We start from the raw sequence: 72,089 nt of genomic DNA on the forward strand, positions 1-72,089 counted from the left end.
GCTGGCCTATTTTCTGAGCCAATAATTATTGGGACACCAAATCTGGGAATAATTTCATAGGAGCATCCTAGTATCTCCTTAGCTTTTTCAGTGCGGGTGGGAAAGGTTTCCACCCAGTCAGAGTATGAACATACAAAAACCAAAAGTTACTTATACCCTGTGAGCATGGTAGTTCAGTGAAGTTTACTTCTAAGTCTTCAAAAGGTGCTCCTCCTATGTTTGGATTTCTGGTGGGAGCTTTGGCCCCTGACAAGAATTGTTGTGAGCACAAACCTCACATTGTTTGCAGATCATCCAGGTGTTGCTTGTGAGCTTGGGGACATAGAAATGTTGACTCAGAACTGTCTCAAGTGCTGTATGTCCAACATGTTTTCCTGCAAAGCTGTCTGATAAAGGCTGGGGTTAGAATCTCTGGGATGGCTATTCCGGCCATCAGAAAATCTCCACTATCCACCTGGGAGAAAATTTCCTTTTTCAGTCTTAAATTACTTACTTTCATGTTGGGAGTGTGTTGGCTCCCATTCTGTTAGAGAGTCGGCCAGGCAGAAGGGCAGCATTTAAATCTGGGACTGGATTTTTCTTCCTGTTTCTTGCAGACAACTAACCTGGCCTCTCTGTCAGCTCTCTGGTTGCCCTGAAAAACCACAGTGTTTCCCTTTCGATGACCTTGGCAATATATAATCACAACTTTCCTGGGAGCCCACAGTGCACCCAAAAGTTTAAGAATTTCTTGCCTATATATCATGTCCCTTTTTTTTTCTCTCCTGAGTTAATTAGCCTCCATAAGGCCCTATGAACATGAAGGGTAGAGAACACATATTTTGAGTCTGTAAATATCCACACAGACTCCTGCTGTTAACTGAGATGCTTGAATCAAAGCAATAAGTTTTACTTTTTGTCTGAAGTTTCCTGAGGCAGAGGTTGACAGTGGAGTCAAGAGTGACCATTGCATATCCAGCAAAACATAACTCATCTTTTATAAAGCTGCTTCCATCTGTGAAGTACTCTGCATCAGCGTCCTTGAGAGGCTGGTCTGTTAGGTCTGGTCTGCTGGAGAACACTTCACCCATGACCTCAACACATTTGTGATCAGGTTTTTCAGGTCCAATGGGCAGCTAAGTTGCTGGGTTTAAAGTTCTGATGACCTCAATGCAGATATGTACGTTTTCACATAACATGCCCTGATATTTGACCATTCTTTCATTAGTCAACCAATAGTGTCCTTTATATTTTAACAATGTCAAAATTGAATGAGGAACTCTGACAACCAGTTCTTGTCCCATGGCCAGTTTATCAGCTTCCAACACCAGAAGAGCTGTGGCTGCAAGGGCCCATAAACAAGGTGGCCAGCCCTGGGCTACAGAGTCTAGCTGTTTGGACAAATAGACCACTGGACAGTGCCATTACCCAGAATTTGAATCAAACTCTTATAGCCACTCCACACGGATCATGGACATACAGAAAGAAAGGCTTTGTGAGGTCAGGGAGACATAATCCAGGTGCACAGGTGAGTGCTTGTTTAATGTCCTCAAAGGCCTTTTGCTTAGTTGACCCCTATATTAGAGGATCCTATTCTCCCCCCTTTGTGGCTTCATAGAGGGCTTTTGTCATAACTGAAAGTTGGGGATCCATACATGTCTGAACCCAGTAGCCCCCAAGAATTCTCTAGTCTGATGGCAGACTGAAGGGACTGGAATTGAGCAGATCCCCTGTTTCTTTTGAGGCCCAGTTTCTATTGTCTGTTCTGTTGCTGAGTCAGATGGTAACCAAAGTATTTTGCCACAGTCTGGCTGGGCACAAATCACGAGCCACTGAAGCAGGAACAAACTTTATTTCTGAACTCCACCAGTACACTCCACACACATTCCCAGGGAACTCTCCCAAACACCACCCACGCGACTCCTCCAGAAACACACCACACACCAACCGGAACTCCCTTCCCCGGAACTTCACCAACCAACGCGAACTCTCCAGGAATCCCTGCGAGAGCTCAACCAGAACTCAACGGGAACTCCACGAGAACTCAAAAGTCATCATCTTCATGGCTCGCAGGCGTCACCTCTCAACCACTGCTTCTGGCAAAAATGCCATGCGTCATTCTGACTCAGCTATGGCTCTCAGCATCTCCCCACTTCTGTTTAATTAAAAACCAAGCATGTGGCTTAGGGACCATGCCTGTTAGGCTGTCCAATACTACATATGGTCCTTACCCATCATCGGATGAGCTGACCTCAAGGTATCAGCCTCCTGTCTTAGGTTGGTACCACTGCAATTGTATCTTACCCGTCACTGACTACCAGTCCAGCAAACAGCCATACTTGTGGATAGGCCTATGCACCAGTGGGGGGGTGAGGTTCTTTCCCTCACCTCTGTTGGCCCCCAAATTTGGCCTTAGCACCAGTGGGGGGGTGAGGTTCTTTGCCTCACCTCTGTTGGCCCCCAAATTTTAGACCATAACTAGCAGAAGGGAGGAGGATGCAAAATGCCACGACACCAAGCCAAGTGATGGCTCTTTTTGGAAAAATTGTACCACCGATGACACCATCTGCAAAGATACGCCAGCACTACCACAATTCGCTGCACCAACAGATAGTTCACAATGCATACAAGTGATACATAGTTCAGGCAAGTTCTGCAAGCAGTTCAAAGCAGAGGAATCCATCAATATGTCCATTTCCTCCCAAAGTAAATCAACTCCTTGATTGAGCATCACTTGTTGAGTTATTATTCATTGATGCATCAGTTTATGCAGTTTACTGTGATAGCTATCAAAGAAGCTGTAGTTTGGTTTTATCTTTGTCTTCACTGGCACTGGGATGAAGATAGGAATTCTGGCAATGATGGCTAAAAAGAAATTATGTAACATTCCAGCAGGCACTAAGAAAACAATTTTCTGAACAATTTACATTATCCTGAACAGAATTATTAAATATAATGAAAAGGAAAGGTGAAAGTAAACAAACATATCTGTTAACCTCCTTATTTGTTCACATATTAAAACAATACTCAACAGCTGTTTACCCAATTTAAATTAAACCATTTAAATCACGTGAATAAAAAAATATTTGGATCCATTTTTTCATGAGCGTTCCTCATATATGATATATGGACATATGCACATACAGACATACAACACAAAACACAAGTGTGCACACATAACATACAACACATAAGACAATAGTAAAGGCCTTGTAGCTTTACACATGTGAAATCTCCATTGCAATGTTTAAAAATTCCACAGTCAAAAAATAAAACTGATCAGAAAAACATTAACCTAGGTCTGTATGAGCTCAAAAAATAAAATAGAACTTTATGATGTGGGAAAAGGCAATAATAAAATAGATATTGAAAAAAGCATCCTGGTTACCACCTGGGTTTGACTCTTATTTGGATATCCCATCCTTTTTTCTGTAACTTGCATATGGGTCTGAAGGTATTCCCCCAAGCAAGCCTCAAGGTTTATTCATTTGAAATAGGCCTTAATGGTGTTCATTATTCATTAGCCTCCAGGTATGGGAGAATCACTGTTGCAGATGTAAGAACAGCCAAGCTGGAGCTCTGGATATCAGCTGTTATGGATTTGAGTCAAATCATCTTCTTTTTGGTCTGTAGAAATCGCTTTGGTTAGTCTCTCTGGAATCCAAATCAGCTTCTGTTCTCCCTGTGGAAACACACAAACAGAACCCCAACTCCAGACAATCACTGGGTCAGGACCTTTCCATTGTCCTGTTAGAATATCCTTCCAAAGTACCTTAGGCTTATGTACATTTTTTGGATACATATGCCTTTCCGCAGCACTAAGCCCTGATGAATCCAGATTTAAAAAGTTTAGAGTAAAAAGGATTATTTTAAGTTTATCTTTGGGGGATATATACCCCTTTCCAATTCCCTCTTTTTGCTTTAATAAGTACATTTTAATAGTTTGATGAGCTCTTTCAACTATGCCTTGTCCCTGTGGATTGTATGGGATTCCTGTTATATGAGTAATGCCAAATGATGAGCAAAATTGCTTAAAAGAGGTAGAAGTATAGCCAGGGACTTTATCTGTTTTTAACTGTTTTGGAACGCCCACAGTGGCAAAATTTTGTAAGCAATGAGCTATAATATCTTTAGTTTTTTTCTCCTGCATGAAGGGAGCCCATCAAAAATCTGGAAGAAGTATCAGTCCTCTAGGACTGACTCCAAGATTAACTTGTGGTAAAAAGGTCACACAATTTTGACATTGTTTTATTATATGTCTGGCTTATTCCTTAGTTATTTTAAAATGCTTTTGTAAAGTATTAGCATTGACATGGAACCTTTTATGAAAATTTGTAGCTTCTTCTAGTGTAGAGAAAATATGTATGTCATGTGTAGTTTTATCTGCTAAATCATTGCCCAAACTAAGGGCTCCAGGCAATCCTGTATGTGCCCTGATATGTCCTATAAAGAATGGATCTTTTCTGTCCCAGACTAGACTTTGTATAGTGGAAAACAAAGAGAAAACAGTAGAGGAAGGGGAAATCCTACCAGCATCTTCAAGGGATACTATAGCATTAACTATATACTGACTATCAGAAAATAAATTAAATACAGAATCTTTAAACATCACAAAAGCTTGTAATACTGCATTAAGCTCTACCTTTTGAGCTGATTGTTTGGGTACTAAAAATGTAAAAGTTTGATCAGGGGTAACTACTGCTGCTGTACCATTATTTGACCCATCAGTGAATATATTTGGAGCATTCATGATAGGGGTTTTTATTGTCATTTTTGGAAAAACTACAGGATGCAAAGACCAAAAATACAACAAAGGGTTAGATGGTAAGTGGTTATCAAATGAAACATTAGATTTACACATGATTATTGCCCAAGTATTTAACTCATTAACTAACTCATCAATTTGATCCATAGTATATGGAGTAATAATTTTATTGGGAGAAATTCCAAACACTCCCTTTGCTGCTTTTATTCCTTTGAGTATTAATTGTCCTACAGCCTCAGGATACCTAGTAAGAATAGTGTTAGGAGAATAAGATAAATGTATCCACAATAATGGACCTTCTTGCCAAAATACTCCTGTAGGAATATTTTTTGTTGGTAGTACAATAAATAATAAAGGCATACTTATATCAATTCTATCCAAATTCATATTTTCCATATATGTTTCAATAATTTTTAATGCCTTTCTTGCTTCAGGCATTAACATTCGGGGTGAATTTGGATCTGATGGACCTTTTAGGATATCAAATAAAGGTTCCAACTCTCCTGTTGGTATGCCTAGATAAGGCCTTATCCAATTTATGTCTCCTAATAACTTTTGAAAGTCGTTAAGTGATTTGAGTTGATCTACTCGTATTTGAATTTTTGGTGGACGGACCATGGTCGAGGATAATAGAACTCCTAAATCATTAATTGGCAAATTTAATTGTACTTTATCTATTGCTATCTCTAGATTATAATTTTTTAATAAGTTTGTAAGTGTGCCATAACATTCTAGCAATGTGTTTTTATCTTTGTGTGCTAACAATACATCATCCATATAGTGAAATATTTGTAGTTCAGGATTTTTGATTTCTAAGTGGCTGGATTACTTTGTTAACATAAATTTGACACATAGTTGGGCTGTTAGCCATCCCTTGAGGGAGTACTTTCCATTCATATCTCTGATCAGGACCTTCATGATTCAGTGCAGGGATAGTAAATGCAAAACGTGGACTATCCTCAGGATGAATTGGAATTGGAAAAAAAAAACAATCTTTAATATCTATAGCTAAAACAAACCAGGTTTTTGGCAAAGCAGACAATTGGGGAATCCCCGATTGAGGAAGTCCCATAATAACCATCTCATTATTAGTGACTCTTAAATCTTGCAATAATATCCATTTACCAGATTTCTTTTTAATGACAAAAATGGGAGTATTATGGGAGATATGGAAGGTTGTATATGTCCCTCCGCTAATTGTTGTTTGACAAGGTCATGGGCTACTTGTATCTTTTCTTTAGTTAGGGGCCACTGAGGAACCCATACTGGTCTTTCTGATTTCCAAGAAAGCATCTGCCTAGTGGCCTGTTTTTTTTTTTTTTTGAGTTGAAGAATTCTTGAGATGCTCACAGGAAAGCGTGCACTGCAGGGAGGCAGTCCTTTGACTGACAGTGCTGCCTGCTAACCTGGATGATTGCCCTCGGGCAATGGAGGACAATTTACTGGTTGGGACCCATTCTGGGCAGCTGCTTGGCCCCAAGTGGGATGCCCAACTGGCGTGATGCCCTCCGTGATGAGGTTGCAGAGAGACCCTGGGTGGCCAAACGATGGTGCCACGCCTGCCGAGGAGCACGTTTCAGGGCACAGCCATGCATATGCCTTCTCCCAGGGTATGGGACTCCGGGGCCAGTATGGGCTGGGCCCAAGCTGCAGCAGTGGTGACAGCCACACCCACTGACTCCCCCACTCCCACCTCACACTGACTGGCCCATTGGCCAGGGGAAAAGGGGACCCATGACCCCAGAGGGCATGGAAGCAAGTCAGTAGGCACAAGCCCCACCCCAGCAGGAAGGACACAGGCGGAAGAAATGGTTGAAAGTAGGGTCAGCCTGGTGCCAGGGACTTTCCAGCGGATCCAGTTGCAGCTGTGGGACAGGCAAAGAAGCAGTCAGCAAAAGGAGACCTTTGTTACCTTCAGTGTGAATTCAACACCCTGGTGTTACCATGACAACCATGGGCTGGCCCCAGCAGGTGCGGTGGCAACAGAAGCTGAGGCAAGCCCACCATGCTAGCTTTACAAGCCACAGACACTTCCCTGGGCACGTTGGGGTTTCAATCAGACTTACTGGTAATAGAACAGTGGAGCACACAGGACCTCAGGCAAAATTTTGGGCTATGGAGAACCCAGAAGTGTTTTCCAGCCACATGGCCAGGACAATGTGGTGGAAAAATCCCACCTCCCACATTTTTCGCAGGCTTCCCATTGGTCCTTTTTCGTCACTCAAACAGGGCTTTTTGGTCCTGCCTTCCAGTCACTAACCTGTACTTCCTGCTTCACACAGACCTGCTACTGGAGCTACACAGAGCCCATATTTTAGTGAAGAATGCCCACATGTAAATACTAAGAAGCATATCTTTTTCAGGCAAAATCAAACTTCACAGGCTTCTACATTGCCTTGATTCTAACCAAAGCTAAATAATCTGATTTTTATCCCTCAACAGGTTCCTTTAGAAATTTGTTAGAGCTGTATTATTAAGAAACATTGCAGAAGTAATATACCAATTATAAGAGATACATATGCTTGCTTGCTTATGTTTTAATTTTGGAGGTTATGAAGATGCATTTTGCTCACCACAGGTAGAAAAGTTGGCATTCTGAGATGTTTTCTCACAATGTTCCTGTGGTGACCAAAGAATCCTTATTCTCATCTTTCCTGACTATATGATTACCAAAAAAAAAAAAAAGTAAATATATACACAAGAATTTTACTTGAAATACATCACATGACATCACAAATATAAAAAGTGCACTACTAGTCAAGGTAAAATAAATGGATCCAAATACTTTTAAGATGGGGCTTATTTTAAAATTCCATGATTGTATTGTAAGTTATACCTTTTTTCTTAATGCATATCTTTCCAGTTATTTGGATAATTTATAGTCTTTAATTCATAGAATAATTAACATATATGTCTAATTGTTTAATTAATATGTATCTATTTGCTTCTAATCATTTTTCTTCAACAGAAAACACATTATTTATATCCCTTATACATGCATTTATCTGATGCTCTGCCTTTTATAGTTGCAGATATTTAGATAAATGTATTTTACTATAAATTTTTTTCTTTCAAGAGATAATACAACCATAAAATAATCTCTAATTCTCAAATTATTGTACAAACTTTTATAAGATGATAAACAAATATGATTCTGTCCCCAAAAATGTCTAAGGGCTTTACTATATTTTCATTGAGATATTTTTTCTTATCAAGGTACAATAATTTGTTTAGATTCAAAGATTTACAGAAATTGTTCCAAAGTATAACCAAGAAATATCTAAAGAGAAAAGAAGACACTTCCACAGAGAGGAAGCACACACTGGAGGTAAAACAAGGTCTTTATATTCTAGATTTTAATGATAAAAGAATTTTCTTAAATAAGGAAATCCTTATATCATTATCTAGACAGATGATATTGAAAGTTAAAACAATTGAAAAATAGATTTATGTAACTGGACTGACTATAATAATTTGAACTGATTAATTCTAGGATATTTCAGACTTTTCCCCCTGATTTTATTATACTAATATGAACAAAGATTTTGTCCATATTTTGACATGATAAAGATATATTAAAATATTAAGTGTATTTCCATTAAGGAAGGTCTTTATTTGCCTAATGATTCTTAATGTTTAAGATGAAAATTCATTTTAGTGAATAAATTCATATCCTTCATTAAACAATATTTTTAAATGCTGACTTAAATTCTGATTTTGACACTTCTCCTTGTAGATTAAATTTGATTGATTCAAAGACACTGCTGATTTATGCATATTATTTCTATTTGTTGGATATTTATGGGATTTAAGAGAATATTTTATGTTGAGAGCCACAGTCAAGTGGGAATGAAGCCTAGCATTTTGCCAGAGGGAGTGGTTGAGAGGTGACATCAGCGAGCCATTGAGATGATAATGATTAAGTTAAGCTGTGTATTCAGTTGTATATAGACCCCTGCTGTCTGCCTTGGGTGCCTGATACTTTGGAGTTCTCATGGGGATTCCTGGAGAGTTCGAGTTGGTTGGGGAAGTTCTGGAGGAGGGATTTCTGGAAGGGGTGTCCCTGAAAGGCCGGCATGGGTGGCGTTCCAGGGAGTATGGAAATAAAGTTTGTTCCTGCTTGAGTGGCTCCTGATTTGTGCTCAGCCAGACTGCGGTAATTTTATTAGAATTGGTGTTCTCCAAATTAAAGTCATACAGTAGTTTTGAACAATAATGTTGCAAACTTTAATTCTTTGTATTATATAAGTTCTCTGACTGGACCTATAATCCATAAAAATATATGGTAAGGTTTACATACTACTCCCTACACTGGGAAGTAACCTTAATCGTATTTTCTAAAAGATAATTAAGAGACACCTATTTAAAGGATAATATTCTGAGATATAGAGATATTTTGAGACTTTCTCTCATAGATTGAGGGTCTTTTTAAATTGTTAGGATAAATCAACAGTCTATATATTGAGAAATTATAATAATCAATAAAAGGTATCTCATTTTCATATCTAGCATCATCTGCTATCATCAAAGAAGGCCTTAAAAATTACCTACTAGAAAAAAAGATTGAAGGGAGCCTCTCAACTTAATAATAAATTATCTCAATAGCCAATAGCTTATTTCAATAAAAATTAATATGATAGACCTTTTCTCAACTTATAATATGAGGTAATGCCCTCCATACATTGCTATTTTTAAAATTAGTAAAGCCATTAATTATTAGAGCTAATTTTACTACATTAAATAAAGTTATTAAGGATACTCATATAACTGTTTCTTTAAACACAAAGTTTGTTTTGACATAAAATCCCTAAAAATGTTATTGCTAGCTCATGTTATATAAAATTCTAAAGTAGATCACTGTCTTAAACCACACTGTTGACTTGTTTTTACGCATTAATATTTGAAATACTAACTCCTCCTACTTAGATCAACACTAAGTTTGATAACTGACAGTTTTCATGAATTCATAGAGAAAAGACTATTCATTTCTCTATTTCATTTTTTATTAATGTTAAAACCAAAATATCTTCTTTAGGCTAATTTAGCATATGTACTTCCAATTTTGTATAGATGTTTATATATTTTTCTCATGCCCGTACTAAAGACCACCACTCCTAATTTAAAAACTCTCTAACTTCATTTCAAAGTAAGATAATTATTTAAGTTAATCTAGAGTTAATTTAAAAATACAAATTTTTATATTCAACTTATTGTATTCTTCATTTTTTCATAATTCTGTTAAAGTCAAAATCAAGTCATACATTTAGTAAAGGCTAAATTTCTTTTTACCATGGTTCCTTTGAATGACTTTTGTCAAGTCTCACAACCAGCTAGAGATAATAAATCTTTTCTTATCATTTAAATACTTGTATTATTGTCTATAATTTAAACTAATGGCATTATGATTTTTGCCAGCCTTTCATTCAATGATAATATACTTAAAAGGGGGGAAATAGTACCCCACAGGCACATAATAGATCTTACAAAATATTATAAATTTTTTTCTTAATTGTAATATTGAGAGTCTTACTGCTGCTGCTGAAATTTGAACTAAATCAAATTTCAAAAGATAGAGTTTTAAACTGGTCATCATAGAAAGGTTGAAAACTCTGACACAGGAAGGTAAATCTCTCAACTGTAGAGTTTATAGCCATGCAGCTGCATGAGCTTATCAGGAAAGTAAAAATTATGAGCAAACTTCTAGGGACCCACTTCTCAGGTCCACCTTTAAGGTGCCTTGCAGTGTAGACTAGAAAGTCCACCCATGTAACTAGATTAATTGTACTGACTGTAATGGTCAGTATACCTGTATGTTATCTTATGGAAAACAAGATGTCTGGGAGTATCTTTTGAGAAAAAGACAGCATGTGAGAAACCTAAACCAGTCAATTGTGCCTAATTTTATCACATTGGTCCTTCATCAATGTCCCTTTGTCCTGTTGCCAGCTGGCATGCTCAAGTTAACAGTCAGGCCTTGAGAGAGGTCAAGCCATTAACCAGACTTAGGCAAGCTCTTGATCTCATGATCCTTGAAGTGACTACTTTAAATATTATTCATTGTTTCTACAATTACAGTCTTTGTGGCTATGTTTAAAACTTACACCATGTGAATTTTCTTAATAATTTGACTTAAGTTACCTCCAAGATCCTTCATAGTCAGATAAATGCTATTGAAAGGATTGAAACTAAGTTAAAATGCTCTAGAAGCCACTGTAATAAATAATGCAAATAAATAATGGTTTGTGGAAAGGCTTAAATTCCATGCCAAATAAAAATGTTTGTGTTACTATGACCAAACACAATGCTTCCCCCCAAAATTTGGAAAAGGTTAAGAATCTCCTAATGAGTGTTTGGCAGAGTAATAATAATAATAACCCAGATCTTCTGAAGTTAATTATATTATTGAAATGGCATGTTTTCTATTAGTTCCTTCTGTGTTTCAATAGTAGATAATGTCCACCTAGGACGAAGAATCCAGTGACTGAAAGATACAATTCCCCATTTGCCTTTGTTTATAATAAGAAAGGGGGAATATGTCGGGAGCTGCCCTGGATAAAACTACCTTTAAGTTCTATGCCCCAGGGCACTGAAAAATTATTGCATTCTGCAGTAACTTGGGGTTACTCTAGCTGGGATAACAAGGCATGGCTCCAGGTGTAGGTTGCACCAACGGGGGTTGAGTTACACTTACCTGTTCCCTTGTAATCCTACCCCTGTGCCCTTTTTGGGATAAAATATTCCAGGGAAACTCCCCTTGTGTGTCCCCTATGTAAGAATAAAGAATCCAGTGGCTCTTTCTCTGTTCATGAACACTTAAGGTTGCAGAGCCATCCCTGGATTACTGAAAAGGTACTTCTGTGTGTTTGCGTGCTGTCTTTGTTGTTTTCATAAGTTATTGCAATAGTCAGATTTTGTGAACCCAATATTAGGTTGCCAGCTAGGATAGATGGCTGTATATTACCCCTGGAATATGGCCTGTGCCATCTTCTCCTTCTTCCTTCTTCTGCTACTACAATTAAATGGAAGTTCGCCATGGTTTTCCTTGAGAGTCAATATTGTTTTACCCAAAGATGATGCCAATGTTAAGAAATGATGCAGAACATCTTGCCCTTCAGAAAATATTTGTTGAATAATAAATTTGAACTTTGAGTAAATGTTTAGTCCTTATAGGTATGACTAACGACTTACTGTGACAATTATAAATAATAATATCCAAAAGGACAGCGCTATCTACTTCAGTTGGAAGAACTGAAATAATTTAATGTAATTAACAACAATCTTCAGTTGTAAATACACACCAAAAACGTGTATTCTACATCTGCCTTTCTATTTTGCTTGGCAGAAGTATTCTTTTACCAAGGGCTGATGGTGTAGCTCAGTGGTACAATCTTTGTCTAATGTGCTCAAGATCCTGGGCCCAGGACCTTAAAGACCTGTTAATGGGACACACTTCTTGGTAATATAATGAGAACTGAGGCAAGATTCAGTTTATACACCAAGGTGGGAAGCAGGTTCCAGTCCCAACTCTCTAAATCAATGCTTCTCTAGTACACTCCCATTTCCTGCCACCTTGTGGTCTACTTGTGTGTTGATGCTGAGAATATGGGAAAAGGTTTAAATAGGCAGGTGACTTTTAAAATTAATAGAATTTGTGTTCTAATTCTGATTTGTACCTAACTGGGGGACTCTGTATATAACTATACGTTTATAGTTTAATTACCAAAGAAGAAATTGTAAGACTAGAAAAATGCCGCACCACACAACACAGATTACCAAAGAGGTTTCCCACTTTATTACAAAAGGCTGTGTGTTTATATAGATCTAAGGAGAGGTTGCAGGGCTGAGGTAGATAACAGGTCGCCCGTTTATTGGCAAGCTCTTCCATATGTCAGTTCCGGAGCCCAAGAAGTTAATTCTAATTGGGGCTAAGGCTTCCCACCAGCAGGGTTTGAACATTGGCGCCTGTGGGAACGTTTCGCGCCAGTGAAAGAAACAAAGAAGAGAAGGAGGGTTGTTAGATGCCATGCTGGGGTTTTTCTCTGGGATGTGGCTGCTGTTATGTTTTCCCAACAGAAATTACTTCCACATAGTTAATGAAAGCCTGATGCGTCTTGTAGGTGAATCTACTGGAAGCTTATTTACTTTTTTTTTTTTTTTGTATGTTGAGAAAAGATCATGCTAAGTTGTTGAGTGCCGCAGTCTGGCTGGGCACAATCAGGAGCCACTTGTCAAAAGAAACTAACTTTATTTTTAGAACCACACACGCCAAACAAAACAGCCTCTCAGGAAAAACCCTCAGAGCCTCAACTGCCACCACCGGCTTTCCACAAGCCTCTCTCTCCCACACAAGCTTCTCCCCACATCCCACCATCCTCCTGCTCTTGAGGCCGATTGGCTGGGTCACGTGGGCGGAGCCAAAAAAGTCCCCCAATGAGCAGCTCCGTGGTCTGAAAGGGCAGGGAAACAGCCCAATGAGCATCACCGCAGAGGAGCCAATCAGCTAGATGTTGCTGGGGCCGCTGTGAGCCAATCATCAGCCGGCAGCTGGAAGTTTGCTGGGGCCCCTTCGGCTGTGGCTCTCAACAGTTGAGGATCTCACTATGTTGTTCAGGCTGCATTTGAACTTGCTATTTTCTGGCTTCATTCTCTGCAGTCACATGGGCTACCATGCCTGGCTGTTTCTCCATTTTAAAGATGAGATAAACTAAAGCCTGAAGACGTTGAGCACTGGCATTGGGTACCAGATGAATGCTGGTAGAGAGCAGACCCAGAAGACAAGCCCAGATATCTTGGGGCATTGTTGTTGCTAGGAAAAGTCTCCAAAGGAAAAAAACTGAAGGACTCAGTGAACTTTCCTCCTCTGTTTAAACAAGCATTTTTCTTTGTTTTGTTTATTTTTGCTGTACAGGTCTTTCTGTTCCTTTCGGAACCTTCTCTGTACTTTTAGAACTGTAGGTGGAGGGACTAGCCAGGGACAATTCAGGCATTCACACTTGAGGCTGTGAAGTAATTGGTCACTTTCAAATGATTATTGGAGGTTCAAGGAGCTCTCAGGAAGGAAGTGGATTTGTGTTCTAATTCTGATTTGTCACTAAGTGGCTGAGGGACTTAATATCTCTGAGTCTCTGTTTTGTCCACTGCCAAATAACTAAATAGTTAACATTTATTTTTTTGTATACTGTGTGCTTAAAACCATGGTGAGAATTTTTGATAATTTTAATCATCACCAACCCCTTGCTTGGACCACATCAGTTACATTGCTTCTAACCTGTTTTGCTTTTTTCCCCCTTCTATTCTTTGTGGTCTTCTTCCTTCTATTCTTTGTGGTCTTCTGTTCTTTTCTAATAGGAATCAGAGTAGTCTACAGTCATTCATTTGAAAAATTAATCTGGTAACTTCTCTGAGTGCACTAGGCTGATTGGAGGTTTTTTATTTAAACAGGAATTGAATTCAACATTGGCTCAACAGGTCGCTGAAACCAGTAATTTTGTACCATCTCCTCACAGCATGCAGAGAAGACACCCAGCTAGGACATCCAGGTAAGTTATTCCTTGTGCCACTTGACTTTCTCCCCATTCTTGATGCCCCAGTATCCTGGTTGGGGGACTTAATATCTCTGGATTTCAGTTTTGTCAACTGTCAAATAAGTAATGATAGATATCAGGCATGGTGGCACATGCCTGTAATCCTGGCAATTTGGGAGGCTGAAGCAGGAGGGTCTCAAGTTCAAGACCAGTCTGGGAAACTTAGATAACCCTCAGCAACTTAGCAAAACACTGTCTCAAAATAAAAAGGACTGGGGATACACTCTGTGCTATATTGCTCCTGAATTCAACCCCATTTAAAAAAAAATCAAAAAAAGTAATAATTGACATCATTTATTTTTCTTCTAGTGTGTGCCTAAAATCATGGTGAGCATTTTTGATACTTTTAATCATTGTAAAATAACTTGTAAGGAAGACTTTATCATTGTCCTTATTTTAGAGGACATTGAGAATTTGAAGTACTTGTGTACTTTGCCTAGAGTCATGTGGTAGGGGGTGTAGCTAGGATTTGAACCTGAGTTTCTTTGCTTCTATAGCCTTTTATCACTAACTTGTACTAGTGAATTAAATAGTGTTTCTGGTCACTCTCAACTCTTAAGTTTTAGAATCCTCATTATTCAAATAAAAAATGAAGAGGTAGTAAATAAGTAGAAGGCAGGTTCAGTTTTTGTTGGTCTTTTATTCTTTCTTTAAGGTGCAGAGGATGTTGGGTGGGTGGGCTGATGGGCAAGAACTCTAGGCTAGAGTAGCTCTGCTGACTGTGCCTGATCAGCAGCAATGGGCAGCCCTCTCTTCTACCCTCTCCTGAGGTCTTGGCTATGGGTTCACCTGCAGAGTAGATGTCCTGTCCAATGCGTTCTGAGGACCACCTGAGATTGACACTGATATAAATAAGTGAAAAGTCTCTCCTGTCCCCACTGCCAACCAAGAAAGACAGTTTTACCTTGAAAATGATCAAAGGCTCTGCAGCTAATTTGGCACTCCTAATTTTGTATGGCTATGGTGGTAAGAAAGACACTGAGATTGAAGATACCCACATACTGTTTGGATAAAATCATTTTCTGAATTGTGAAAAAGGCGATTTCAAAATTGACAATTATACTGCTTTCACTAGACAAAGGATATGTTTTTACTAAGTGTTGTACATAAATATTTGACTATTTCACCAACATCCCTAGGAGTTTATATATTCAAACTGTCAAACACAGACCATAAAAACCTTTTTTGGTCTCTTTTTAGAAAAAATGCCATTCACTTCATATTTGAAAATACATTTCTTATAATTAACAAAGATTTCCACTAAAATGCACCTAACCCAGTTTGATAATTTAAATGATATGTGTAATGTTAAATATATTTGATTTTTCTTTGTAGGAATGAGAAAGTTTTCAACTGCCTATACCCAAAGCCCAATGCAATTTTTAAGCTGATTTGCTTTCCCTGGGCAGGAAGTGGCTCTACTTATTTTGCCAAATGGGGCCAAAGAATTTATGATACTCTGGAAGGTATGTTGATTTTTATCGTTAGCTAAGCAATCTAAGGTCAGATGATATGCACATATAGGAATTTGAGTTTGTTGAGTTTCTTGGATCTGTGGATTATAATTCTTATTTAACTTGGAAGACTTCCAGTTATTATACCTTAAAAAATGTCTTCTCTGCCTCTCTCTTTCCTCTCTTTTTTTATTATGCTGTCCCACTTGACACTGTCCCACACCTCCTGGAGATTCTGTTCAATTTTGAAACCTCTTCTTCTCTATGTGTTTCCATTTGAATTTACTGCCCTCTCTTCCTAGGATCTTCTTTGTTAGTTGCTTTTCCTCCCAGCATTTTGAAATAATAATACTGAGGCTCGACCTGGTGCCTCATACATGCCAGGCGAGTGCTCTACCACTAAGCCACAACTCCAGCCCTCCTTTTAAATTTTGTTGAAGTCCAACTTAGAAGTTTTTTTTTAATATGAGAAGGTTTTTAGTTTGTACTTTTAAAGTTTTTCTTTCATTCAAGATCCTGTTTTAGTGTTATATCTGAATACTCATTGCCAAACCAAAGACCACCTACATTTTATTCTGTTATCTTCTAGAAGTTTTCTAGTTTTGCATTTTACATTTGGTCTATGATCCATTTTGAGTTAATTTTTGTGAAAAGACTGCACCAGAATCTTTTTTTGTGTGTGTGTTTATAAATGCCTAATTGTTCCAGTGCCATTAAACAATCACATTCTTCCTCCATTGAATTATCTTTGCTCCTTTGGCAAAGTTCAGTTGACTGTATATGTATGGCAATTTCTGAGCTCTCTGTTCTGTTCTGCTGGTCCATTTGTCTATTCATTCACCAATACCATGCTGTCTTGATTGCTGTAGCTTCATAGTAGGTCTTAAAATCAGGTAGTTTCAGTTCTTCATCTCTGCTCTTCTTCTTCAATATTGTGTTAGCTTTTCTGATTCTTTTGCCTTTCTATATGTACTTTGATTGGTTTTATGGTGCTAGAGATTGAACACAGGGCCTTGTACATGCTAGGCAAGAACTCTACTACTAAGGACACTTCCAGCTCCCATTTAAACTTTAGAATTAACTATTAGTATCCACAAAATAATTTGTTAGGTTTTAATTGAGATTGCATTGAAACTGTACTTCAAGTTGTAGAAAATTGACATCTTAACAATATTGTGTGTCCTCTTATCCAGGAACATAAGGTATTTCATCATTTATTTAAATATACTTTGATTTCTTTCATCAGAGTTTTATCACTTTCCTTATATAGATTTTGTACATATCTCTTATTATATTTATGGCTAAATATCTGTCTCACTTTCTCTTTCTGATGGGAATATAAATGACATCCTAGTTTTTATTTCAAATTCCAATTGTTGTTTTCTGATGTATAGGAAAGCAGTTTAATTTGTGATATTATTATTATTATTATTATTATTATTATTATTATTATTATTATTTTGTACTGGGGATTAAACCTGGGGCACATTACCACTGAGCTTTTTAGAAAGAATCTCCTTAAATTGCTGAAGCTGGCCTGGAATTCATGATCCTCCTGCTTCATCCTCCGAGTAATTACAGGCATGCACCACTATGTTAACCTTGTCAGTTTTCAAGGGGGAACACCAGGTCTTTGATTTTAGAATGTTCTTCCTTTTTAATATGTAATGCTAAAAATTCTCCTCTAATTACTGCCTTAGCTGCACCTTACAATTTTCAATGTTTGATTTAATTTTCTTTCAGTTCACAATATTTTCTAATACTTCCCATGGCTTATTCTTTGACACCTGTTAATTAGAATTGTTTTGCTTGATTTTCAAGTACTTAGAATTTCTCCAGATACATTTCTGCTATTTCTACCTAAATGTGTTGTGAATCAGAAAATACATTTTGTATTGTTTCAGTTCTTTTAGAATTAGATATGTGGTATGGCCCAGAATACAGTCTACTTTGGTAAATGTACCATTTCCACTGGAAGAATGTAGCATGATGTTCTCTAGTTCTAATCATTTATTGCCAAATACCATGATTTCGTTCTTCTTTATGATTGAGTAAAACTCCATTGTGTATATGGATTGCTTAATCCATTCATCAATTGACACCCAGTCCTTAAAATAAATATTGTTTTTGAAGTACTTTCAATCCTTCCGTCTCAGCCTCCCAAGTCATTGGGACTACAGTTTTGTATCATTGCACCTGGCTTGCCCCTTTTTTTGAAGTCCATTTTGTCTGATATGAATTACAGTCATTCTCATTTTCTTTTACAATTGTTTGCATGATTTATCTTTTCCTATTCTTTTATCTTTTCTCTGTGATTTATACTTAAAATGTGTCCCTTATAGATAGCTTGTAGATATATTTTGCTGTGTTCAAGTCAATCTGATTATCTCTGCCTTTTAATTGGAGTGTTTTAGTCTTCATGTCATTATAATTTTTAATATGGTTAGATTAAATCTACCATCTTTCAATTTGTTTTCAAATTTGTACCATATTTTTTTTCTTTTATCTTCTCTTTTCTTTGGAATTTGTTTTTCTTTTTTAAAGACTTTCATATACCTCCACCACTGGGTGATTAGCTCTAAATCACTGTTTTATTTCTTAGTTATTTTTTTTTAGCATTTCCAATATGCTTTTTTAATTTATCACAATCAACATCCAAATTTAATTATACTGCTTCATTTTTGATGAAATGTTACAAGAGTCAAAAGAGCATTGTTACTCATTCCCCATCTTGAACTTTGTGCTATTTTCAATAATACAATTTCCTACATATTATTTTTGTGTAGTCAGTTGTCTTTTATAGTGATTTTAAAATCAGAAAAAAATCTTTTGTATTTATCTACATGATTTTCTTTGTTCAAGTAGACCCCAAATTTCCATCTGACATTTTTATTCTGCCTAAAGAAGTTTTTTTAATATTTATTTAAGTGCAAGTCTGCTGCATTGAATTCTTTTGGGTTTGTGTGTTTAAAATGTCTGCAGTTTTCACTTTTGAAATATATAGTCACAAGTTATAGAATTCCATCTTGTCAAATGTCCTCTCCCATATTGTCCTCTGGCTTGAAATTTCTGACATGAAATCTACAATTGTTCTTGCATTTGAATCTCTAGGCTTCTCTTCTTTGGATGCTTAAGATTTTTTAATTATGTTTTTCACAATTTGATTATGACTTGCCTTGATGTGGTTTTTGCTATTTATTCTGTTTGGGTTTTTTGGATATGTGACTTTATAATTTTTATCAAATTTGGAAATATTAAGCTATTATTTCTTCAAATGTTTATTTCCTTTCTCTCTGCTCTCCTACTGGGACTTCAACTATATTTATGCTGAATTAATTCATATGGTACCCACAGGATACTCATCTATTTTTCCCCTTTGGTCCTATGCCCTCTATGCTTAATTTTGGATAGTTTCATTTTCTAAATGTTCCAAGTTCACTATTACTTTTTCTTCATGTCTAATCTGCTGTTAATCACATCTGGTGTGTGTGTGTGTGTGTGTGTGTGTGTGCGCGCGCGTGCACGTGTGTGTTTAATTTTGGAGATTTTATTTCACATCTCTAGAAGTTCCACTTAGGTCTTCAAAAAAATCTTCCTCTTCTCATCACATTTATATATATATATATATATATATATATATATATATATTACTGTGCATAGTCATAATAGCTGTTTTAAGGTTCTAACCCCATCAATTGTTATTTCTTGTCTATTTCTCATGTTTGCATCCCCTCCCCCACTCCTGGAAACATATTATGAGTCATGTGTTCCCACTTTTTCAGTATGTCTGGTGAATTCTGATTAGATCCTAGACTTTGTGATTTTTTATATTATTGATCGCTGGATTTTGTTGAACTCCTTTTTAAGTGTGTAAGACTTTCTCCAGCACACTGCTATTTGGGATCAGCTTGATTCTTGATTCTGGAAAGTCTTAAGCTGTGTGTGTATTCATGAGGAGATATTTGTCAGTGCATTTTAAGGGAAGTACTGGATGCTTCTAACACAGGTGCTACTTTGATACTACTAACAGGTTCACTTAAGAGTTATTTTTTCAACTTCATTTTTTTCATACTGTTAAGGTAATATAAACTAACTTTAAATTTGCATAAATGCAAGGCTTTGGTTAAAAATGTCTAAGGGCAGACTCCTGTAAAGAAAATAAAAAGGGAGACACAGAGACAAGGTGCAGAGGCAGGAAAGTGGCTCTTTTCCAAGTGACCATGTTTATTTATACCAAAAGGTTACATTAGGTCATTAGTACCATAACTACATTATTGTTTAAAGTATCTGTAAGGTTGCTTATTCTGCAATTACATTTCATAGTTACAATATGCAATGTCAGGAGCTTTATGCAACTCTTAAGAAAGTCCATTGTTAAAGTTAGTGGGCAGATTCAGTAGGACCGGAGCTTGGTGAAACATTGTAGTTATCTAGCAAGGAAGTTCCTTTATTCCCAGGAGTTATGCCTAAGATCAAGGTCGAAACTGATAAAACTCTTAACATAGAGCTTCCTTGTGAAGAATATTGCTACAGGGGCCAGGCATCCTGTGTCTTTTATATGGAAGTTTCCCAGCAACCAGACATTCTGTGCTTTTGCACAGAAACTTCCTAGCCACTAAGCATGTCACAATCACAAACCCACATCCAGAGTCAAAACCAGAAACTTCTGCTTTCTTCTTTGCCATTAGGAGAATATCTTATTTTCCCCCCTCACAATTTCTTCATGGAGGGTTTAGAGTTTAGAGTTTAATGGTTTTATTTAGAGGACTCAGCTCTGACTCTCAAATTTAAAGCATTCTAATGTCTTGTCTCCCAACTCTTTTGGTCAGCTTTTTTTTTTTTTTCTTATTATGCTCATTTATTCATTTGTAAACTCCAAGTATCTATTTTTGTGACAGGTCTTGGGAATACAATGTTGAATGAAATAGAAATTACCTCTGGCCTTATAGAAATGTACATTCAATTGGGTGATACAGTTATTAAGGAGGTAATTTTTTAAAAAATATAAAAATTGACAAATTATACATATTTATAGTGTACAATCATTTTGATATATGTATACATTATGGAATGGCTAAATTCTTTTGGTCAGCTTTGAAAGCTGGTGTTTTATTTTTCTGATAGAAGCATTGCTGTCAGAATTACCATATCATTGATACATACTCACTCCATACTCACTTCTGAAAATTTTAGTTCCCTCTTATTTTATTCTTCTTCTAGGTTTTCCCTTTACTGTGATCTAGACTATGCGTGTAATTGCTTGCATATTTCATCTATCTATTTATTTATCATTTCTAGGTATTTTATGTTGTTTTTCCTATCAGCAAATTCTAAACTTTTACTCACTGGACTTAGTCATAATTTGCTTCTTTGGAAGTGCTCACATTGTTTAAATATAAGACCCTTTAAACATCACAGTACCCCATTCATTATCTGAATGTACTTACTTGTGTTTCCCAATATCCAGTCTCCTGTTTAAGACTTGCTGGAAGAGAAAGTCGACTGGAAGAACATTTTGCAAAAGACATCAACCATGTAGTTGAGGAAATTATTCATGCTCTGCTGCCAATCATCCGGGATAAACCATTTGCATTTTTTGGCCACAGGTATTTAAATATTCTAAAAGACAGCTGGGGGAATTTCTTCACAAATTCATGGTTAATGCAGAACACTTCAATGAATATTGAAGTTATGAAAAATTTAGCATAAATCTGTTATTGTTTTCTCAGGATAAATTCCCAGTATTTAATTTGAATAAGATGCTCTTTGTTAACACTCTTGATATGTGTTTCCAAATTATCTGCACTTCACATTCCACTTATGGACATGAGGCTGGGTTGCCCTTTCTTTCAGAAGACCTATAAATAATGCAATTTGCAGATGAATCATCCCTTGGTTTTTTTCTACAAAATATATCTACATATCTATAATTGTTCACAAAATTTTGGGTCCCAGTATCCTTTTATACTTTCAGGATGCATTGAGAACTTCAAATATCTTGGGTTTATACGTAATGTATCAGTCAATATTTACCATATTAGAAAGTACAACTAAGAAATTTTAAATATTTTTAATTACTAATTTATCTAAAAATAATATTAACAAGCAGTATGGTGGTACATACCTATAATCCTAGTGACTCAGAAGGCTGAGTTCAAGGCTAGCCTCAGCAACTTAGCAAGGGCCTAAGCAATTTAGTGAGACCCTGTGTCAAAATAAAGAATAGAAAAGGCTGGAGATATAGCTCAGTGGTTTAAGAGCTCCTGGGTTCAATACCGCCCCCCTAAAAAGAAACCCAAATCAAAAACATAACACTAATAGCCTACATATGTTGTTGAATAAATAACGTATTTTTATGAAAAAGACTATATTTTACCCCCAAAAAATTGTAATGAGAAAAACAGCATTGCTTTACACTTTTGCAAATCTCTTTACCTGCTGGCATGACAGAAGGCAGCTGGAGTCTAATCTCTTTGCATTTACATTCTTGCAATATCCCATATCATATAACCTCTGGAAAAATCCACTATATACTCATGTGAGTAAAAAAGGCAAATAACATTTTAGTGTTATCCTGAAAATAGTTTTGATTTGCTTGGCTACCTATTGGAGTCTCAGAAATTCCCAGAACTCCTCAAACCCCAATTCTTTAAGAATTGCTGATATAAACCTAGTGATACACATTTTTAAGGCAGAAAAAGGAAATTTACATGAATTTCAAACCTGTGTGTGTTAATCAGCTTTCTATTACTATAACTAAATACGTGAGATAATCAATCTGTAGGGAGAGAAGGTTTACTTGGCTCACAGTTTTGAAGGTTTCAATCTATGATTTCTTGGTCCTGCTACTTTGGGTCTATGTCAGAAATACGTGGCAGAACAAAACCACTGACTTCATCACCTGGCAGTTAAAGAGGGGGAAAGGAAGGGGCTGGGATCCCACAAATCCACTTCAGAGGCACTTTCTCAATAACCTAAAGACTTCCCACTAGGCCCCACCTCTTACAAATTTTTCCTAATAACACCATGCTGGGGACCAAACCTTTGACACAAAACCTTTGAGGACATTCCAGATCCAAACTATAGCACTGGGGACATCGGTACTAGTGTGTTTGAAATACTCTTTATGTTGACGCTAATGATAATAAAATAATTATTAACCAATTAACTTACACTTTTGATTCTTTCATGATCATTGCCGTATTTATGATATTGTACCATCATAAGTCTTGCTGTTATCTTCATGTTTGTCTTTACGCAAGTTAGTTTGGGATCCTACATTGCTTTTATGACTTCCCTGCACCTAAAAGAAAAATATAAGCTGGAGCCCATGCACTTGTTTGTGTCAAGTATGACTACCCCCCATGTAAGTACTTTCATTTTCTTTGGAAAGAGGAGGGGAGGGGAGGGAAATGGGGGAATAAAAATCAGGATGCTATTTTCCTTTTGGGCAAGCTTTGGCGTGGTAAGGCCTGGATGATGGCAGGGAGACTATTTGCTATTGAGAATCCTCAGATCTCTTTCAATGTCATTCTGTCTTCATTTCTCGGAAGTGTCCTTCATCAGTTCCCTGATAATCACATGCGCTGCTCTTGCACCTCTGAGCTCATACTGAGCTTCAGTGTTTTTTCTCCCACTTTGGGAGTTTAGAACTTAATCAATTTTCAGAAAAGTGACCAACTAGAGCCAGGAAAGAATCCTTAAAATTTGAAAAGGGGACAGTGATGTCAAACTTCTGTAACTTTTAGTTTAAACTGTGCTTCCTGCTACTCTACCTCTCCTCTCCTTAAAAAGTCAGTGTCTGGCCTGGGATTCTGAGTTTGGAATGCCATTTTGGTGACATGATGAGACTCGAGTCACTGAGGAACCTTCTTTTCCCTGCTTTCATAGAGAAAGAATTCTCTCCTGAAGTCTTTAGATGAAGAGTTCCATTTGCCAGCCTTGATTTAAGGACTTGACTTTAGATAGAAAGCTTTTGTTTATGAGCAAGCTTGTTTTATACTGCCTTGTCCTGTGTTTGTTGATGTTTCCAGTCAAAGGCCTGGCCTAAAATTCCCAAGCTTAACGAATTGACAGAAGAAGAAATAAACTCTTTGCTTATAGAGTTTGGAGGCACCCCCATGAGTTTTTTTGATGATGAACAACTTTTAAAAGAAAGTATTCCCAAACTGTTGGCAGATATTCAGCTTATTAGCAATCACAGGTAAGTAACTGAGACAATTTTGTGTGTGGATGTTTATAGAACAATACAGATTGGCAGTTCTCAGAGGGTGTGGATATGGAAAGGTAATATTCAAAGAGTTGGATTCCATTTCCTTTGGGGCTGTTTGTAATATTTGTACTGGCTTAGAATGGAGACTGAGCACAGACATTGTATTTATAAAGATGACTAGCACATCTTTTCTTTAAAATACATACATAAAAATATATATTATATATGCTGCATATATAAATACATTTATATGTTGACATGCATGTTGTATCATATAATGGGTATTTATTGAATAAATGCCAAAGCATTCTCATCTTCTTAGCAGGATCAGCGGGAATGGATCACTACTCATTATTAAGTGTGGGGTAGTTGTTAAGTGAGCAGTAGTTGGCTAAACTTGCTTTATTGTGAATTTGTTCCAGAACTCCTGTAGCTTCGTGACATCACCCTTTTTCCTTGTCTCATGGGATGTCTGGATTAATGCTTGAATTTTCTGATAGAACTAAAATCCTAAGACTCTGTCAATCTTCCCCTAACAACCTAAGTCTACAAATGACTTTTCTTAGTTTACCATCCCCAGAGCCATCACTGTGGGTCCAGCATTGGACTCTAGACACCCTTATATTCTGTCATGCATTGCTTCTATTTTGCCTGATCCTTGTTCTCTTGGTATAAGTTCCTTGAAAGCAGAAATTTGGGCCTATATTACTTGTTTTTCATCCACAAAGCCTGGAACAGGCATTGGGCCACCATGGGCTATGCTTGCTACTGGACGTTTACATAGATAGCTACAAAGAGTGAAACAGATGTGCAGCACCTTTAGGACTGAGATAAGCATTTCCATTTTCACACATCTCCTCCATCACTGCCTATCTTCAATGTGCTGTACAGTTCACAGTTAACTCCTAGATATCCTATGCCTATCTATCTTTACATCTCTATCCCAAGCATCTTAGTCTAAATGTCATTCTCATAAGACTAAGCTGAGCACAGATTCGGGATCAAGAAATGCCAAAGAAAGGAAAAAAAAACCCTTGATATTACAAAAAAAGCTACAGTAGCTGGGCATGATGGCACACACCTATAATTCCAGTGGCTTGGGAGGCTGAGGTAGGAGGACTGGGAGTTCAAAGCCAGAAAGAAACTAAGTGAGGCCCTAAGCAACTCAGTGAGACCCTATCTCTAAATTAAATATAAAATAGGGCTGGGGATGTGGCTCAGTGGTTGAGTGCCCCTGAGTTCAATCCCTGGTACCACTGCCCCCTGGGGGGGGAGCTAGAGTAATAAATCTTCATGGCACTAGCATAAAAAAGAACTCTTCAACCAAGGGACAGAATCAGAAGCCCCTGGAAATAAACCTATGCACTTAAGGTTATCAAGAAAAGTGCCAAAATATAGAATAAGGAAATGACACTCTCTTCTTTCCTTAATAAATGGTACATAGCCATATGCAAAAGAAGGAAACTGGACCTTTGCCTTACACTGTATATAAAGATCAACTAAGAAAGATTAAAGATTTAAACACAAAACCTGACAATGAAAACTTCATGGGACAGTCAGGGAAAGCTCCGTGACATTGGCCTGGGCAGTCAATTTTTGGATATGATCCCAAAAGCACAGGAAACAAGCAAAAATTGACAAATGAGATTATATCAAAAAACTTTTCCATAATAAAGGAAACAATGAACAGAGGAGAAGACCTATGGATTAGGAGAAAGTATCTGAAAATCATACATCTAATAAGAAGTTAATATCCAAAATGCATGAGGAACTCAAAGAACCAATAGCAAGAAAACCACTTGATGTAAAAATGGGCAAAGAACCTAAATACACATTTCTCAAAAGAAGTTGTGCAAAACAGATATAGGAAAAAGTGCTCAACATCACCAATCATCAGGGAAATGAAAATCAAAACCAAAATTAAATGTCATCTCTGATAACCTGAGGATGGTTATTATCCAAAAGACAAAAGATATTAAGTGCAGGAAAGAATGTGGAGAAAAAGGAACACTTGTTCACTGCAGACATAATGTGAATTAGTACAGCCATTGTGGAGAACAGGGGTGCCTAAAAAAAAAAAAAAAAAAAAAAAAAAAAAACCAAAGAAATAGAATTACCATATTAGTTTATTAGGAGATATCTGCACTCCCGTGTTTATTGTTGCATTATCCATAAGACCCAGACACGGAATCAGTCTAAGCCTACATCAGCAAATAAAGAAAATGTATCTATACACAGTGAAATAATATTTAGCCTTATAAAGAACAAAATCCTGTCACTTGTGACAGTATGGATTAAGTGAAAATAAGTGACATTATATTAAGTGAAAATACACCAGGCAGAGAGAGACAAAAAGTGCACAGTCTCACTAATGTGTGGAAACTAAAATGAGAACCAACAGAAGTATAGGGTAGAATGGTGGCTACTCGTTGCTGGAGATTTGGGGAGGAATGGGGAGATGCTGGCCAGAGGGTACTATGTTTCAGTTAGAGAGGAGTTTTTGAGACCTATTAGCATGATGACTATGGTTAATGACAATGTAATATACATTTCAAAATCCCTAACACAGTAGGTTTTAAATGCTCACACCATAAAAAAATTATGTCAATTAATGAATGTGCTAATTAGTTTGACTTAATTGATCCATAATGAATGCATATATATAAATATCACCTTGCATGCTGTATATATAATTATTACTTGCCAAATAAAATTAAAATTTTTAAAAATTAAAAATAATCCACATTGCTATGAATATTCAATAAAATAATATATAGAAAAGCTTGTTTTATGATAATTAAACCTGCACAATTGTCAAATATTAAGGCTTAACTTAATGTTTATGCCTTAAAAAAATAAAATACTTGGGAATCAACAAAAGAGGTGAAAGACCTCTAAAATGAAAACTACAGAAAGCTAAAGAAAGTAATTAAAGTAATTAAAAAAGAGCTTAAAATATGGAAAGATCCACCTTGTTCTTGGATAGGCAGAATTATTATTGTCAAAATGACTATACTACCAAAAGTGCTATATAGATTTAATGCAATTCCAATCAAAATCCTAATGACATTCCTCATAGAAATAGAAAAAGCAGTTATAAATTCATCTGGAAAAATAAGAGACCCAGAATAGCTAAAGCAATCCTTAGCAAGAATAGTGAAGCAGGTGGCATCACTTTACCAGACCTTAAACTATACTACAGAGCAATAGTAACTAAAACAGATGGGTAGACCAATGGTACAGAATAGAGGACACAGAGACAAACCCACATAACTACAGTTATCTTTTATTAGACAAAGGCTCCAAAAGCATACATTGGAGAAAAGATAGCCTCTTCAACAAATGGTGCTGGGAAAATTGGATATTAATATGCAACAAAATAAAATTAAACCCCTATTTCTCACCAGGCACAAAACTCAACTCAAAGTGGATCAAGGATGTAGGAATTAAACCAGAGACACTGTACCTATTAGAAGAAAAAATAGGCCCAAATCTCCATCATGTCAGATTAGGCCCCAACTTCCTTGATAAGACTCCTATAGCACAAGAATTAAAATCAAGAATTAATAAATGGGATGAATTCAAAGTAAAAAGCTTCTTTTCAGCAAAAGAAACAATCAGTGAGGGTAATAAAGAGACTACATTTTGGGAACAAATTTTTACCACATGAACATCAGATAGAGCACTTATCTCTAGAATATGTAAAAACCAAATAACCCAGTCAATAAATGGGCCAAGGAACTGAACAGGCACTTCTCAGAAACAAATATAATGAAAAAATGTTCAACATCTCTAGCAGTTAGAGAAATGCAAATAAAAACTACTCTAAGATTTAATCTCACTCCAGTCAAAATGGCAGCTATCAAGAATACAAACAACAATAAGTGTTGGCGAGGATGTGGGGGAAAAGGCACACTCATACATTGCTGGTGGGACTTCAAACTGGCACAGCTAACATGGAAAGCATTATGGAGAATCCTTGGAAAACTGGGAATGGAACCATTATTTGACCCAGCTATTCAACAGCATACTACAGGGTTACAGCCACATCAATGCTTATAGCAGCACAATTCACAATAGCTAAACTGTGGAAACAACCCAGATGCCCTTCAGTAGATGAATGGATAAAGAAAATGTGATACACACGCGCATGCACACACACACACACACACACACACAATGAAATATTATTCAGCATTAAAAGAGAATAAAATCATGAAATTGACAGGTAAATGGATGCAGTTGGAGAATATAATGTTAAGTGAAGTTAGCCAATCTCCCAAAACCAAATGCCAAATGTTTTCTCTGATTTAAGGAAGCTGATTCATAATGGGGTTAAGGGTGGGGAACATGGAGAATTAGATGAACTCTAGATTGGGCAAAGGGGAGGGAGGGGTGGGAGTGGGCATGGAGGTAGGAAAGACAGTGGAATGAGATGGCCATCACTACCCTAAGTACACATATGAAGACACAAATGGTGTGACTCTACTTTATGTACAACCAGATATATGAAAAATTGTGCTCTATATGTGTAATATGGTTTGTAATGCATCCTGCTGTCATATATAGGAAACTAAAATTTAAAAATATATTAAAAATTATATATATCCACCTGATATCAACATAGTCACCTTAATAGGTATTTCATGCAGTAGTTTAAATTTCAAGGTATGCTTTTTTTTTAGCCTTGTCACAGAGAATGGCTGACCTTCATTTTTTTTTTTTCTAGGAGAATATACCTCCATATACTTCTTTGGTATTTTTATATGAATGCCTTGAGTTGTTTTTAGCAAACCTTTATAGTTCCTTCTTAACTCAGTGGTTCTTCTTCTTTACTATATTTAGTTTGGGGGAATTGATATTTAAAAGATAACATCTATTATTTAAAAAAAAGAATTCACTTATTACTACTATCAAAACCCTTTCTGCCTGTGTCTCACCAGCTGTGAGATTCTGAGCATGTTTCTTTAGCACCTTGTCCCATCTGTGCAAGGAAAGGGTAAAAAGAGTAACTCAAGTAACTAACTACAGGTCCTTAGTTTGGATTTGACATTTAACTAACCACAGGCCATTTTTAAAAACAAAACAAGAAAAAACTCACTAGCATTCTATTGTTTTTCACTCCAAATAAACCTCCCAAACACAAAAAATAAAACATAAATCAGACCTAGAAATACTCCACTCCTAGAAGAAAGAAAACATCTTAATATTCTCACCCTCACTCAGGTGTATCAAGTTGCTGTAGCTATCACCACTTTCAGCTTCCTCCAGTTCCAAAAGTTCTCCCCAAACCCTGCTCTTTGGTTCTTCCCTTCCTCTCTTGCTCCTTCCCCTTTCTCAGTCTGTGTGCTTCAGCAGGCCTTGGGCTCTTAGCTCTTTCTAATATAAATAAAATTAGGCCCAGAACATCTCTCAGTCCTTCCCTATCACCTACCATCAAAGCTCAGAGCCTGGGGTCCAGAGTGGAGATGCGTCAGCTAGGCAGTTCCAAAGCTCTGAGGTCTCTTGCCTGGACGACTGTCCTGCTTCCCCTCTCTTCTGTGGTCCCGACTCTACAGGCACTATGCTGTTTGATTTTTGTCCCACATCTCTCTCTCTCTCTCTCTCTCTCTCTCTCTCTCTCTCTCTGCACTGGGTATTGAACTCTTTTTTTTGAGACAGGGTCTCATCAAATTTCTTGGCACTTCACTTTTGCTGAGGTTGGCTTTGAACTCACAATCCTCCTGGCTCAGTCTCCCGAGCCGCTGGGATTACAGGTGTGTGCCACTGCACCAGGCTGTCCCACAGCTCTGGAAAGATGCCTTTGCTAAGCTTTTATTCCCTTTAATATTTCTCTGTGGATAATTTCTACTGGCTGTCTTCAAGTTCACTGACTGTTTCTCTGGCTGTGAGTCTAATAATAAGCCTCTCACAGGAACTCTTCATATCTGTGGCCAGTTATTTCAAGAAATTCTATTTGACTTCTAAGGTTTTCACGTCTCTAAAAAGACAATCCTTGTTTGCATATGCACATTGTCTACCTTTCCCACTAAGTCAATTGACATATTATTCCTAGGTATTTTGAAGTCCTGTTTGATAGTTGCAACATCTGGGTCTTATTCATACCTGATTCTTTTGACTGTTTTGTCCCTTAACAGTGAATTGTTTATCTCTTGTTTTCTTGTGTGTCTGAAAATTGTTATTGAAATTTTATGTATAAAGTTTTAAAGCTTTTTATACTTTTTAGAATAAAGTAGTACTACATGCAGAAATGAATCTGTGATGGGAATTTGAACACATTTCTCCTTCTGCCCTTCCTGGGGGGAGTTCCAATCAATGTAGACTGGAAGTGAGCTGAGTTTGGGCTTTGATGTTGCTATGGTTACCTTCCTGCACCACCAGTTCCCTGTTTGTGTGGTGTTAAAGTGGGGATGAAGTTGCTGGAGTGTCTTTCTTTTTCTTCAATGGTCCTGCTTCATCCCCAACCTTCATTCTTCCCTGAGACTGAGGACAGTCTCTCCCCTTCTATGGCTGCCCCCCAGTGTAGACGGCTGTTCTTGTTACTGGATGTGGGCTACCAGAGTTCTTGGGCATCTAGAATGTCTCAAGCATCCCCCTAGGTAGGCCCTCTGTGTCTGGGATTTGTGGGTGGGACTTTCTCAGGCTGGCTCTCCCCTCTCCCTGTTATAGACAAATCTTGCCTCATGTATCTTGGTTGGCCTGGATGGAAAATCCTTGCCTCTTCCCATGAGCAGCAGACCTCTGCTTCATTGGGTTTGTATTTTGTTTTGCAGTGCTGGGATGGCATCCAGGGCCTTTCAAATGCTAGACAAGCACTCTGCCACTTGGTTACCCGCCAAGCCACTCTCTGCTTGGATTTGGTATAGAATTGTGTCATACTCCTTCCTGGAGGGTAGAGGGTTGTGTCAGTCCTTCCCCAGCAGCCAGGGGTCTTCGTCTATGCCCTGACATGAGGTGTTTCTGCCTCTCTCCAGCAGTATAAGGCAATTGCTTAGAATGAGGGAAGGGCCCAGGTAGGTGGCAGTGTTAGTTCCTGTCCCACTGCCACCACTTACCTGCTGTCCCCTTTCCCCTCAGAGGGGGCTCCCTTTGGCCTCTAGCTTTGCTCCCAATCTTTCTTGTGGACCACTAGTGGAGGCCCATGGAAAAGAGCCTGTAAGTCAGAGTGAATTCCACTGACCCACCACCCACACTGGGTCTCTAACTCCTGTCAAAACTCCAGCTGATTTGAGACGCCTCTTTGGCAATTGGCTAGGACTGAGCCTAGGATACCCCCACTTCTCATTAGAGGGCCTGCATGTGCCCTGCACACAGCTTCCCATGAGTTAATCTGTTGTTCCCCCCATACTCTGAGGGTGGGAGTCACTCTCCTAGTTTTTACATCCTGGACAGGAGAGAAATCCTCACCTGGGCTATTAGAAGAGACTCTTAGTCGGTTCTCTCATGCAACCCTGTCCCCTTCCAGCCCTTTCCCCACACTGTATCCAGGGGGGTGAGTGTCAAGTTTGACCACGACTTAAACCCTTTGTGACTTACCATTCTGAGGATGACCACATTCCTCCATGTGGCCTGCCCCTGGCCCTTGTCTATTCTTCACCTTGATTTCTCCCAATACCCCCCTTCAGCTTCTGAGCAATACATTGAACCCCTTTCCTCCTTCCCTGTAGCCTCTGTCCCCTCAGTTCTTTTGTAGTCATTCAGATCTTAGATGCTGCCCACTTCTTCAGGGAGACCCAACTTGGCTCTAGCCTGTCCTCCCTCCTGTCCCATGCTCTCAGATCACCTGGCTTGGAAGTACTTCCTTCTCTCTTCAGTTGTCTGATTATTTCATGCACATCTCTCTCCCTGCCAGTCTCTCAGATGTAGGAGGGCAGGGCCTGAATTTGTTTATTTGCAGGTCCCCAGCACCCAGCATCCAACTCAGTAAATATATCTGTGCTGTGAAACAGAGGTGGTGAAATGGAGGCTGAACCCACTCTTGTTCTGTGCATGAGAACCTTCCTGGACCATGGAGAGAGCTGGGAGAATCAGGGAGGTCATGTCTGGGCCACAGCAGCCAACAGCACTGGTTGAAACCAGCCTCACCCTGACCCTGGGCCCCCAGCACCATCCTGCTGCCAGCTGTACATTCTAGAACTTAGATGAGGTTGGAAAATGGCCTGGATCACAGTGAGGCTCAGGCAGGTTCTGATAGGGAGAAGTGTCCCTGGTGAAAAAATGTTTGCACTGTGGGAAGAGCCAAAGGTGAGCCTCCTGTTTCACTTCAGGGAAGCTATTAAGAGGAAGAGGTTCTGGGTGTTGCTTAATCAGCTCTTTTTTTGTCTACAGCTTTGACAAACTCTCTAAGGCCGTTCTTGCTTGTGACTTAACATGTTTTGTTGGATCTGAAGACATAGTAAAGGATGTAGAAGGTGAAATTATTTTTTATAGTTTTGGGTATTTTATTGAAATTATGTGTCTGGTGATTTTCAAAAAATGTCAACTAGCAGTTACTGCAGTGAACAAGAATTTCATCCCAGTTTTATTTATTTATTTATTTATTTAAGAGAGAGAGAGAGAGAGAGAGAGAGAGAGAGAATTTTTTAATATTTATTTTTTAGTTTTCAGCGGACACAACATCTTTGTTTGTATGTGGTGCTGAGGATCGAACCTGGGCCGCACGCATGCCAGGCGAGCGCGCTACAGCTTGAGCCACATCCCCAGCCCCCAGTTTTATTTAGTATAGATGGAGAGGTACTGATCACATACAAAATGAAAGAACACAGCTGGGCATGATGGTGAATGCCTGTGATCCCAGCAGCTGAGGCAGAAGGATCACAAGTTCAAGGCTAACCTAAGCAACTTAGTGAGGCCCTATGCAACTTAGACTCTGTCTCAAAAAACAAAGGTGGGGGGGGGGCGCTGGGGAATGGCTCAGTGGTAAAGTGCCTCTGGGTTTAATCCCCAGTAGAGGGGTGGGTGGGAATACTAGTAAAAACATTGATAGGTCTTAGAGAAAATAAAATACAGGATGCATAGAACCTGACACCTTGGAAATAACTACCATTGGGTATCATCAGCTCTTAGATAAATACTATCTGGAAATAAGTATTTTGTTTTAGATGGCAAATGTCATTTGTTATTAAATACAATTTTGTTTACTTTTAGCCTGGAAAGATGTGACCAACGGAATTGTTGATATTCACGTGCTGCCAGGAAATCACTTTTATCTTCTGGAACCTGACAATGAAAACTTCATCAGGAATTACATAACCAAGTGTCTAGAACTGTCAATGCTTGCTTGCTGACTTTTAGTTATTTTTTCCTTTATAATTTTTAGTTATGCAGATGTAGCTCAGTAGTTTTATTCAGAGATTGGAAATCACATATTTTCTACTGTTAGGATAATTTATTATATATGAATGCATTTTTCCCTCGAGCAATTATGTATGTGGGGACAAAAGGCAAAGATGTAAAACACACTTCTGGCAGATTACCTTTTTATTAGAATTTCATTCAATTTGCATCCGTGGAAATTTTGCCAACAAAATTAATGCTTGGTAAATTATCATTTTCCCCTTCAATTATTTATCATTTTTTTTCTAGTGCTAGGGATCAAAACCAGGGCCTTGCACATACTAGGCAAGCTTTCTGCCACTAAATTATAGCCTTTAGCCTTCTCCGATTATTTTTAAATGATTAGCATATGCTTGATGTATCTTTTGAAATACGGAGCAGTCCTATTTAATAAGAAAATGTAACCTATTGCTTTATGATGCGAAGGCAGCCATATATAATTATTACCTGTATCAACAAATCCTCAGAATGCCTTCGAGCTCAGCCTTCTTTGTAATCAGCTCCTTCTACATGAATTACTGAGTGGCTGTCTGTGGTCCTGCTAATGACTGATGGACTCAGGGTGAGCCTTTCAAGGACAAACAACCTAGAGTCTACTCATGGATGTTGGTAGTGGCCAAGCATGAAGGTTAAGCCAAAGAGGCTGCCTTGGCCTCACTGTGACTTGAACTTGGCATGGAAACAAAATGGAATAGTTGGAAACAAACAAGAATCCAAGAGAAAAAGAGAAGCAGAAATAGAGTAAATGATCTGCATCAAAACAATGGCAGAAACTACAAGTGGGATCCATAGACGCTTCCTGAAGGGTGTGAAGCATGGCGGTATCCTGGGGCTGCCTGGGCCATCTCTTCAAGGCCTGACTAGTGCAGTCAGGCCCCTCCCCACTGCCCATTTCCTTCTTTCCATTACACCTTTACAGTAAATTCTACTAACTTAATGGGACTGATGTCTCTTCCTTAGAGCTCACACTGCTTAACATAATACGAATTATTAAAATGTTAACTTTTAAAGCATCTGCATATTTATGGTTACATAATATGACCATTCATTTCATTAAAATAATATGGGCAGTAGAGTCTTAGAAAATAAGATTAAGGAAAATGCATATAGGAGACATTTTCCCAAAACTTATTATAACATTTTAAACCAAGTACAAATTATACAAAAATTACTGGGGCTAGGGGCTTTGACTTAGAATTTACATAATAAATTTTGGGCTAGAAACAGCCTCAAACAATTTATGTTAAATGTTTAGTATGTGTTCTACTGTACATTTTAGTTTGATGAAATTTCCAGAGCTTCCTTAGTAAAGAATTGGTAAAAAAAAATTCGTTCAGATTTGTGATTTTTTTAATATAAAACCCAATTTTTAAATTTTTTTTATTTTTATTTTTTAATTTGTTTTAATTAGTTACACATGACAGTACAATGATCTTGACATATCATACATTTGAATCAGATGGGATATAATTTCTCATTTTTCTGAGTGTACATGTTGCAGAATCACATTGGCCATGCAGTCACATATATACACACAGTAATAATAATGTCTGTTTTATTCTGCTGTCTTTCCATCCCCCCTCCCCCTCCCCTCCCCTCCCATCAATTCTCTCTACTCAATCTAATGTGACCCACTTCTTTTTTTTTCCCCTCACATCGTCATACCTGCATTCTGTATAATGAAGGGGGTCTCCTTCCCTCTTCCATGAGATTCCCATTCTCCCTCTGAAAGGTTAATAATCTTGAGAACTGTTTGCTAATCTTGTTCCCAGAATGTGCTGTCCCCAACTGCCAAACTGCAGAATGTATTCCCTTACCCGGTTGCACGCAAACCGCCCACTCGCCCTGACCCATCAATGAACTTCCCTCCCTGCCCTCTCCAAGGAAAGTATATAAGCTCTGCTTAAACTGTTCTCTAGGCTCTTTGCTCTATTCAAGTGAGCTCTGAGCCCCAGCATGCTGGACCCCCAATAAACCCCTTGCTGTTGCATGAGACAGTCTCTTGGTGGTCTCTTCCTCCGACGCTCACCTGACCTTTACATATGGAGGTTCCACCGAGATCCGGCAGCGGCGGATGAAAGACCCACAACAGGCTCCTCTCCGGGTAAGTAAGGCGCCTCTTTCTGGTTTCTGGTTTCAGGTTTCAGGTTAGGGCTTGGCAAAATGGCTGTTGGTGAAGAGCATGAGCTCTCTCCAATGGTGGCTGACAGACGTGTCACAGAGCCACAGGGCACATCCCTGGGGGATGCCCCAGAGGACTCTGGAAATCAAGGAACAATAGTCTCCTCGACTCGGTGATATTTTATTTCGGATTCGGTATTGCCAGCCCATCGGGTTTTGCCAGCTACTCAGTCCTGGTATCAGTGTTGGACGTCCATTGCCTGTCTTTATTTTTTTGTCTTGTCTGTGTCATGTGTCATTGCTTTCACTGTTTGTGTATCTTTCATTATGGGACAGAGCACTTTAATGCCTCTGTCCCTGACTCTTGATCACTGGACCAAAGTCCACTTAAGGGCTCAAAATCTTTCTTTTTTAGTAAAACGCCAGACCTGGCAGACTCTCTGTGCCTCAGAATGGCCCACCTTTGGAGTCGGATGGCCCCCAAAAGGATCTTTCTACTTCCCACTAATTCTAAAAGTCAGAAATATTGTCTTTGTCTTTCAGCCAGGGCCACATAGACATCCAGATCAACAGCCGTGTATCTTAACTTGGCAGGACCTCTGCGAATCTCCTCCTCCATGGGTGAAGCCTTTCCTTGTCCCTGCCCCCGCTCCTACTCCTTCCCCCATGATTTTGTCTCTCAAACCCTCTGCTCCTCCTCCTCCTCCACCCTCTGTTCTCCCTGAGTCTCAAAATTTGACTCTACTGGACTCTTCTCCCCCTCCTTAGCCCCTGCCCTCGTCCCCCAACCCCCAACACCCTTTAAATGATTCTCCTGGTGCTGACTCAGCCTCTCCACCATTGGAGGAAACTAAGCCTCCCCAGTGCCCTCCAGATGACCCTCCCATGGCACACACAGCCCCTCCTCCCCTGAAGGAAACTGGCCAGGCTAAAAGAACTCAAAGAACTCGCTGGTGTTTTCACACCAGCCTACTTGGGATGACTGCCAACAACTCCTAGGGACTCTCTTCATGACAGAGGAACAAACGAGAATCCTCCTGGAAGCTAGGAAAAAAATATCCTCAGACCAGATGGGCAACCGACACAACTTCCCAACATAATTAAAGCCGGCTTCCCCTTGAACCGACCCAACTGGGACCCCAACACCTTTGAAGGTAAGGAGCATCTGTCCACTTATCGCTGGGCTCTAATAGCAGGTCTCTGAATGGCTGCTAAGCGACCAACTAATTTGGCCAAGGTAAGAGAGATTATTCAAGGGCCTGATGAATCTCCCTCTATGTTTCTAGAGAGAATTATGGAGGCATATAGGAGATATACTCCTTTCGATCCTCAGGCAGAGGATCAAAAGGCATCTGTCATGATGGCCTTTATTGGGCAAGCTGCCCTGGATATTAAAAGAAAGTTACAACACTTAGATGGATTACAAGATATGACTTTGAGAGATTTAGTCAGAGAAGCTGAGAAGGTATACTATAAGAGAGAAACTGAGGAAAAGAAAGGGAGCAAAGGGAGGATGGGAGAAGCAAAAGACAGACTAAAACATTGACTAAGGTCCTGGTCACAACAACAAATAGGCCAGAAATTAAGAAACAGGGAGACAAGAAGAAATACCTGGGCCCACGCCAAAGGCCACCCCTGGCCTCAGATCAATGTGCCTACTGTAAAGAAAAAGGACACTGAGCCAAAGAGTGCAGCCAAAGAGACAGCCATGCCAGCCAGCCATTCTGACTCTGGAGGATGACTAAGAAAATCGAGGCTCGGATCCCCTCCCCGAGCTCAGGGTAACTTTTGAAGTGGAGGGAACCCCAGTAAACTTTGAAGTGGATACAGGGGCAATATACTCAGCCCTTAAGGCCCCATTGGGCCCTCTATCAAATAAAAGGTCTCTAATTCAAGGGGCTAACAGCAGTAAATATCGAGCTTGGACAACTAAGAGGACCATGGACCTGGGGAAAAGAAAAGTCCATTACTCCTTCCTAGTGATCCCAGAATGCCCGGCCCCATTGATAGGCAGAAATCTGCTCACCAAGCTCTGAGCCAAAATAACTTTTAACCCTGAAGGCCCCCAAATGAAATTTCTAAATCCTTCAGTAAAAACTCCTATAGTCATGGCTTTAACTATGTCGGTAGAAGATGAACATCAACTCTTCACACCCCCCAAGACTGATCAAACAGGCAAGCTACCCCAGAAATGGATAACAGATTACCCAGATGCCTGGGCAAAAACTCCTGGGTTAAGCCTAGCCATAAAACAACCTCCAATAACAGTGGAGTTAAAAACCTCAGCCTCCCCAATCAATGTCAAACAATATCCTCTGAACAAAAAAAAACTAAAGATGGGATAAGGCCCCATATTCAGAAATATCTGGCCTTAAGGGTCCCAAGGCCCTGTCAATCAGCCTGGAACACTCCCCTACTACCAGTAAAAAAGCCAGGAACTGAGGACTATCGCCCCATTCAAGACCTAAGAGAGATCAACAACAGAGTGCAGGACATTCACCCCACAGTACCTAATCCGTACAATCTGCTTAACACTCTAAACCCTGAACGAAAATGGTATACTGTTCTGGACTTAAAAGATGCTTTCTTTTGCTTGCCTCTGCATAAAGATAGTCAGTTGCTGTTTGCTTTCGAGTGGGTAAACCCAGAAACAAGAACGTCTGATCAACTAACTTGGACCAGACTCCCACAGGGGTTCAAAAACTCCCCCACTCTCTTTGATGAAGCCCTCCACAGAGATCTCAACAACTTCAGAACTACGCACCCCAAAGTCACCCTGCTTCAATATGTGGATTACCTGCTACTGGCAGCCGACACCAAGGAAAACTGTGAGTCTGGGACCCAAGCACTATTATCTGAGCTTGCTCAACTCGGATATAAAGCTTCTGCCAAAAAGGCCCAAATTTGCCAACAAAAAGTAATCTTCCTGGGCTATTCCCTTAAGAACGGTAAACGATGGCTCACTGAGCCCAGAAAACAAACCGTTGTGCAGATACCACCCTGATCTAACAGGAGGGCGGATGAAGAGGCTAAATTGGCAGCCCTAAATGGAGTAACCATGTTAACTTATGTTCCACACTGGGGGAACATAAGTCAGGAGATTTAACTACGTCGGAGCACCCTGACAACTTAACATCTAAGGACACTGACACTGAACTCCTCGACTTCACTGAGCCCAGCCTGCAATTTCAGAAAGCACCTACGAGGAACCAGACCAGGACAATTCTGGGAAATGGACTTTACTGAAATTAAGCCAGCAAGGTATGGACTTAAATATCTCCTAGTCTTTGTAGATACATTTTCAGGATGGATTAAAGCCTTCCCCACAAAAAAAGAAACGACGCAAATGGTGGTCAAGAAGATCCTGAAAGATATTTTTCCAAGATACGGCCTGCCTAAGGTAATAGGGTCTGATAATGGACTGGCATTCGTGGCCCAGATAAGTCAGGGGTTAACCAGGACCCTGGAGATTAATTAGAAGTTACATTATGCTTATAGACCCCAGAGCTCAGGACAGGTAGAAAGAATGAATAGAACCATTAAAGAGACCTTAACGAAATTAAGCTTAGAGACCGGCATAAAAGATTGGACTATGCTCCTGCCTTATGCACTGTTTCATGCAAGAAATACTCCCTCTGCTTCTTTGTGTAACCTCACCCCCTATGAAATTCTCTATGGTGCCCCTCCTCCAGTAAGGGACCTAACCCCAACTCTAAGACCTAACGATTCCTTTCACACCCCCTTGCTTGACAGACTTAAAGCTCTTGAAAGAACCCAGCGATACCTGTAAAAACAGCTGGCCACTGCCTACCAACCTGGGGACGAAGGGACTCCACACCAATATCAAGTGGGAAACTTCGTCTACATAAGACGACATCAGGTGTCATCCCTGGAACCCCGCTAGAAAGGACCATACCAGGTGCTACTTATAACACCTACAGCGGTAAAGGTAGACAGAATCACTTCCTGGATCCATGCCTCTCATCTCAAGCCTGCGCCCTGTCTAGACTCTGGCTGGAAACTAAAAAAAACTGGTAACACTTTCAAATTGCGTATTCACCATGTGGATAGGGCTATAGACTCTCCCCTTGACCACCAGTAGTCCTAACCCTCATCAGCCCATTCAACAGCGATGGCTGATCACAAATCCTACTGGACAAGAAGTATGGTCTATCTCACATACAGCCCCCTTAGGGACCTGATGGCAATCTCTCCACCCAGACATTTGTCAGCTGGCTATAGGTCTTTCCTATTGGGATATCCCTGATGAAGAGGATCCCACTAAAATTCCATTAAATCCCTTCCGTACCATAGATAATGAAAACAAACATTATGGATGTAGGGACACGCGAGCCAGATGCAGGTTGGCTAACTTAGATTACTATGTTTGCCCGGCGGACTATCAAAGCCACAAACAGTCACAGCTGTGTGGGGGAAAAACCGACTTCTTCTATAAGTCATAAAGATGTGAACATACGCGGGCTACCTAATGGAACCCAAACCTCCGCCGGTTCTCAGACCATTGCCCTCTTGCTAAGGTAGCAAATACTGAGGTACCCCTCCACCCATTCACTCCTCTCTTCTCCTGTCAGTTCCCACACCGGGTCCCACCAGGTCCTCTTACCAGCTAACCCAAAGCTCAAACCAGCTGAGGAGAGCCCTCAGACCCCTATCCAAGATGTAATGAAAATGGCCTTTAAAATTGCTTTGTCATCATTGAAAACAGGTTACTAAGAATTTAAAGTCCCTCACAGGCTTTTTGGGATACTCACTCCCATCTTCCCCTCTGCTCTACCTGTTCTACTACTCAAGTTTTTGTTGCTAGGAAAATCCCAAACCCCTTTCCCATTATTCTTTTACATCTCTCCTTCCTCATTCTCAGATCCACGGAGCTGCTCTCAGCCCCGCCTTTCCCGTCTTCCCCCTCTGTACCAGGCCCACAGAAAAGTCTTAACTGACCTTCTCCAGAAGTCTTCACCATGGCTAACTTTAAGACTTTCAGCAAAAGAGTCCCTATAAAAGAGTTCAATGTAGATAAACTTCCTCTTTTCATGTTGCCCTGTTCTACTTGGCCACTGGCTAAAAAAATCACTCCTAAGCTAGACACCCCCTTACTAGTTTTTCACAAAATATGTGAACAAGGCCTCTGGCCTTGAGCTGGGGCTTCACAGAGATGGCTACATTTCTAAGATAAAGAACTTACCAACTGGGCTCCATGGTAACAGCTGGCAGGGAGAAAAGAAAAAGCTCCCCCCCTCCCAGATGTCCCTAAAAAGTTAACTTGCCCAGAACAGAGGAAAAAACAGAAACAAAAACTGCTTTTTATAAACTTCTGCAGACTGTGAACTTCCCTTACATGTTGGGTACAAAATTCTGAAACTACCTAAACTTGGGGTTCAGGGGATTAATTGATTACAACAGAAGCAGTGCCCTCTGAATCTGATTGCAACCAAATAGGACTGTTTCCCTGTCTTTGGTGCTATCTTAGGTACCTTGCCTTGTCCGTCCCTACAACAGTATAATGCTATATACTTAAACATTGTTTATGTTTTCATAAAATGGTCAACAGATGTAATTAATTATGTAATGGTGCAGATGTTTCCCAGAGTGCTCTATCATGACGCAGGTTCATTTGAAGATCAAATAGGGGGCATACAACCTGGTTCCGCCGGGAACCTGTATCCCTTACTTTAGCCATCCTATTAGGAATAGGAGTTGCTACAGGGGTGGGCACAGGAACCACTGCCCTAGTCCATGGGACACAACAAATGACCCAATTAAAAAAACAGCAATAGACCAAAACTTAAAGATATTAGAAACCTCCATCACAGCTTTGCAGGAATCTTTAACCTCTCTCTCTGAAGTTGTTTTACAGAACAGGCGAAGGTTGAACCTCCTCTTCATGAGAGAAGAGGACCTTTGTGCTGCATTGAGGAAAAATGTTGTTTTTATGCCGACCATATTGGAGTTGTAAAAGAATCTATGAATAAATTAAAAAGACGCCTTTAAGAGCGTCAACAAGAGAGAGAAACCCAAAAAGGGTAGTTTGAGTCTTGGTTCACACAGTCCCCCTGGTTAACTACGCTTTTATCAGCCCTGGCCGGTCCATTAATAATCCTCATATTATTGCTAACTGTAGGACCCTGTTTGCTCAACCGTGTAGTTTCCTTTCTCCAAGCTCAAATTAGACAAGTCAAACTTATGGTAATCAGACAACAATATACCCCACTAGCAGACATAAAATGTGACACCCCCCAATGATCACTTTTATGATTAAAAGTAACCAGAAAAAGAAGTGGGGAAATAAAGGTTAATAATCTTGAGAACTGTTTGCTAATCTTGTTCCCAGAATGTGCTGTCCCCAACTGCCAAACTGCAGAATGTATTCCCTTACCCGGTTGCACGCAAACCGCCCACTCGCCCTGACCCATCAATGAACTTCCCTCCCTGCCCTCTCCAAGGAAAATATATAAGCTCTGCTTAAACTGTTCTCGGGGCTCTTTGCTCTATTCAAGTGAGCTCTGAGCCCCAGCATGCTGGACCCCCAATAAACCCCTTGCTGTTGCATGAGACAGTCTCTTGGTGGTCTCTTCCTCCGACGCTCGCCCGACCTTTACACCTCCTTTTCCCTCCCACCTCTCTTCCCTATTTAGTGGTAGTCTTCTTCTCATGCTCTTCCTCCCTACCCCATTTTGAGTCACCTCCCTTATATCAGAGAAGACATTCGGTATTTTTTGGGGGGGATTGGCTAACTTCACTTAGCATAATCTGCTTTAATGCCATCCATTTCCCTGCAAATGCCATGCTCTTGTTATTTTTTAGTGCTGAGTAATACTCCATTGTATATAAATGCCACATTTTTTTATCCATTCATCCATTGAAGGGCATCCAGGTTGGCTCCACAGTCTAGCTATTGTGAATTGTGCTGCTATAAACATTGATGTGGCTGTGTCCCTGTAGTATGCCGTTTTTAGGTCTTTTGAGTATAGTTCGAGAAGAGGAATAGCTGGGTCAAATGGTGGTTCTATTCCCAGTTTTCCAAGAAATCTCCACACTGCTTTCAAAATTGGCTGCACCAATTTGCAGTCCCATCAGCAATGTATGAGTGTACCTCCCCCCCCCCCCCCCCCCCCCCCTGCATCTTCACCAGCACTTGTTGTTGTTTGACTTCATAATGGCTGCCATTCTTACTGGAGTGAGATGGTATCTTAGAGTGGTTTTAATTTGCATTTCTCTGATTGCTAGAGATGGTGAGCATTTTTTCATTTATTTGTTGATTGATTGTATATCCTCTTCTGTGAAGTGTCTCCTCAGGTCCTTGGCCCATTTGTTGATTAGGTTATTTGTTTTTTGTTGTTTAACTTTTTGAGTTCTTCGTACATCCTACAGATTAGAGCTCTATCTGATGTGTGAGGGGTGAAAATTTGTTCCCAGGATGTAGGCTCCCTATTCACTTCACATATTATTTCTCTTGCTGAGAAAATACTCTTTAGTTTGAATTTGTCCCATTTGTTGATTCTTGGTTTTAATTCTTGTGTTATAGGTGTCTTATTAAGGAAGTTGGAGCCTAACCCCACGTGATGGAGATTAGGGCCTACTTTTTCTTCTATTAAACACAGAGTCTCTGGTTTGATTCTTAGCTCCTTGATCCATTTTGAGTTGACTTTTGTGAATGGTGAGAGAAAGGGATTCAATTTCATTTTGTTGCATATGGATTTCCAGTTTTCCCAGCACCATTTATTGAAGATGCTATCCTTTCTCCATTGCATGCTTTTAGCACCTTTGTCTAATATAAGGTAGTTGTAATTTTGTGGGTTGGTCTCTGTGTCCTCTATTCTGTACCATTGGTCTACAAGCCTGTTTTGATGCCAAATTTGGGATTATTTTGAAAAACACAGTTCACTATTGGGAGTCTTATGATGTAGCAAATGCCAGGGTTTTGAGGTGGGTTCTTTCTGCTGCCCCTCCCCCAGGTGGAGGGAAAATCCGCTAGGGAACGGCTCTGAGTGTCAGGCCTTCAATTATAAACAGGCTTATCATTGCTAATGTCTTATCTTTGAAGTCTTGGGTCTGGCCCTTATTATTGAAAACTTCTATCCTTAGGTAAAACAGTAAAGATGAGAATCATTTTTACTTTCCACAAATTTTATGGTTAAGAAAGCAACTTTGTTTTTTTTTTTTTAAATGGAGTTTTTTTTCAAGATAACTATAGATTCTCAAATGATTATAGGAAATAATACAGAAACCCTACAAATGATTAAAGTATGTTATATACATGTGTGAATATGCTACAATGAAACCCCTTATGCTGTATAATTAATATCCACTAATAAAAAAATTTGTGTAGCCTTTAACTCAATTTCCCCCACTGTTAAAACTGTATACTCTTGTGTCATAGCTATCACAACCAGGATATTGACATTACTACAATCAAGAGACAGAACATTTCCAACACTGCAGGCCACTCCTACTGCCCTGTGATAGCTACACACACCTTCCTCATATCTAGAAACCACAATTCAGCCCTTTATGCCTATAATTTGCCACATCAAGAAGGTTACATAAATAGAAACATACAGCACATAACTGCATGATTTTGGGATTGACTCTGCATTCAGCTTAATTCCCTGGAAATTCATTAGAGGATTGAGGTAAAATGAAAATCTATCCTTCTGGTAATTCCATATCAAACATGAACTCTTTTTTTTAAAGAGAGAGAGAGAGAGAGAGAGAGAGAGAGAGAGAGAGAGAGAGAATTTTAATATTTATTTTTTAGTTTTCAGCAGACACAACACCTTTGTTTGTATGTGGTGCGAACCCGGGCCGCACGCATGCCAGGCGAGCACACTACCGCTTGAGCCACAACCCCAGCCCTCAAACATGAACTCTTTTTAAAAAATTTTGTTTTCTTTTTTGTGGTGCTGGATGGAACTTAGGGCCACACAATTGCTAGACAAGTGCTCTACCACTGAGCTCTATCCTGATCCCCCAAACCTGAACTCTTGTGAAGGAAACAGAGGTACAGTCTTTTGGGGGATACTTATCCTATGGAATCTTAAACATATTCTCTCTCTCTCTCTCTTTCTCTCTCTCTCTCTCTCCCTCTCTCTCCACTTCTCTCACTAAGGATTAAGCCCAGGGCCTCACACATGGTAGACAATACTCTACCCCTGAGCTATACCCCCAGACCTTTTTATTTTTTATTTTGGGACAGAGTCTCTCACTAAATTGTCCAGGCTGGCTTGAACTTGAAATCCTCCAGCCTCAGGTTCCTTAGTAACTGGGATTATGGGCTGCACCACCATGCCCAGCTCACATACATTTCTTTTCACATTTCACCCTAGCTGAAAATAGCTTCTGAAAGTGACTCACACTAAACTTCACTTTCTGCAGCCAAAGAACATGGGCATCCCACATGTGACCTTTATAAAGCCTTTTTGAGCCATTCATTCCCATTGAGGAAATGAATCTGGAAGATAAGAACTTCCCACAGTCAAGATAATTCACAGATTTTAATCACAGATACGTGTGGGGAAGAAGAGGTTAGATATTTGCTGAATGTAAAATCACAAACCCCCCTAGACTTGAAAAGATGTACCTTCTTGAAGGAGCAGTTTGCTATTTTAGCTTCACCATGTAGGAATGAAATATATCCAGTTCAGATGACTTCAGCCCTCCTAAAGCTTTGCGGAGGGAGTAAACACACTGTAATTTAAAAGTAAAACTGGGGGATCATAGCTGAGTTAGGAATTCCATTTGTCTTGTTGCTACCAGGAGTGTCTGTCCGTTCTGTTTATTCTAGCATAAAACATAGACGATTAGGACCCCTGTATTTGTTCCCCTTCTTCTTATTGAACTAAGTGAGTCACTGATAGCATCTTGGAGCAACACAAGTACCAATACAATGCCTGCCTTATGCCAGTTAGGTTATGAAAGTTTAAATATATTAGCCAGTTATTGGTCTTTGAATTACTTTTAATTTTTTATTAGTATTTAAGACTTTTATTTCAAAATAATTTTAGATTCAGATAAAAGTTATCAAAATAGTATGATTTCAGTGTACCCCGTATCCAGTTTCTCCATTTTTTAAATGGCATTTTTCTCCAATACTCTGAGTACTCAAGGGGATTGTTAGTAGGTAACATCATGGTGGATGCTATTAATATTTCTTAGCCTGTTGCTCTTTTGTAATGTTTCTCAATCTTTACACCCTTACTGAAAATATTTTTAAAACTAAAAAAAACACATAAGTCAGAAATGGAAAAACAAAAACAAAAACCAGTAACAACAACTAAGAACCAATGTACTAGGCTAACCAGCCACCATTCAAGTCTTTTTATTTGAAGAAAGTTTTTATGATTTGGGGAAAAGTTCATGATGAATTACATAAATCATACATACGAAAAGATATCTAAACTTTCAATGAGCTTATTCTTACTGGACATTTACTCTACATAAGACACTATTTGAAATGCTGTATCTGTAGTTCATTTAACAGTCATTTATCCTTCATTTTTAGATGAAAAGAGGTAGGCATGGAGATTAACTATGTCACTGGCACAAAGTGGGTGACAGGGTATGGGTGTGAACCTCCATGACCTGAAGGGTGTCCTTCACCTAGCCATAACATCTTGCTTGAAGAAATGGTTGAAGAAATCAATTATGCTCATTCTATGAACTTTCATGCATGTAAAAATCACACTTTAGAAGGCTATTTAATGATAAGAAAATGCTTATAGCATTAAGTACAGGAAGAAAACTGCATATACACGTAACATCATAAGAGTGTGCATTACATGAACATATAAGTTTACCTATAATCTTATGCACATACACACGGGAAATACATGTATTTTAGCAAGGATGGTGGAATGTGATGGGCATCATTATCCAAATACATGTATGACAGGTGACTTCAAGTTGTCACCCGGGTGAAGGAGTTCCTGATGACGATTATTTATTCTGTTCGTTCCCTTTCCCAAAGTTTTCAGCTTCTGTCATATCCATAAAACAGTATTTTAAAGTTAGACCCTCACAGAACTCTGCTGTTCAGAAGGACACTTGCCCGGGAAAGTCCCAACGCGAAGGGGGCGTGGTGGCTGGAGCAGGGCCGCTTGGCTTCCAGAGCCTCTGGATCAGTGTCCTGGTCCAGAGGGTTGCCATGGGGAGCCTGGCTCGTCGTCAACAGGTGACGAAGTGCAGTCTATGCTGGAATAAGGGGTGCCGGGGCAGGTGTGCGAGTGACCCCAGGGTCGCCGTCCAGTGCTCCCGGTGAGGACGGCAGGCAGCGCGTCTCATGCCCCATTTAAGCGCTTCCCTCTCAGAGCATCCCCCACCCCACCCCCGCAGGCCTCCTAGGCCCTGTATCACCTGCAGGGACATGGTGACAAGGCATGGGGGCTGCAGCTCTCTGGGCGCTCGCTGCCTGGAGGGCGCGGGCCGCTTCTTAAAGGGCAGCTCCTCCGCCGGCTGCTCCCATTGGGCGCGTTTGGAGCCCCCAGGTGGTGGGAGCAGGTCCCCGGGAATCCGCAGACGCCCCCTTTGACACCTCAGGCACTCATTGGCCAGGAGGAGACGACACTCAAGAGAGTTCTCTATCTAGATTCAGAGGGGAGGGAGGGAAAGAGAGGGGGCAGGGGGTTAGCAAGGACGGTGGAATGTGATGGACATCATTATCCAGAGCACACCTTATGAAGACACGAACTGGTGTCAACATACTTTATATACAACCAGAGACATGAAAAACTGTGCTGTATGTGTGTAAGATTTGTAACGCATTCCGCTGTCGTTTATTTTTAAATAAAATCGATTAAAAAAAAAAAGAGTTTCTCTCTGCCGCTGACTGGCCCTTCTAGGGTTGTTTCCAGGAAACCCAGAGAGACATGGACCTCATTTGAGATTCCTTCTTGATTGACACCTCTTGCCTTTCCGTAATTTCCAGAAATCTGTGCCATGGGTGGTGATTATTCGGGCCTCTCTAGTCTCCCTCTGCCACCCTTGTTCCCTCTAAGTGCTTTTAATCACGAATGTAAAGGGGTTGGAGTTTTGTGTCTTTTCTCTTTAAAGCAAAAAACACCTAAATTTTGAGCATGGGCTGCAACACCCCAACTCGATTAGAATTATGGCCAAGGCAAAGGGCTGCATGCCTCTTCAATTTGATTTATTTTTTTCCAAAGTGACTTCAAGTCTGCAGACATTACAAATAAGTTTGTGAGTTGCATTTGTACCACGTTTCCAAAGAACTGGTCATATGGGAGTTCATTTCCGATTCTACGTGTGAATAGCAGCGCTCATGGAGATGGGGGGGGTGCTGCGAGAAAATAAACCCACTAGAGATATGAAAAATTGTGCTTTATATGTGTAATATGAATTGTGATGCATTCTGTTGTCATTTATTTTTAAAAAATCAGTAAAAAAATGAGGAGAAACCCAGTGGGCAGAGAGTTTCTGAGTTACAAGGTAGAACAATGTAACCAGAAAGAGAGAAGAAAGGTACCACAATTTTTAAGCTCAGCTTTGCATAAAACTACATTTAAAAAAATATTTGCCTTTTCATGCAAACCTCATTTCTTTCTTCTTATAAAAATAATTGTGGTGAAATGAATGAATTTCCAAGTGAATGACACAAAGCAAACTTTAGAGAAACATTCTGGGCAGGGTATGCTTGTGTGTGTGTGTGTGAGTCCTGGAGGATAGGAGTGGCAGGTGGAGTCCAAGGGCAAAAGATACCTTCAGAACAGTGAGATCTTTTTGTTACCCAGTGTGGCTTCTGTGGAGAGTGTCATTCTGCAAACCCAGCTGAGATATTTTGGTGTTACAGTCATTATAAGAAAGCAGGAGAAGGGAAGGAAACTACACTATGCTCTGTTTTATTCTGTAATCTACAATGATTTTTTAAACCTATTTTCAAATCCTGCCTCATCCTCATGAGTCACTGTATTAAAGGTGTACCACCATGCGCAGCTGTGATTTGTGTTATCAAAGGAAAATTGATTTGTATGTATGAGAGTTCCTCAGGCCTTGGGTTTGCTATGTCATAACACCTACTGCCTAAGGACATTGTGCAGATTAAAGGCTTAGCAGGTGTAAAGCACTAGAAGAAGGCCCTGCACATAAAGTTCACTGCTTTGATCATTTCTAGTCTCAGAGCCCCCTCTGCTTCTTAGCATGAGTAGCCAGCTGGGGGCTTCCATCCTCCTTCACACACTTCCATGAGAAGCTGGAATCTCAGCACAGCCAAGAAGACTGAAATTCTAATATGATTTACTGTCTCGCTGCTGTGGATTTGTGGTAGGTAATACACAGCAGAGTGTAGGTTTTAGTGAGATGTTAATGTGTATGCCAAGTTTTTTGTGTTTCTCCCCACCCTGCTCTCCTGTTTTGAGTTAGTAACTAGTCCCGTTGTGTTCCCTATCTCAAGGGCATCTGTAGGATTCTGAGCAACAGCTCATAGAAGAAAAATCTTTCTTGTTGTCTTTTGAGAAAACCCAATCTCAGTAGGTACATTATCTACCCCAGTGTCCTGGAGGGTGAAGGGAGAGAGCCAGGGTGGAGTGGGGGATTTCACAGCAGCTGGAGGGAGAAGGGACTTCTTCAGCTTGGGATTGGGGAGGGGCCGGTGGTCTCAGGCACATCCAGGACTCACGTTGTTGTCCCTGCTGTACCAGGACAGATGGTGATCCAAGAAGCCATATACTGCATTTGGATCCCTGCAACCTTTGGCAGATTCTGGTGACTACTGCAGGGCAGCCTTCTCTTTCCCTAGAAGAATGCCCTGTTGGATATTGAGGGCATTAGCTGAGAGGTTGATGGGCTGAAAAATAGATGACCCTTACTCCAATGGGCCCCAAAGCCCTCCAAGTGTTTTTTTTTTTTTCAGCTTTCTCACATCTTTATTTGAAAGGTGCAGCTAAAGTTACCCTTGATACAGCATTTTCACCTCTTCTCAAAAGGATTTTTATTTTTTTAAAGAACATCACAAAAACAAAGAAGTTTAAGGAAAATGCAAACCAGTCCAAGTTTTTTGGACTGAGAATTTTCCTAGAATGTAAAATTTTCAGTGCTAAAACTAGGATAATTCTTGGTTGCTATGTTAGGCCAAAAAATTGTGCCCTGCAAAATATCTGCAGCCTAATTCTCTGGTTAGCTTAATGCAGCAGAGGGAGGGTGAGGCTCCTTGACTGAAAGCTCTTCACTGGAGCCAAAATCAGAGTCCGCAGCAAGAAGACTAGGCAAACAAACAAACAAAACAACAATAACATAGCAGATGTCCACTATTCCTGATTTTTAAATGTGGTTCCCAGGACCAACAACATAAGTGTCACCTGGGAACTTGTCATTCATGTAGATTTCCCAGGCCCCACCTCAAACCTACAGAGTAAAAAAGTTTAGGTAAGCATAGAATTCAGAAAGTCACTGGGTGTGGAGGCACAAGCCTGTAATCCCAGTGACTTGGGAGGCTGAGACAGGAGGATCCCAAGGCCAGCTTCAGCAAGTTAGTAAAGCCCTAAACAATTTGAGGAGACTCTGTCTCAAAACAAAACTTTTAAAAGGGATAGGGATATGGCTAAATCACCCCTGGGTTAAATCCCTGGTAGGAAAAAAAAATGAAGAAGGAACTCAGAAAGCCCAGGTAAAGTGAGAGCAAGTTACCTTCCAGGTGGTTTTGAAGGAAGCCAAAGTTCAAGAAGTGTTGGTTAGGTTAATCCTGGCTTGCTCGCTTGACCTAAATACATTTATCTTCCCCTCTTCTAGCCATCCTAGTTTAAGGCAAGCCTTTTGTGCCTCCCCCCCTGGATGATTTCCAGAGTATTCCTGTTTGTCTGTTCTGCTCATAAATGTCATGAGTTTATTTCCCAAACACTGTTCAGAGTAAACTACACAAGATAATAGGATTCCGAGCAACAGCTCTTAGAAGAAAAACCTTTCTTGTTGTCTTTCGAGAAAACCCAATCTCAGTAAGTACATTATCTAGCCCAGGTGTCCTGGAGGGAGAAAAGAGTGTGGGGGGTTTCACAGCAGCTGGAGGGAAGAGGGTAATTCATCTCCCCATGAACATCTTTTAGTAGCTCCCCCTTATTTCTGGTCTCAGCAGTTCATGGAGAGAACTAAGGAACTGTCTAGGATACAAACTTTGTGTGTGTATGTGTGTTTGTGTGTGGTTCTAGGGGTTGAACTCAGAGGCACTCAACCAGTGACTATATCCTCAATCCTTTTTAGTTTTTGAGACAGAATCTCTCTAAATGACCCTGGCTGGCCTCAAACTTGAGCTCCTCCTGCCTCAGCCTCCAAAAATCACTGGGATTACAGATGTATGCCACCATATTGGGCTCTATGGTATAAATTTTCAAATATTATTTGAAGTCTAGCAAATCAGAGTGAACACTGGCAGAGCTCAGGAGTCTAACAATTATAATGCAGCCCATCCTGACCTGGTCCACAGACCACTGTTTGGACACCAGTCTCTATAGATTGTCTAAAACTCTAATGAGCTGCCCTTTTACTTACTTTAGCCATCTGTCTCCCAATAATTTCTGCCTTATGTCATGTGTTTCAGTATAATGAGTGACCTCTATTTCTTTTACCTAGTGTAGAGTTAGTAACTATGACCACTTGTGAAACTTTTAAACTCACATAATACCTGACATATTTGGAGAATGAAATGCTGTCATTTTGTGTGTATGTGTAAAATATATTATATATGATACACTAAGCAGAGCTCCTAAGACATAGTTTAAACCAGACAGATATTTAAGCAAAGAGTAGTATATTTAAAAAGTAATAATAGTGACCTGGGGCTGTAGCTCAGTGGTAGAGTGCTTGCCTAGCACATGTGAGGCACTGGCTTTGATCCTCAGCACCACATAAAAATAAATAAAAGTATTGTGTCCATGTACAATTAAAAAAAAATTAAAAAACAAAATAGTAATAGTGTTGTATTCGGGGTACGTAAAATACCTGTCAGAATGTAATGTATTACCTTCCAAGCAATAATAGTAAATTAAATTGAAATAATAGCAAAACGTAGTAATGTTATTGGAAATTCATGAGGCAAGAAATAAATAAGGGAATACTTCAATTAAATCAGTTTTTTAAAAATGATTCTTGTCTGTGAAACTTCATTTAAATTACTATAGATTAATCTATAGTAATAGTATGAATTTATTGAAATAAATTGAACCCCTTATTTGGTATATTTAGAAAAAAAAATAGTTTAAAATAATGATTTTACTTTTCCAAAGGATTGAAATATCTTGTTTCTTTTGTAGAGTAAACTGTTAAGAAGTGAAGAATTTCTCTTTTAAACATACATTTACTGTGGCTTTTCAGGCACCCTTTGCTGAAATTGGCGGGGTGGGGTGTGGGGGCGGATGTGTGGGTTGGGGATCCAGTGGGAAATGTCAAAACTCAGTGTCAGACACTGCCACCTGCTGGTCATTTTCAAACTGTACCCTTGAACTCATTTCTCACTAAAAATACAACTTGGTGTTTTAAATTCCTGTTATTCAAATATATGTAAAACCTGGGATTCACGTAACAGTTATGTTTGAATATTAATGAGGTATAAATAAAATTTCGAACTATTGAAACAACTGAAAGAATGCTTTCCTTATAGTATGGAAGAAATGTTAATTTGATATTTTAAAAAATTCCGTTAAAAATGGCCATTGCTATCATTTAACCACCTGCATGGGGTGAAACCAACAAATTAAAGAGCCCAGAGGCCTACCCTCTCCAAAGTTGACTAGATTAGAGATAAATTCGTTTAATTATCCCAGTCAAGGGCTCATCACCGTGCTCTCTCTGCACTTCGCATGAAGAGATCATAAAAACTGAGAGTCTAAAATATGAGACTTGCCTTTGCTTGGCACAGTCCGGAGCCCCTTGCTATTCATAGTTGGCACGTCTTGTTCTGCATCTGATTCTGACATGGTCAGCAGCAGCTCGGGGCTTAGTTCCTGCTCAGCCTGGAAGGAGCCATGGAGGTCAATGGCAGAAGGAGTTGGCTTTGCTGTGCTGGGTGTACAGACCAGGGAGGCCAAGCCAGGACGGTGCAGGACCATACTGAGGACCATGCAGACTGCATTTCCATGGGACATGTCCCAGCCAATGGTTAGTGTGAGTTTTCTGGATGGGACTTCTCCTGCGTTCAGATTTTTCTTGTGTTGCAAAGCAAATGTCCTTTCCCCAAGGTTAAAGTTTTGCTGACAGTTGTGATGATTTTCTTCAATGTTCTGCAGTCTTTTTGTGAGCGTGCTTTCTAGCTCAGTCTTGATGTTCTTGGGTTTGTATTGATAGTTACCACTTGGGAGACACCAGAGTGTTTGAAGCAGTCTTGGGGCTAGGCAGATGTGTTTCATCAACCTAGCCCCTTAAATGATTGATCTCTGAGCCAATTTCTTACTCAGAATTTCTTAACTTCAAGTTCATATATGACTACACCTGTGGAATTACAAGGTTCCTGAAACTATATGGATTGTGTGTGTATCGTGGTACTATATAAATTTTCCTTCCCAAAGCATCCCTAGGCTTTCATGGTTTTTCTAAGTGGTCTATAGCTCCTCCCCATCCCCCAAACACTTAAGACCATCTGTGAATATTTTATTAGATGAAGATTCTAGTGGTACACAATTCCCAGGGTGGTTGTGGGGATACATTAAGGTGGGCAAAGTCACAGGCAGAATGCTAATTCAACAAAGGAATCAGACAGGGTCAAAACTATTCCTGAAAGCAAGAGACATGACGCAATTTGAGAAATGGAGAAAGCCTGAGGTGGCTCTCAGCTCCAGCAGAGACAAATACTGGAGTCTCCAGGCAGGTGGGTTGAAAGTCCGTCTTTGGGTGCTGTTGCCACCTTCCAGGACACCACAACTTGGACTTTGCTGCAATTACCAGTCTTGGAAAAAAGGTACTTATAAAGTATATTTTTCCAGAAATAGAAGCTTTTTTAAACATGTTTTTGCATCATTAAGAATTTGGGCACCAGGGGTGGTGGTGATGCATGCCTGGAAGCTGAGGCAGTAGGATTGCAAATTCAAAACCAGCCTTAGCAACTTAGGCAGACCCTATCTCAGTATAAAAACCAAAAAGGACTAGGTACGTAGCTCAGTGGGAAAACACTCCTGGGTTCAATCACCATTACTAAAATCAATAGATAAATGATTAATAAGGAAGGATAAAGAGGAGGAGGAGGAGGAGGAGAAGGAGGAGGAGGAGGAGGAAGAGGAGGAGGAGAAGGAGGAGGAGAAGGAGAATTTGAAAAATATGAAAAGAGTAGGATCAGGATCCTGGGACACCAGAACAGATGTTCTTTTGGAAGTTGATTGCATCCTCCTCTATAGAAGTCCAGGAATGAAAGATTCTTGAGCTGTATTTCTCCACCTTGGAATTCACCCAGTTAATTACAGAAGCATTACCTTCTGCTTACTTGACACACCCTCAGTGAAGCTCTGATGGATAGACGCTTTCCAGAGAATGTGTGGCTTTTTCTTCATGTGGAAGTTGGAAGACAAAGTGAAAGGGCCCCTGAATTATCTGCTTTTGTGAAATAACTTGGTTCTCAAAACATGGACCCTCGATTAAAGCTGCAGCTGTGGTCCTCAGCTGTCTGTTGGCATTGAAGGGACTTGATATTTTATGCTATCGGTGGAATCAGAGTGTCTGTGGTCACATTCTTTTTCATGACTAAGTTAATCTTTGAGCTTGCTACACATGTAGCCAGCTTCCTTCAAATTGAAGACTTGAGTGCTGAGGTGATGGGGTTATTTATGAATGGGTGTTGGGGAAGTTACCTGGATCCCCAGTCCTGCAAAGTCTGGGATTGGAAGGATCCCTATAAGTTATTCAATAGGAATGAGGAGCCTTTCCCTGCACATCAGCCTATTGGACTGAGGGTTCACATTTCTCATGTTGAGATAGCAGTGAAAATTCCAGTGGCCTATTCCTCCAGGAGCCCAGTTCCCATTTGGAAAAGCTGAACTTCCCAGGGCACAGGGCCAGGCATTATGACATTATCATGAAGACTGGTGGATTAATGTGGCTGATAGTCCCTAATACAAAAAAATTTCAGCCTGGAATGGTGTTTCCTTTCAAGAACAAAATCGTGTGTCATTTTTCTTGTGTTGTCCTGTGGATAGTCACACACCCTTCAAAGAGTGTCCTGAAATGAGTATAATAGTTCTACCAACAGTTCCACATGCTTGAGAGATGAACAGAGTTTATCCACTCATTAGCTTGACCCTCAAGAAGAAAACACTGGAGTCTTATTTGATAATTCAGTGACATCCACCAGGAAGATTTGCAAGGTTTTCTTGTGACTCACCCCACATTCTCATGGTTGCCTACATGCCTGTATTTCATTCCAAAAGCAGCTGATTAATAACAGCAAATTTGACCTTATTGTGTTACGTGAGAATGAGAAGAATATTCTTGGATGCAATGTGTTCAATTTAGGAGAAAGCATTTATTTTGAGGCTTATTTTTAAAATGTCACCAACTGTACCCATATACCACGCCACCTCCCACCTATGCACATGATCTTTTCCCAGGGCTGACCCTTGACTGCTGTTAAGGAAGAAGATGAATGTCGACCCCGTCCAGTGTGGGCAGCTGAACCAAAGTCACTTGTGTGAATTTGGAGTGCTGTAAAATACCACACAGACACAAAACACCTTTTATAGGAGCTTCAGGACAGCTTCCTCATCTCCCAACCTCAGGCTTCCCAAGAAGTGGGGCAAGAGAAGGTCATGAGAGGCTTGAGAGAGAGAGAAAGAGAGAGCCCATCAGCCAGCATGTTCAGGGTAGGATTACAAAGGAATCTTTGTGTGACTCAACCCCAGCTGGTGCTGCCTACACCTGGAACCAAGCCTTGTTCTCCATCTGGCAAACACCCAAGTTACTGCGGAATGCAATAATTTTTCAGGACCCCAGGGCATCAGGGCTTAGAGGCATGTTCATCCAGGGCAGCTTCCCACAGTTGAAGACTCCCTTGGGAGTGTCACATCCCTGAGAAGGGGAAGAAACCAAATAGTGTGGACTGTTATGTGTCACCAAAGCAATTATCACTGAAGTAGATCTACATAAAAATCATTCCATGGTACCTTAAAATTCTCCTGCCTTGGCCCTGACCCTGTTCATAAGCACCTCACACTGATGGTGGAGAATGGCATTTAGCCTCCTGTGGAACTCAGATGTTAGGAGAGGAACATGCTAGCAGCCACTTTCATCCACTCTCTGTACAAGAACATTGGAGACTCTGAGGCTTTTCAGGGCAAGGAGAACTTTCCGATGAGAGCTTCAGCAGGTGCACATGAAAAGACTTCATTCTAAAATCACCCTGAAGGACAGCAGGTCCTGGTTGAAATCATCTTTGAAGGTCACTGGGATTTCCTCCATCTCCGATTGGAGCATGAACTTTGAAGTTCATGCTCCAAGGCTAGTCCTGGGAAGGCTAGAGGGGCTGGAGGCTGGAGCCAGCTGCTGCTGCTGGCTGAGGTGCGAATGCTGGGGCAGATAGTCAGGAGTGGGAAGTGATAGTCAGAGGCCAAGGTCCTCTCCAAAGCCTCCTGCTTCCTGTTCATTTCCTCCTGCCTCTAAGTCCCCCTCTGCTTCCTGTTAACTGGATCCATCAGGAAGTCTCTGACAGAAGCATCGAAGGAATGTGTCATGGGTATAACCAGAGGACAGAATATGGAGAGAAGGATTTGGAGCTCAGAAATAATACTAAAGTAACCAATATAAACAATGATTGAGTGTGCGTTTTCACCTACATAAAAAAAAAACATAACAAGGGTTAATCTTTTGTAGGCTCATGCATGTTTGTAGTTTTTTAATTCATCTCGTGTGATTTTATGTTTAATGTCTTTTTCACTAGACTTCAATCTCAATAAGAGTCTATTGTTTATTTCCGCCCAGCTGTGCTGCCAGAGTCTACAGCAATGACCATTATGGAGTGGCCCTTCTAAAAAGTTGCTAATGGGCTGACTTGTTTCTCTGGGTTTTGTCTCACTTGATTTATGTTTCTGAAAGATTATGCTATCCTTTTTTGTTGTAGTGAAAACTCTGTCCTTGTAAAATTATGATATAAACTTTACTTTTAGTGCTTTTATTTGAGAGATGAGTGGAGGTAGAAGCTGGCAGGTGGCTGCTCTGGAGTCAAATTCCCTGATTGAGCTGTCTACACCACACCAATTATTGTCAATGGTCCATACCTGTTTCTGTTTGCTTCATGTTGACATACACTTGCTTCTTCAAGTAGGTTTTGTTTGGAACATTCCTTTAGGTTCATCTTTATGAAAACTCAAAACTGCTCATTTTCCTTCTAAATAAAATGAATGTGGCTTAGTACTGGTTATTAACCAGGTATGATGGCACCCCTCCAGGGAACTTTGACACCATCTAGAGGTCTTTTTGGTTGTCTCACTGAGAGTGGGATGCTCCTGGCATTTAGTAGGTAGAGATCAAGGATGCTGCCAGATATCCCACAGTGCACAGGTTGGCTATCTACGACAAAGGACTATCTGGCTCAAGATATTAGTTGTGCTGATCTTGTCTAGAGTATATTTTTGTTCATTATTCCAAGTAAGTATAATAAAAACAGGATCAAAATGTGAATCTACCTGATAAGCCTTCAAATCTCACTTCTTCCTTGCACCAGTTATATGAGCTTAGGTATGAAGTTGACAAGGACTTCAAGTCTTCATCTATGAAGTAGGAGGGATTAAATCATGGTTTTGTTATAGTTAAAGCTTCGTCCCAGGGTTTCATAAACTGACTTCTAGACCACTCATGTATAATCGAATCAAGCCTTTATTGAAGCACACTGGTGGCAGCTGACCAGAACATAAAGCTGTTCCCCTGATCAGCCCTGAACAATTGCAAGGTCACTCTTTATAAGCCTGAAAACCACAAAAGGGATGTTCAGAGGTCCAGCCAATGCAAGCAAGCCAGGTTACAGAAGCGGGACAGTGCAGTCAAGCAGCGGGAAGTCTAACCAATCACAGTTAGCCCAGTCATCTCAGTTACAGAAACAGAGCCCCGTTACCCTAGTTACAGAAACAATGTCCCATTAGGTAGTTCCATGTTCTTAAAGGTTTCTATAGCAAAAAGAAAAGAACATCTTGCCCCAGTCATGACTCTTCTACTTGGCATGGTTGTTTTACAGGATGAAGTCATAAAACAAAATGGAGTCACCTTTGCTCCTACTATCACAGTTTTGCAGCATTTTATGAAGGCATGGATTAGCCAATGCAGTTGGTCTTGCGCAGAGAAGTCCCTCCCTAAGTAGCCACTGGATATATGAAGAAAGCTTATACTGAATGCATATTAGAATAATATGCTTGTACTATCATCAGCTACCAAGAAAGCATTGCTTGATTGTTTCTGCACTCTCAAGGAAAAGGAATTTGAGAAAACAAATAAAGCATACATTTTCCAGAGCAAAAATTTTTTTCAAACTAGTGATTTTCTTTATTTAGAATTTCTCATAAACTGTACAATAGTAATCATGGTTGCATGGAGGTAGTGATTAGGGAATGGAGCACAATGACATGTAGTCAAATTTTGCAAATCCAAATCAAACAAGATTGACTCAGAAAAATTGCATCAATGAATCTAATTTTGGTGTTAAAGATATGCACAAATAAAGTTTTTTTTTTTATCTGAATTGCTAAATGCTAAGCAATTATATCACTTGAAACATCCGAAACCAACAATATTTATTAAACAACAAATCCAGAAAACTTGAACAATGCTAGAGAAAAATATGACTATAATAGATTATGTTTATGCTATTTGATGGGCAGTAAAGGAAATTTCAAAGCCAATATGCATACCTACCATTTTGCATATACAAAAATTTTTACCTTCCACAATGACTTTATATCCAAAACACCAAAAGAAGACATATGTTGAACTTTCCTGTACACAGAACTAGTTTAGAAACATCTCATAGAATTAACATTCCCAAAACACACTTTGGAAAACTAATTTTGTTGTATAAAGTCAACACTCAAATTGAACATTCACTATTGATTTTAAGTGGCACCAGGCTGAAATTATAATATTATTAAATTTCAAATAATAATTTGTATTCCAATTTAACAAAGTTAAAGTTGTATACTATAAAGATGTATTTACTAGAATTATAAAATATTATCTCAAATTATATTTATTATACTCAAAGGAAGTCATAGCACAGATTTGAGAGAGAAGAAAAAATTGTCAAAAGATATGCTACACATTCGAGACATTCCTATAATAAAAAGCTCATCTCTAATAGCATTTATAAATGCTTTCTTAATCCAACCAATGAAAGTGAGGAAACAACAGTACTCACAAGAGTTTATTTTATCTAGAGCCATAATCTAAAAATTTCCAATTTAATTTTTTCTCCTACAATGCCTACTCCTAGATCCTATTATAACACTCTTCTTAAATCACAGCTCTAATCATATTGTCCCCATAATCAAACACTTGAAACAGCTTCTCATTGTACATTCAGTTAAGTCTGACTCCTTAAAAATAGCATTTAACATAATCCACAACCAGGCACCAATCAACATCCAAAATGGATCATATTCTTCAGTTTACTTTGAACCCACTCTGCTTTTAAACAAAAATTTCTGAGAATCTAACATGATTTAGGCACCATGCTAGGATGTAACATACTCTCTTTTGAAGCCATGTAGAGTAAAGCACATATCTGTACTCCCCCATAGTCAGGAAAATGAGGTAGAAGGATTGCAAATTTCAGGCCAACCTGGGCAACTTAGAGAGACCCTGTCTCAGAATAAAAACTAAAAGAGCTGGAGATGTAGCTCAGTGTTAGAGCACAGTATTGGCTCGATCTCCAATACTGTGCAAAACAAAAACAAACAAAAAACTCTGTTATTTCATTGGCTCTCAAAATTTAGCTACCCTCAGTCTCTAGAGGGTGCATCAAAACAGATTGCAGGACCCCATTCCCAGAGTTTCTGATTCAACTGGAATTGCTTTACACTTCTAGCAAGTTCTCAGCTTTGCGCTGCATTCGTGCGTGCACACTCTGAGCTACTCTGGGTACACCAGACCCTTCATCTTGCCCAATAAAAACAGATCTCAAATTCCTGAGTGTCCAGACCTCTGTGCCATTCTCCCTGCTGTTTCCAAGCGCTCAAGCACCCTTTCTCTCCCATATTGCTGAAACTCTGGCTAAAATCCTTCCTCAACAAAATCCCAGCAAAAACAAATTCTTAAGTAAAACACATATTCAAAATTTAACATGAATATTAAAACAGCAATGTTTACTAAAAACAAAAAGCTATCTCATAAATTATAAACATGTATCAATTTTACTAGTTTTGTTCTAAGTAAAATTTTTATTCTGATTTTTACCATGAAAGAAACCCTTTTCAGACTAAGAAATTTAAAATAAATTAGGATACAACTTTAAATCACACAAATAGAAAACAACTTCAATAGGTATATGACCTCACTTTACAGGACAAAAAAGAAAATGGTCATGGGATAATATGATTCCCTGGTGTTATAACCTAACATTTTTTAAAACAATGTTTTGTTGTTGATGTTCATGGTGCTGGGGGTTGAACCTAGGGCCTCATGAGTGCCAGGCATGCACTCTACGCTGCACTACACATTAGATATGGAAAATGACCAACCCCAAAATAGTGTGGCCTGGGAAGAGAAAGCGAGGATTAAGGAACACATTGAGAACATTTATCTTTTTGCAATACAAATACAAGAAAAGCCCTGGGGAAGAGATATCCATCAAGCTTGGAATGACAGTCTCTGGGAAGAGGCCAAAGCATTGATATTTCTTCAAAAATCCTTTTCCAGACCCTTCATCTGGCCCAATAAAGACAAATTCCAGATACTGGTTGCTGACCCCAGACCCTTCATCTTGCCCAGTAAAAACAGATCTCAAATTCCTGAGTGTCCAGCCCTCATTAGTTAAATCACACCCTCACTAATTAAATCACCTTAGTATAACACATATAAGCACAGACTCCCCCTTTGGCTGGTGGCTCATTTTCCACCAGGAAAGTGGGTCCATCAGACGTGTGATTTTGTCTCTAAATAAAGGCTGTGCTTATCTGTGAAGTTTGCACCCAGACCCATCCTATTGTGCTAACAGTTTGTTTTCCTGACTGGGAAACAGGAGAAAGGTAATATTTTGTCCTTCCCCATGCCCCCAAATCTCATTCCCTCTCCCCACAGAGTTAAATGACTGATGAGGCCAGGAAACTGACCTTTGACTGTCTGGCAATTCCATGGCTTTCTGAAAGTCAAGGGTCCCCTCAGCCACCACTCATATGAGATACAGCTGAATCCCCAAACTGACTATGCCTCCCCTGACCCTGTAGAACATGGTCCCTTCATGCCCTCTACAGTCCATTTTAGCTGAGCAAATGCTGGCTTTGTTTGGGAGAAATTTGAATGGGACAGAGGAGGGCTTAAGGCAACTGAAGACAGGTGGCCAGGGCTACTCTATGGTATTTTATGAATGTCTTACATCTCAAATCTGGCCCTGACAGTCCCCAGGGGTACTAACGACCACCTGCTAGATTCTTGGGGCTCTATGCCACGTGGACGATGCAAGGATTTGTATCAGATCCTTTATTGGCATTGAAGCTGTCCTGTTTCTACTCTCTCTCCTCCCCAATCTTTCCTTCCCTTCACACCCAGCAAAACTCACGGACCAGAGACCTCTTTGCCATTTTCTTCCTGCATCTAATGCTGGCTTTTAAATTCTCCAGAGAGGTTAAAACTCTGTTTATGCAGCCTCCAGCACTTCAGATAATGTATCTGAGGAGCCTCAGATTATAGGGATGGTGAATGACCAAGCAGCAGGCAAATAATCCCCTCCTGAAGAGATTTTAAGGGCACAACTAGCTGGTAAATGTCCTCCCCTAATTTAAAATAATTATCAAAAGGTTGATTTGTATCCTGCATTCTGAGTGAGGTCCCAGCTCCAAGTCATGTAAAAAGGAGCCTTATTTCAAGCCCTTCCCCTCAGCTTACCTATGGAGCAAAAATTTAACCTGTTTGTCATTAAGAGGAATAAATAACCCTAATAGTTATTTAACCCAATAGTCAACGGCATGTCTCAGTAAGAAGCATGATGTTTTATGATTTTCTGTATCTAAACCTGGTCTGATTACCAATGGGGAAAAAAGTGTTAAAAAGCCCCAGGCAGCAATTTCCCTGGCCAGACCACGCTGAAGCTTGTATTGGAATGTGGCTCAGTAGGAGACTGCTCTGAGACTGAAGGAAAAAAAATGTCAGTTTAACGTCTCCCTGACTGTGGCATAGGGAGAAAAAATGATTTCAGGGTGCTCTGTCTCTCTCTGTCTCTCATGCTGCTTTATTAAAATAATTAACAGCCATATCATTTTTCCTCCTAGGATTCTTTTTTTTATTCTGTTTTTTAGTTCATGATTCTGATCTAGCATGCCTAGGTTAATGTGTATTTCTGATCAGACCTATTTTATCCAACCATAAAGATTTTTTATACTCTCCTCTCTTCAGAGGCCAATTTACAAAACTATAAGGTTTTTATTTCTTTGTTCTGTGTATGTGTACATACACCAGTGTATTGTCCAGTCTGCATGTGTTTGTATATTAAAATTGTTTTATAGATGAATAAGCTCATAAATTAAAATTTCAAAAATATGGAACCAAGTACTTTTAATTCATATGATTTAGAAGGTTCAATTTAAATTGGGTAAACAAATGAGATAAAAGGTGTCTTTAAAGTTACTAATTCAAATTTTTCCAGATGGCCAAACATCTAATAAAATGTTAAGGTATAAATCCATTGTTTCTACAACATGGAAGAGGTGAATGCTGTTCAGTACACTTGTCTCACACTTTGGTTGTTATAGTTCATAAGTAAATTAGATTTGACCTATACAGGATTAATCATGATTTTTTTTTGTTGCAGACATCTGATCAACTTACAAAGTTAAAATGCTAACTGTCAAATATAACAAGTACTCTTAACTTCTTGAATTTCATGAGGTGATATACTTGAACATTGTTTATGTTTTTATGAATTGGTAAACAAACAGATGTGATTCTAGGTACAAAGGGTCCAAAAGTTTCATCTGTGTTTCAATTAGAGTAGTGTAAATAACATAAAGTATTTATTCTATTTAAAATGAAGTAATCTGTCTAAATTCAAAAATTTCATAAGGGTTATTTCAGAATGTAAACAAAAAGAGGGGTCAACAGATATGAAAGAGAAATTAGAAGGTTATAGGTATGGACATATATTTAGTAGAAGGAAGAAAAAAAATGTTTCCAGGTAAGAAAGTCTTTGTGTGTTGAAATAAGCAACAGGTGCATCTAAGTGATAAGAAGGTCTGTGTAATTAAAGGGCAAATTTCAACAAGTTTGTGTGTCACTAAGTTGGTTATATGTATGTGGAACAATCTGGCAAAGCTATTTAAGGTTTTTTTCCCTATGGTCAAATACTAATTTACTAGTATAAAACCAAGGTTTAATCTATATGTTAACCTGACAAGGATTTCTTAAAATATTAACTTACACTTATCCTTGTGTGTGAAAAGTTTTATTCTTTAAAGCAACTAGTCTTAAAGTAATTAGGATCTATACAACACTTGTTACACAGCAACAACTGTTATTTTTGAGAATTACATTACCTTGCAGAATCTAAATTTTCCTTTAAAAGCTAAACTTAATTAATATAAAAACATCAGTATAGCATACTAAGTATGTTCATATCTTCCAGGTATACAAGTCTTTAAAGCAGGGGGTTTAAAAGAACATTTTTAACTAGCTTATTCTCTCCAAACTAAAGTTGTCTGTATGGTAATTTTAGACTTATAAAAAGATAAAATTTAATTGAGGTTTTATTTATATCACTTATTTTTCTGTAACCGAACCTAAAATCCTATGTAACTTTTCACATTGGGATAGAAATGTAAATGTATTTCTAAAAGATAATGAGAGCTTGATCTGTTTAAAGGTTAGTATTGTGAAACATAAAAGCACTTTGCCAATTTCCTACACAAAAGGAAAGTTAAAATCTCTCTCAGCCTTTTTTTGATTCATATTTTAGATGTAATGTCATATTGTGTTAACTAACATTCATACAGACTCAGGAAACAATCTATGTAAACTTTGTTAAATGATATTTAAGAAAGAGGCAAAGCTTCAGAACTAGAACACTTTGTCAAGAGCCCTGCCTTAACTGAGATAAGGCTCTGCCTCCCACCTTATTACATGTTAAAATGGCTCCAAAATAGGCCAGACTTTAGCTCATTTTTAGTTATATTCAGAAGATTTGTGTTTGCTGTAAAGATTACTGTGATCTCAAACAGGGGATATAATTTATAACTCAGCCAAAATTCAAGATTGCTATTTCACAACTTAAATGTTTTTACTCTTGTTAATTTCATTTTGTATTTTCCTTGTAAACTCTATAACTGTTGCCTGTTAATGTTTTGTGGAGGTACTGCTTCAAGAACAAACAACCTCGGTTAATTTGAGCTAACAAGCCATCACCCACAGACAGGATATAAGGCTGACTTGCAGTACTAATACGAGACCCCAGTTAAATAAAAGGGGTAAATGACTGTAAGGTTATAAACATTGATGTTAAAACCCAGTACTCTTATTTTTAGACTGGTGAGACTGTCTTGCTGGATGTTTAAGACCAAGGCTTAAAGATTAAGGCTAAAACAATATTTGGCTCCTGCCCTCTGAGTCAGCCTGAAGCCAGGGAATGAGAGAACTTCCCTAAAGAGATTTGCAACTCTGGGCCACATGACCTCTAATTCAGGGAGATTAACAAAACCACTGGAGAACAGAAAGTCCAGTGCACCTGCTGCAAAGACGAGGGTCCCTGGAGAAGGAAGACATCCCTGTTGCTTCCAAAGGAAGCCACCTCATCCAAGGAGACCTTAACCCATCCTAACAAGCAGATGGCACTAAAAGAAGCTGCTCTCAAGTTCTCCAAGAGTAACCCTTGCGGGAACTCAGCTGACTCTTAACAACACATAGGAACAAGGTCAATTTGACCAGCTTGATCTGAAAACCTAGCAAAAACAGTTAAACCCAAAGTACAGTCATACCTGGACATTTAAAAAGAAAAACAATTTGTTATTTTAAATAGAACTTAGATGTCCATTTGTGTCAACCCCACAGCCCTGATGCCCCCCCAAATTATGAGTTTTTTTTTCTTTGCAAGGCTCATTTATCCCTGCCTACCAAAATTAAACTGACCTTTGCACCTTAATCTTCCTTAATCCTCAAACTGACAATTTACCTCACAACCAAGGCCTACCCATTCCAATGACAGCACACAGCAGACATAGGGGAGCCCCCCAAATTATTACCTTACTCATAGGGCTAACAATTAACCAGGATTGGCACAGGAGCAACAGGATTAGGAAACTCTATTCACTATAAAAAATAATCAGCACAGGTTATTGCAGATATCCAACAGGTCACTGATTTGGTACTGATTTTACAAAATCAACTGGACTCCCTGGCCTCTGTCATCCTACAAAACTGTTCAGAAAAGAATGCTGTTTCTATGTAAACCAATCAGGAGTGGTAGGAGACAAGGTTAAATGGCTCCAAGATTATCTGGAATATGGAAAATTGATCTGACTCAGGAGCCTTTTTGAATATGGAATGGTGAATTTCAATATAATAAGTTTAAAAAGTTACCCATCTTAATATTTCCTTTCATAAGGAATTCTATCTCACAGCATGTATATTAAATCCCTATGTTTTATTATCTGGGCCCATTTAAATACAATATAATGCCTCACAAAATATTTATTATGTTAGATGTAAAAACTGTATGTTGCAGTACTGTGTCAGTCGAACCATATGTCAGAGCCCCAAACAAACTGTTATGATTCTCAAAAGGCCACTAGCTACGTGGCTCCCTGTAAAATTAAAAGAACCATGGCATGAAAACCCTTTAGTAGCATTCACAGAAGAGTTGCTTTGACATTTGAAGCACTGGGCCTGGGCTAAATGATTCATTGGCTGGTTAACAGCTGGTGTAGTTTTGGCTGGCATCATTATCTCTGCCTCCATGGCAGCAGTGGTCTTACCCCAAGAGGCTCAACAACGTGTTACCTTCAGCAGTTCCATAAGAATTACACTGAAACTGGGCAGCCTCAAGATCATATTGACCAGGAAATTCTGAGTGAGGTCCAGTAACTAAAAGATTCTATTATTTGGGTAGGAAAACAAGTACAAGATTTGTCGTGGGCTCAGAGACTCCAACGCCATTATAATATTACCCACTTTTTTGTTACTCAAGTTCCATATAATGACACTGAGATTCAATGGCAAAGTATATATAATCACCTAATGGGACTTGATCCTTTTCATACTGCTTCTTTAGATGTGTGAAAATTATAATCTCAGGTTCTAACCATGGTAAATGTCAAAACAACTACTTTTGATAGTGAAGAGATTTGGGGCAGTTTAGCTGAAGGAATTTCTTCCCTTAACCCTTTTATGTACTTGTTCTCCACTGGGTTATTGGCCATAATATATTGTTAATTGTATCTCTGTTCTTGTCTTGTGTAGTCTATTAAGAAGGATGGAGACAATTAAATCATCAGGAAAGTCTGGTTCTAAGGTTAATCATGATTGCTATGCTCCAAAGGAACCAGACCTCTTAAATCATAGAAAGAGCATCCTAAATCTGTTTGGGCCTTAATTAAGAATAATAGGGTCCTCAGCTATATCACATGCCCAAATCATTTTCCTAACACTAACAAATTAGTTAGTCTTCACCTTTCATGCTAAAAATATTCTCCTAACACTAGTAAGCTAACTAGTCTTCATTTTATATGCTGCAATTGTTTCCCTAACCTTCATTTTATATGCTGCAATTGTTTCCCAGACCAGTTAATCTTCATGTATTATTATAATATCTCCCTATTTTCAGTTTTACAGTTTCTTAATAAAGTGATTAGCTTAGCCACAACTACTAGGAAACATCTCAAAACATCTCTCCTCCCGCTACTTATTGCCTGATCTTATGGGGTCACATAAAGAATATTGACATTGCTCACTATGGCCTCAAAACTTTGCCCCACACATCTCCCTCTTCATCCCCTCCATATTCACTTCCAGGACTCTAAAAGGAGGCCCCCCCCTGAATCTCCCCCTTCCAGCAGGAAGTAGCCAAAGATTTCTCTCTCCTTCTCAATTCATTTTTCCTTTCTAGAGTCTGGAATATTAGATATGGAAAATGACAAACCCCAAAATAGTGTGACCAGAGAAGAGAAAGTGGGGAAAGAAAACAATACATTGATAATATTAATCCTTTTGCAATACATTCTTTCCCAGCAACAAGAAAAGGCCTGAGGAAGAGATATCTGTCAAGCTAGGAATGACAGTCTCTGGGAAGAGGCCAAAGCATTGATCCTCAAACAAATCCTGTTCCAGACCCTCCATCTGGGTCAATAAAGATGAATCCCAGATACTGATGACCCCAGACATTTCATCCCATCCAGTAAAAACAGACCTCAAATTACTGAGTGCCCAAACTGACACCCTCATTAATTAAGTCACCTCTCAGTGTAACCCATATAAGCACAGACCCCCCTTTGGCTGGTGGCTCACTTTCCACCAGGAAAGTGGGTCCGTCAGACGTGTGATTTTATCACTGAATATAAAGGCTGGGCTGATCTCTGACATTCGCACCAGCTTGGTTCTTTTGTGCTGATACTACATCACCAGCCCTAACAGCAATTTTAACAAAACAAATTCTTCTAAGTTTTAAACTTGGAGAATATTTTAGCAGATTTTTACTTCTGTAGAATAAATTGAGGAAGGCACACAAAGAAAAACTCAGTAATGGTCCTTGATCTGGCATAGCTTTGTTACTTCAAGAAATTCATGGAGTTTCCCTCGGGCCTCAGTTTCATTACCTCTGAACTGACCAGGGGGGAGAAAGTGATTTCCAAGTATCTTCCATCTCTAAAACCAGAGACTTACTCTTTCAAAAGATAAAAACATTTTAAAAAATCACACAGATAATTTATTATTATTATTATTATTATTATTATTAGTAGTAGTAGTAATTGTATTTTGTGGTACTGGGAGCAAACCCAGGCCCCTGCACATGTAGACAAGTGCTCTGCCACTGAGCTGCAACACCAGCCCCACAGAGAAGCTTCTTTTAATTAAGTCAGTATAGCTTCTGAAGTGACAGAATTTGAAATCTTTAACTACAGCTTTCAAAGTTCTAATTAAAAATGTTGAAGTTGAAACTTTGGAAGAATATTTGTTTGTGTACATAATTGTATATATATATATATATATTTTTTTTTTTTCAGAGTAGAAATTAGAAGTTTATTAAAGGACAGCAGAAAAGACTTCTCCCGGAGGAAGAAGGGGACCCAAGAGGTGGAATCCGTGGAAGGGATGTTGTCTCCCCTTTTTATAGTTCTTTCAGTAATGGAATGTAGGTGGGAAGGACCGAGGGGTGGGACACAGGTGGGCCAAAGAAGTAATCTGGTCAGGAAGGACTTCTGAGTCAGCACCTTTTTGCTGGGGGCTGTTCATTAACATTTCTTTGAGGTGGACTTTGGCCTAGGGCCTTTTCGGGGACTTCATTAACATTCCTTGAGTTGTCCTGCGTTTCCCGGAATCATTGCCAGCATGGCCTCCATTTTAGATTTCACTCGGTATTAGACCCGATTTATCTAACTACACTGACTACCTAACTTTAAATCTGGCTTCATTCCCCCCTCTAAGTTGGGAACTCCTTACTGCTGTAAGGAAGGGGGGCGAAGAGAATCTCTCTGGCTTCTTCAGGCTGAAAAGGGATGGTGTGGGGCAAGCAGTTTGGAGTCCCCCTTTAAAAATCGGGTGTATCGAGTGGTCCATGATAGACGTCTGATTGAGAAGTAATAGGCTGGAGGGCCATTTGAGTGATGGATGGTCTATAAGAGAAACAAGAATTCATTAGTACTGGAACCATATTGATGCAGCAACAATAAATGCCATACCACAGGAATATGCCAATGAGTATGATGGCAAAGACAAAGACTAACAATGTTTTCCACCAGGAAGTACCAAGAACCAGGAGCTAAGATATTGTTTCCATGACAAAGTTGCTGAGGACATGGCTTCTATCTGAGCATGTAAATCTTTAAGGATATTTGTCACATTGCGAGAAATGTCAGGGATGTAAACACAACATTTAATTTTTAGGGTTACAGATGTCCTTTCCCTTAAGATATAGTTTAATAATTTAATGTCATCTGATCTTGCAAAATCCTTTTACTAGTATGACCTCTGTGTCTAATAGAGAAATCTTTAATTCAGTTACTTAGGGCTGGATAACCATACTTGCAAACACTAAGCCTACCTGTGTAGGTTAGAAATAAAGGCCTTAAACTAAAAACTACTCTGGCAGTTCCTTTTGATAGTTATCAGGCATTCCTGTCTGAGAATCTCTTTTGTAGCCTCCAGTTTACTTATTTTTGGAAGTTACATTTAACTATTATTATTATTTAAAATGCCCAGGGATAGCTGTGTTTTGGCTTTGACTGTCTTTGCTAAGTGTTTAAGATGAAGCAAGTCAAACTGACTTTTGTTTTTATCTATTGTTAACAGTCAGCTGAGCTTCCCTGGGAGTCCTCGGGGAACTTCACAGCAGCTTCTCAGTTCTGCTAGTGCCATTGCGCTAGGATGGGTCCAGGCCTTGCTTGACCATGTGGCTTCCCTTGGAAGCATCAGGGATGTCTCCCTTTTGTGATGACCCTCTTCTTCACAGCAAATGCACTGATTGGCTTTCTGTCCTCCACTGGTCTCATTAATCTCCCTGATCGGGAGGTTATGTGGCCTAGAGTTGCAAAGCTCTTCGGAGAAGTCCCCTATTCCCTGATTCAGACTGACTTAGAGGGCAAGAGCCAAATATTGGTTTTCTTGGCCCTTTAAATTTAACTTTAATTTTAAAACTTAATCTTAAACATCCAGCAAATAAGTTAACAGCCTTATATTAAGAGCACTGGGCTTTAATGTCTATCTCTCTATCCTGTAGGTGATAACTCCTTATCTTATGTTGACTCAGGTTGTGTGTTCTTAAAGCAGTACCTCCTTAAAACATTAACAGGCAATCCTTAAACCATCTATAAGCAAACTACAAAACAAAACTAACTAGGATAAAAACATATTTAACTTATATAATAGCTACCTTGAATTCTGGCAGGGTTATACATCATAATTCCCTGTTTGAGATCCTAGTAATCTTGGCAAAAAACTACTTTTGGACACAACTTTAAATGTACTGAAATCTGGCCTACTTCTTTCATAGTCACTTTCACATGTAGTGAGATGGGACAGAGCCTTATCTCAAGTAAGGCAGGGCTCTTCATAAATCTTAAGTACTGTAGTTCTGAAACTGATCACTGATCTTTGCTTTTCAAACATCATTTTACAAAGCCTACATAAATTGTTGTGAACTTGAGCAAACACAACATAATATCACATCTAAAACATGAATTAAAGAAAGGCTGAAAGCTTTTAACCTTTTGTAGAAAAGTAGCAAAGTACTTTTGTGTTTTGCAATAAAACCTTCACAAAGATTAGGCTCTCATTAACTTAAAAATACATTTAAATTATATCTCAGTATAAAAAGTAACATAGAACTTTACATATCTTATTGATAACAAGTCCAGTTATAGAACACAAATGATATAAATAAATCTCCAACATGTTTTTTTCTTTTTAAGCCTAAAATTACCATACAACTTTAGAACACCAGCTTGATATAATGCTCTTTTAAAACTTCTACCTTACAGACTTGTATACCTGGAAGATATGGACACATTAACACCACAATTACATTGATGTTTTTATATTAATCAAGTTTAGCTTTTTAAAGAAATATGGCACCATTCTCTAAAACAACAGCACTTGTTTGACCAGCTGTTTAATTTCTTTAAGATTACTTGCTCAAAAACTTACACTTATAAGCAACTTACACAGACCTTTTTATATCATTTACTTCTCTTAATTACTTAATCATATACTCTTATCCAGAAACTCATTTTCCCTCTATTAAATCCATACCTAGAACCTTCTAGTTTCTCTTTTTCATCTGTTAACCTCCTCCTGTTCACATTTTGAAACAATACTTGTAAATTTTTGAATTTAAGCAGATTTAACATTTTATTAGGGCCTTTTTGAACATCTAGAAAAACTTATAAGCTTAATTTTAAAGACATCTTTACTTTCATCTGTTTACCCAATTTAAATTGAACCATTTGAATCACGTGAATCAAAGACATTTGGATCCATTTTTTAAAAATTTTTCATGAGCGCTCCTCATCTGTCAATTGTCATATCACTGCACGATATATGGACATACACACAGACATACCGACATACAACACGTAACACAAGTGTAACACAACACAATAGTAAAGGCCTTGTAGCTTTCTCAGGTGAAATCTCATTGCAATGTTTAAAAAAAACTCCAGTTGATCAAAAATAGAACTTATCAGAAAAACATTGACTTGTCTGTAGGATCAAAATCACGAGCTCAAAAAAAACACAGAATCTAAGAAAAAAGCAAAAGTCCTAGAAAAAATTGACCAGCCAGTAATTAGTAAATGCCATACAATTTACTCTTGGGTTTAATCTAGTTTGAGTTCCCATAAAAAGACACTTTTACTCTTTTTTTTTTTCCTTGGGCCTGAAATCTGCCCTCTGTTGAGCCCCAGGCTTCTTCTATTTGCATATCAGTTTAAGTCCTGGCTGAGGTCTGGAAGGAACTGGGAAAACTGGAATTCTGAGCAGAAACCTCATGCCTAAGGCATTTTAACCATAAGTCACAATTTTCAGGTTTGGATGTTGAAAATTATGATACAAGTTTAAGATACAATTTACAAAATTTCATACCTTTACATTTTCCTACACTAGAAAAACTTGCTCACACAAAACTGAAAATAGGATCTCTACCATCAGAAGAAATTTCTTTAGGATCATTAAGTCACTTCCTTTGTTCTGAAGTTCCTAAAGTAGTATTAAGTTACATTAAATCACCTGAAAAAAATCTTGAGAACCACACACTACCATGTATATCCAAAATTAAGCTTTAAAAATTTAAGACTGTTGCTATTCAATGTTATTTCAATAAGCCAGACCAACGTTCCAATTCAACATTTTTCCTAAATCTTACACACTGAGGGGAACAGATACCATATCATAATTTACTATCCTTGCCCAAGTTAATGCACTGGTATACCTAGTGAAATCTTCTCAGGCTACCCAGTTCAAAATAAAACTAAATGATCGGGAGTTACTTGCCAACTTGGAAGTAGAATTCTTTTAATTTTCTATCCTAAGTATTTAAGTTCTCCGGCATGAATTATCTGGAATCACAAACTAAACAGTTACCTAACCCCAACTTTTAACTGCAAGATTATGCAATGCTTCAAACTCATTTAGATACCAGATTGTTACAATAAAAAAATCATCTTTTAGACACACATTTAGCCAAGATCATCCCCAAGAAACAATCTATAATAACCTTTAAAATAGAGAGACCAGATAAGAGAAAAATCTCTCCAGGTTTTTAACTTCCATTTAATTATGACTCCTATCAGTGGCACCATAGATTTCCCATG

At 39.1% G+C, this 72,089-nt stretch overlaps 1 protein-coding gene and 1 pseudogene across 1 annotated transcript; both read left to right on the forward strand.

The window, feature by feature from the left end:
• Nucleotides 1–6,245: 6,245 nt before the first annotated feature.
• On the forward strand, nt 6,246–33,281 carry Olah (oleoyl-ACP hydrolase). The gene is made up of 7 exons (XM_046448352.1): nt 6,246–6,373; nt 15,664–15,794; nt 21,250–21,388; nt 23,049–23,148; nt 23,816–23,985; nt 32,323–32,405; nt 33,142–33,281. Exons 1-7 carry the CDS (start codon nt 6,246–6,248, stop codon nt 33,279–33,281), a joined length of 891 nt encoding a protein of 296 aa, XP_046304308.1.
• A 19,909-nt stretch (nt 33,282–53,190) lies between these two features.
• Nucleotides 53,191–55,966, forward strand: LOC124095178 (apoptosis-resistant E3 ubiquitin protein ligase 1-like; annotated as a pseudogene).
• The last annotated feature ends 16,123 nt before the right edge of the window (nt 55,967–72,089 follow it).

Source organism: Marmota monax, unplaced genomic scaffold (genome assembly GCF_021218885.2).
Source record: "Marmota monax isolate L192 unplaced genomic scaffold, Marmota_monax_Labrador192_F-V1.1 WCK01_AAM20220418_F8-fsc00066, whole genome shotgun sequence".
NCBI classification, from domain to species: Eukaryota; Metazoa; Chordata; class Mammalia; order Rodentia; family Sciuridae; genus Marmota; species Marmota monax.

Excerpts from the sequence above, each read along its gene's own strand:
- Olah (XM_046448352.1), top strand. The coding sequence starts at position 6,246 with ATGCCCTCCGTGATGAGGTTGCAGAGAGACCCTGGGTGGCCAAACGAT. Across the intron at positions 23,149-23,815 it reads CAAGTATGACTACCCCCCAT|TCAAAGGCCTGGCCTAAAAT; the intron begins GTAAGTACTTTC and ends TGATGTTTCCAG. Across the intron at positions 32,406-33,141 it reads CATAGTAAAGGATGTAGAAG|CCTGGAAAGATGTGACCAAC; the intron begins GTGAAATTATTT and ends GTTTACTTTTAG.